Source organism: Enoplosus armatus, chromosome 8, assembly GCF_043641665.1.
Source record: "Enoplosus armatus isolate fEnoArm2 chromosome 8, fEnoArm2.hap1, whole genome shotgun sequence".
NCBI classification, from domain to species: Eukaryota; Metazoa; Chordata; class Actinopteri; order Centrarchiformes; family Enoplosidae; genus Enoplosus; species Enoplosus armatus.
In genome coordinates, this window is record NC_092187.1 from 18300863 (window position 1) to 18372351 (window position 71489).

The 71489-nt window shown below is 40.5% G+C and overlaps 4 protein-coding genes and 1 long non-coding RNA gene across 5 annotated transcripts; 2 read left to right on the forward strand and 3 right to left on the reverse strand.

Moving 5' to 3' along the window:
- Positions 1-7653: 7653 nt before the first annotated feature.
- Positions 7654-25668, reverse strand: kcnk15 (potassium channel, subfamily K, member 15). Its single transcript, XM_070910715.1, has 3 exons — positions 25516-25668; positions 8894-9327; positions 7654-8663 (listed from the first exon to the last, which is right to left on the reverse strand). The coding sequence occupies exons 2-3, from the start codon at positions 9189-9191 to the stop codon at positions 7654-7656; spliced, it is 1308 nt and encodes a 435-aa protein (XP_070766816.1). The 5' UTR covers positions 9192-9327; positions 25516-25668.
- ogfr (opioid growth factor receptor) lies at positions 17740-23200 on the forward strand. Its single transcript, XM_070910782.1, has 7 exons — positions 17740-17978; positions 18535-18597; positions 18694-18775; positions 18873-18951; positions 19671-19737; positions 20680-20828; positions 20916-23200. Exons 1-7 carry the CDS (start codon positions 17856-17858, stop codon positions 22018-22020), a joined length of 1668 nt encoding a protein of 555 aa, XP_070766883.1. The 5' UTR covers positions 17740-17855; the 3' UTR covers positions 22021-23200.
- Positions 25669-25823: 155 nt separating the features above from the next.
- On the forward strand, positions 25824-40173 carry col9a3 (collagen, type IX, alpha 3). The gene is made up of 32 exons (XM_070911033.1): positions 25824-25889; positions 26832-26900; positions 28191-28226; positions 28870-28941; positions 29132-29185; positions 31083-31118; positions 31644-31667; positions 31865-31918; positions 32862-32915; positions 33127-33168; positions 33264-33320; positions 33488-33541; positions 33683-33736; positions 33914-33967; positions 34085-34138; positions 34262-34315; positions 34402-34455; positions 34536-34589; positions 34681-34734; positions 34952-34996; positions 35088-35141; positions 35288-35341; positions 36081-36134; positions 36254-36325; positions 37035-37070; positions 37341-37385; positions 37886-37918; positions 38551-38697; positions 38842-38896; positions 38993-39175; positions 39623-39700; positions 39989-40173. Exons 1-32 carry the CDS (start codon positions 25824-25826, stop codon positions 40171-40173), a joined length of 2037 nt encoding a protein of 678 aa, XP_070767134.1.
- Positions 40174-41880: 1707 nt separating this feature from the next.
- Positions 41881-44526, reverse strand: LOC139289570 (transcription factor-like 5 protein). The gene is made up of 6 exons (XM_070911202.1): positions 43943-44526; positions 43679-43835; positions 43425-43584; positions 43103-43292; positions 42497-42638; positions 41881-42006 (listed from the first exon to the last, which is right to left on the reverse strand). Exons 1-6 carry the CDS (start codon positions 44524-44526, stop codon positions 41881-41883), a joined length of 1359 nt encoding a protein of 452 aa, XP_070767303.1.
- An 11107-nt stretch (positions 44527-55633) lies between these two features.
- Positions 55634-56139, reverse strand: LOC139289241 (uncharacterized). The gene is made up of 3 exons (XR_011597455.1): positions 56042-56139; positions 55845-55934; positions 55634-55746 (listed from the first exon to the last, which is right to left on the reverse strand). It is a non-coding gene; the product is annotated as an uncharacterized lncRNA (long non-coding RNA).
- Between the last annotated feature and the right edge of the window lie 15350 nt (positions 56140-71489).

A 71489-nucleotide genomic window follows, 5' to 3' on the forward strand; every position in this document is an offset into this window, starting at 1 on the left:
ATGCAAGCAGGCTAATTGCTCAGAGACCAACATGAGGCACTGAGATGGGGAGCGTCAGCAGCTCTGATCGATTGTTAGAAGTTCTGGTGATATATACTGTATGTATGTGTGTGTGTGTGTGTGGGGAGGGGGTGATCCAATGGATCAAATGACCAGTAGATACTCACAGATCCAATACCACAATGTAATCTCAGCAAAATGTATGGAAATGTGCAGATTTCAAGTATCAAAAGAAAAAGTGAATGTAATAAAATATTGAGGGGGGGGGGGGGTTGAGTTGGGTCCCGGGCAGGGGGGCTTTGTTAGTGGCCTCACTCCTGTGTGTGATTTAGAAGTGTGAGAAGTGTGATGGGGTTTTATGCATTTCCAGCATTTCATGATGTGTGTTTGCATCTCTTGATGGTGGTGTGCACATTTTATAGTGTGGCCAGTTCTAGCGCCCCCCAGGACGCAGCTCTCCCGTTTAGATAAACTCCAAGGACCCTGTTTTTGAATGACGATAATGTAATAAAGATTGTCATTTTACCTGTTGTTCTCAGTGGTTGAGTGGTGTTTGTTCTGAGGTCTCTGACATTTCTTCCCATACGATCCTTAGGGTCTGGTTGCCTTTAGGCCAGCCTAGTCTCAAACTTGAATCTATTACAATATGATGGAAACGCTACAGTATCGCAGTACTTGAGTAATTTCTTACTTTCTTAGTACTTTCACAACTGTGGTTACTCGCTATCTGTTAGATACCAATTTGCCATGAGAAGATTATGTACCAGCGATTATATAGACGATTATATCGGTTAAATTGATTATTTGTCAATGGGAAGCAGAAACTGCGGGCTGTCAGTGTCATTTGTTAACCACCGAGCATTAGACAAAAAAAAGCATAATTTACGCTGCCACAATGAGCAATGAGTATTGGCTATAAAAGATTCCACTTGTCATCCTCAGCCACCTAATTCCATTTCACACACTGATCAGTTGTATCAGTGGCAGCTCGTCCTCATTTAAAACCATTAATGACTTTCCTGCAGAGAATTCAGCAGAATGGATGTGATTATTTTGCCCTTTGTGTGTGTGTGTGTGTGTGTGTGTGTGTGTGTCGATGTCCAATTTATTTGCTCACATCTCAGTTTGAAGTAAGTGTTTAATTATCGTGTTGTTTGAGCCACGCTGCAGCGTGCTCTGTCAACATTTATACTGAAATGAACGATGAAAGATTTAGCATATGAAAAATCTCATATTGATACTGGCCTCTTCTTTGGTATCTGTTCAAAAAGATCCTAATTGTTATTCATCATTGCTTACCTCCATCTAATACTCAGTCGTGGCAGTAGTAAAGAGGATGGGGGGGGGGGTTAATGATGGCAACCAAGCTACAGCTGGGAAAACATAGGAGGCACATTGTTCGAGACATCTAGTGTGTCATTGCCTCCCAGCGGCGGCCATGAATGCAGCAGGACTCATGCGTCTTCCAACCCTCAACTCACTCTTAGTTAAACTTAACGTGAATTATAAAAGGAGCAAGAGGAAGAGCATTTTCATCGCCAGTGGAAAAAAGGCAGAGCGTTTGCCTGAGACCGCGGCCTGTATTCATCAAACTTCTAATAATTACAGATAAGAACACTCTAAAGAGACAATTTAGAGTGAAAAAGGTTCTTCGCTGAGTCACATCACATCTCCCTCTCTTTTGTCATGGCTTCAGAGCCAAGTCTGAATGAGACACATTTATCAAGTGAGTTACTCTTACATACAGCAAAGTGTAAAAGGAAACTTAAAGGGCAACTTTCGAGCGATCACATGATGAATCACATGAAGGAATCAGAAACAAGGATTTATGAGACATCTGCTAAATTGTTTTTGTCTTTTAGAATAATTCTACGCAGTGGTATGTTGTTCTTTTTCTTTCTAACCTTAAGGTAAGTTTCACTGAGAGCCCATTCACACACACATTCACACCTGGAAGCTACCCAGTACAACCACAATCTGACCGGTTGGCCACTGGAGCAGTTGAACTCATTACTCAGTGCCAGTGTTGTGCTAGTTACAGAAAAATAGTAATTAGTTACAGTTCCTAGTTACCTCATTAAAAAGTAACTACATTTTACTGATTACTTCCAGCAAAAAGTAATGCATAACTGTGATAAGTAACTTTTTGGTTATTTTATGTCTGTGCAATGCTGCCATTGGTAGTGTGTCTATACCTTTCATTTCAGCACTGTTGGTTCAGTATGGAATAATATAAACACTGTTGATCAAAGTTTTCCTGGCCATTTGCCTTGGACAGGGTATCTCGCTAACCAGCTGCCTGAAAGCTGGTGACTCAACAGTAGAGAGAGGCAGCATGTTTTCCACAACATACCGTTCTATTAATTTTGTTAAGTTGTCCCTGGGACACAGCAGTCTGAGCTGAATGATTAAAATCCAGTCTCGGGTTGCTTGGGTGGAGTGGGCTGAAGGACTTCAGATGTGCCTGGGTCTTTAGCAACTAAGCATGTTGCATAAACAGGAAGTGTAGACTAGGCATCTAGGCAGCTGGCCAAAATGAATGAATTTACCTTACTGTTAGCTACATATAACATAAAGAAGTAACAAGCCTTTCAGTAATGTGATTTAGACAATCTAATATTTACATCATTGAAATCACAATGCATGAATAGGGATTAAATAATAGAAACACCGGATGGAATGGAAACAAAAAGAAAACCAAACTGGCTCAGGAAATAAATTCTTCTGCTGGTAGAGAAGGTACGTCAGAGGAAATATATACTAAGGAGAATTTAGCACCACAGTGACAAGTAAAGACAATATAAATGCATGAAAGTTATTGCAAACAAAATGAACGCCAGCTTTAGTCATATTGTTTGCACCCCTGATAAATGCAAAAGAAGAGGAAAAAGTGGTGTAACATCCCATCAAATGTTCAAACCAAATTAAATCTAAATCTCAATAATACATTTTCCTTCAGCTACCGTATTGTTCGTCACAATGACTGAAATTTACAATCCATCGAAACATGTCTCAGCCCTGTTTCTGTGCTGCAGTCATCGAGGATCTACTCTTAACTTAAGAGACCTCTTTAAGTTGTAAGAAAATCTATAAATGGCTATTCTTAAGTTTGTGAGTAGAAATAAAAGTGAAGAATACTTTTTATCTTTCACTTAAGCTGAAATTTGTACTGTTTGATGAATAAATAAAGGTCCTGTGTTGTATGCAGCACACGGTTATGATCATTAGTGTCACATCTCACAGTAAAGAAGTCAGACGGGGGTTTGTTGATGGCAATAGAGATTTGGTTTTAAGCTTTTGATGCACACTTTCTTGCAGTCATCAGTTGCTAAATGGAACAGACGCTTTAGAATTGACCCATTATCTGTGTCACAAGAAATGTTTTTTGGCAAGAGTGCGAGCCTCACTTTGAGACACATGCCATATATATATATATATATATATGTGGGAAAAAGTAAACATAACCACACACAGAAAAGTGACAGAGACATCCACCGCATGGGAAATACTAACTTTACTCTTCTCCAAAAAAATGCAACAACAAGAGATGTAAAGCGAATAGCAAGAGGCCCAATGTTACTTTACAGCAGACTACATTTTTACATTTTAAATACATTTGCAGTAATCCTTAGAAGAGTATAATTATCTATCCACAGACTACGAGGACCAGCTCTCATTTTGATGAGTCTGTATTTGATTATCCCTTTCAAGATCATTCATTTTAGCAGGAGATGTAGCACCTTACTTTGATCCACGTCCTTGGGCACAAAAAAAACCTCATAAAACCTAAAATTGTTTGAGCAGATAATAAAATAGCTGCATGAGATGAAGGGACTCTTCTGTCACCGGGGGGAATTATTTCTTGGGTTTATGTTACACTAATGTATTAGGACAGAAAGATCACCTCGCTCTGTTTCAGTCCGCTTCAACCTGGATGGATTCTTCATTTTGGATACAATGGGAAAATGCTGCACTGATAATAAACAGTACAAGAAATTCAATAAACCGAAGGATTATATTCTGGTTTCATTGAAACTCGTCCTTTGTAGCTCAAATCTCTTATCCAAGGACATCCAAATGAGATTAACATGTGAAGTGGCCGGCCATAGCACACCATGCCATTTAACATGTAGCTGTTTCAGCATCTGTGTTATAGAAATTTGGGCATCTCTGCTGTAATCCATCAATGTAAACTAATTGTGTCCTGGTTCTGTGCCAATACTTTCGTTGTACGACTCAGGCAGTTCGTTTGATAACCGTTTCCTGGAAAATTCATATTTGAATCGATGTATTCAGTACGAACAATGTAGCCTAATTTGTATTAGAAATGACAGCTACAAATGCTGATTTGACAGATATTGATCTAATGAGTCAATGAGAAAAGGGCCTGTGGATAATATAAGCATACAGTGGAGCAAAGAAATCATCCAAAACCAGAATTTAACTCTCACAGTCAAGTGGATGTCGGTCATCTGTCACTGAGGGCCAATGAGACGACATTTCAGACTCAATTACTGTCTCAGAGAATGCGTTAAATTCATACCACCGATACCAAGCCTTGTTTTGAGTATCGATAATAGTGTCAATAGGATCAATACCAAAGAAGTTGATCCGTCTCATGTTAGATCACATTCTGGGTACATGAACCCTCGTAGTGCATGCACTCTCTGCTGCACTTAGCCATCAGAATCAGTATTGATATTGGTGATTCTGGCCCTGGTATATTAATACTAATAATACATTTTATGGTATCACCCACCCCAACTCTCAGATCATTGTCTTCTTGTCTCTCTTCTATTTACGCTGTTTTAACAACTAACACTTGAAATGATGAAGGCACTTGCAAATGACAAAATGTAAACCAGACTTTGGTCTTTCATTTTTACCTCTTCACTTAAGATTTCATTAAACTGTCCTCTCTCCAGGTCTCCTTGGTGAAGAGGAGGTCATATGGTCGTCCTCTCGGATCCATATTCACCCTATATTTTATAATCCATCGATTTTATTGTCATTCTAATTTTCTGTGCTGTAATTTTACTGTTTTCTATTCTGCACACACGACATCTATTGCACGTCTGTCCGTCCTGGAAGAGGATCCCGCCTCTGTTGCTCTTCCTGAGGCTTCCTCCATTTTTCTGAGGAGACTGTGAAGCCCCTTCAGGCAAATTTGCAGTTGTGATATTGAGCGATGTAAAGAAAATTGACTTGACTTGACTTGCATGTTGCTTGTGAAGTAGTTTAGTAATGACCTGACACCACACCAGGTTTAGACTTTTATGGACCCCCAATTCCACAGAGAGGGTTGCAGGCAATAACAATGACACTATGAGTGTTATTATTTGACTTTTTGACTGATGCATGTTACTATAATACTATTCATTGTGTCTGAATTAAATCAAATCATGGACATATACTGCCCTCTAGTGGCTAAATGTTTTACATTTGTCTTTGTGACTTTGCGTTCCTCAAATTTCCCCAACAGTGTTATCACCTGTAGGGGGCCCCCTTGTCAAAGTTATTGCATCTTAATTCCCTTCCTTTTTCTCTGTCAAGAGCTCATACTGAATGATGGAAATCCTGTATATGTGAAAGTGCACAAACACACTTTGTATAACCTGACTTGTTGCACACAGTAAGGAACGGTTCAGAATTAGAGCATGTGATGTGACAATGTAAAGAAAAGAGTAAACGTCCCTACTTCTACCCCAAAGCAGCCAGAGCAGATGGCATTTCATAACCAATCACCATTTCAGATTCTATTGCCCAATCAGTTTTACATTTATATGTAAAGTAGCCGACTATTCCAGCAGATCAACAGATGGCTTGATATGTATGCTTGGGGACACTTGTATAAAGACTTCATGATTTCTGTTCCTCATTCCAAACCAAAAACAGGTTTTAAAAATAGCAAAACGGAGGCAGCGTGCAGACGCTATGACAAATGATGTGATTTTATCTCGTGACAGTAGAGAAGGTGTGGTGTTTAATGAAATATTGGGTGCTGCACAGGAGAATGGAGGTATTTTCTTTTTGTTGTTTATGGTTGTTTTATTATTTACTTCATAGCTCAAACAGACAGGAACACTTGGGAGAGTTAGAGGAGTTCCTGGGTTCAATATGTAGTTTAATCTGTAACAATCAACATATTTTAAGACAATCATATGTTTTGTATGTAAAATCTGAATCTATAAAGTATCAAGTCACTAAAACTGTCAGATAAGTGCAGTGAAGTATAAAGTACAATATTTGTCTCTGAATTGTAGTGAAGTAGAAGTAAATAATAGTATGAAATAGAAATACTCAAGTGAGGTACAAGTACAATACTGTAATAATACTGTATAATACTATACTTAGTTACATCCCACCACTGGTATTTCCCCAGTAAGCATTGATTTGGTGACTTGCAGATCAAAAAATGTTGGTTGTTTCAATGACTATAATTTAGTGTGAAACGGAACATAACTACATATTAAATAATGGTGTTGACTGTCACAACAGTTATATGTAACCTAGATGTCTCAAACATTCACCTTTCAACCAGATTTGGCCCATTTTAACCTCCAAGTCTTCTGACAGCTAATCACCAAATCAGTGCTGACTGGGTTTATCATCTACTGTAAGTCACTTAGTCGCCATAATTCCTGTTATAATATAACTAAAGTAGTGTTATTAACTTAATTCTGGCACCCTTTTACCTCTGCGCAGCCAAATATAACGCGGTTCCTGGAGATAAAAACGCAAACAGAATGATGAATGACCACAAAAGCTTAACAACCTCATACAACTGATCACTTTGAGCAAACTTTGATTAAAAAAAACAACACTCACACATTTAAAGGTCCTTTCCTTTGGTTTTAATAAAACTATACTGTAATAGACTCACATCGAATCTGACTACAAACCAAGTCTACGAGGAAACAACACCTCCCTGGCTGGAAAGTGACAACTCTTCCAGGACTGTGGGAAGTTTACTAGTAACCTGCTACATATCAGTTGTGTGCTACATCCATTAAATTCTTCATGTGACAATCATAATCTCTTTAGTGCTGAACAATGCACAGATCCTACCCCCCAATGACAAGTAATAAAAGGATTTATTAAATTCACTGAGCTAAGAAGCCACATATCTCATGTGCTTGGTCAACGTTCTTTAAGGCTTTTTTAATATAAAAGTATGACATCTTCTAGCTATGGCATGAAAAAGTTTGTGTATTGTCTAAAGCAAGAGCAGAGTCCACTGAGGATCATTCACATACCTTCACTGAACAGGTATACAGTCATTAATAAGCACTATATCCAAAATACTTTTGTTAAAATTGTAGACTAAAAGCCCAAACTGTTTACATCTTTACATAGCACTCATGCATTCACATTGTGTGCTATACATTCTCTTTAGCATGCACTGCACTTTGGCTTACATGCGAGGAAAACAGCAGAATCACTAGTATAAATAATGTCATGGCAAAAGAGGATAAGAAATCTCATCCCTGCTTAACAAATAAAATCATTTTTAATAGACACAACAGACGACTTATTCGTTTTAACAGAATCAGTGTCTTCTGACATGCACAAAAGAGGTGTAAAACAAAATACCGTGTCATTCAAAATACTGACTACACTCTGTGCAAACACTCTCCATCACTTCAGTGCTCTTTACACGGACTTTCTCCTTGAACGAGGGAACTCCCCGAAGCTATGCCCGGGTGAGAGCGTGCTTCCTGGGGAAGAGAGTCCAGTGATGTCCCTGGAACCTGGCGAGCAGCCCTGGATCCGATAGGAGACTGAGTTGTAGTAAACAGAATTGATATGGCAGCCGTGGTGTTCACTGTGGGACATAAGAGGACTATCACAAATCCCCAAGCGGTAGCACACACAGGAGCAGAGGGAGCTGAGGCTTGACTCCGGCCTGCGTCTGCCCGCCTTGATCTGAAAATGCAGCCTGTGCCTGCAGGGGCTTCTTTGCGTCTCCTGATCTTCCACTGGGGAAGCAATGAGGTTGGTGCAGCTGGTTCCTTCCTCCATCGGGAGGAAGAGCGCACTATGACTACGACTGTGCACCACATTGCTCCTGTTCCTCTCTCTGTGGATGTCTCTGCTCTGTTCCCCTACAACATGGAGACCCAGAGCCCCGTCTAAAAGGCCTCTGTCCCTCTTCAGTGACGCCCTTTCTTGAGCATCTCTCCTCTCATCCTCAGTGTTCATGGTGAGGAAGCGAAGCACCACCAAGTTCAGGAAGGCCCCAATAACAGTTAGCCCCACCAGGATGTACATGAAGCTGAACGCCACATAGGGCGTTTTCTCCTGGAGGTCCTCCTTTTTCTGCAGGGCCACAAAGTCCCCAAAGCCAATGGTGGTGAGTGTGATGAAGCAGTAGTAGTAAGCATGGAAGAAGCTCCATCCCTCAAAGTGGGAGAAGGCTGCAGCCCCGACACACAGCGTTCCAATGCAGGACAGGAAGCCCACCAGGACCATGTTCTCCATGGACACCTCAGTGCGTCGAAAGCCCAGGCACTGCTTCGTCTTGTGTAGGAGATACCGGACAAATGTGTTCATCCTTTCTCCCAGGCTCTGGAACATGACCAAAGTGAGAGGAATGCCCAGTACAGCGTAGAACATGCAGAAGACCTTCCCTGCGTCTGTGCCGGGTGCTGCATGTCCGTAACCTTAATGCAGAGAGATGGAAACGAGAGGAACACTGTGACGCATACTGTAGCAACACTTGGATGGTAAAAACATGCAGCAATTGTCTGTTAGTCAATTAGTCTATAATTAAAACTGCCTATTAATGTTGCATTCATGTAGAAAAATAAAAAATGCTCCACTGTGAATACTACAACACCACAGTAAAACATCATCCCTCATCTCCAAAGATAGCAGCATTACAGGAACTTACCAATGGTAGTGATGACAGTTATAGCAAAGTAAAAAGAGCCAGCAAATTTCCACTGTCTCCCGGCGCGGTGGGGCTCAGCTTGCAGCACCACTCGCTCGATTTCGCGGTAGTCGTCCTCGGAGAAGCGGTACTTCTTCTTCATCTCGTTGCGCTTCTGCTCCAAGATGCGCCTGCGGGAGCTCTCCGACTCGGACTCCAGCGCGTCAAACACCGCGGCGCCGACCAGCAAGTAGGAGAACATGCAGAGGATGAGCGACAGCGTCCGGATGTTTTGCTTCTTCATCCTCGGTGTCGGCATGAAAAGTCGGGAGCAGATAGGCACAGTTAGCCTACAGGTGGTACTGCTCTTCAGCGTAGACTCCACATTGGTGTTGCAGCCTGTTGCGTGAAACGTAGTAGCGGGAGAGGCGTGTAGGGGAATAAAACCTGGAAATCTATCTTACCAGGTTCAGATTTCTTGTTTATGTGAAAACGCGCATATCCTCCTGTGCGCATTGAGAGCGATCGATGCTCTCGATACGGTCATCTGTTTAAGCAAGTGGCCTCTGCTTGCCTCTTCGCATGCGCAAACCAGTCACCAATAAAAAGCTGTGTAATATAACAACATATGTTTAAGACACAGTAAGATGTTCAGTCTTATCACAGCAAGTGCAACAAGTGAGGTCCTGTCTCGACCCGGCAGATACCGGGGGGGGGGGTTCAGCACCATGGACAGCGACCAGTGAGATTTCACATGTGGCCTTACAACTGCGCATCCAAGGTGGAGACATCCACAGGCTGAGTAACAAGGGTTTAGGAAGTAACACACACCATTAGCCTACAAAGCTATACTAAAATATGTTTCTAAAATAAGTTCTCGGATCTGGAGCTCAGGTAACATGCTGGGAGCTAAAAAAAAAAAAATAATAATAATAATAATAAATAAATAAATAGATAAAATTCTTTATTATAGTTAGTGTTCATTTGAACAAGTAACAAAACACCAAAACGTCAATGGATAAAAATGGATCATGTTGGTGACCAAATGGGCCTATGAAGACATTTAAAAACTAAATAAATAAAACAATTAAAAACACATTTTTTGAGGTCTTGTTATGATGTCATCCCATGTAAATTATAACCATTTGACAGCCTCAAACAATATTGTAACAACAATAAAGTAATAATCAAGTGAAAAATCAAGTGAATAGGGAAGCATTTGAAGAACTAAATGAGGGGAAAAGATAATATAATAAGCCTACAATATACAATCCTTATATAGACATGAATACACACATTTAAATATACATACATGTTAACAAGTTGAAACTATAAGAAAGCCAATCCATAAAAGTGTGTTTTTAGAAGTGATTTTTTAAAAAAGATAGTAATGTTTGTTAGTTCTTTTGGCAACAGCTATGGCGCCCTAACAGCTAAATAGATACACATTTACTGGTCTGTTTCTTTGGATCATGACTTCAATGTTGGTCATTCTGAAAACATGTTGATGATTTCATTTTCATGGACACTTGTGTCTGTGTGTGTGTGTGCACATTAGAGAACTGATGCATGTGCATACAGCGGCTAAATAAACGGCATTGCTACACTAGATGCTTCTGGAAAACCTACTGTAGGTGATGCTGGTTGCCATGGTTACCTATACCAGAAGCACAGACTTGGACTGTCAGTGAGGCTGAAGCTAATATGTTAAGCGTAATGATCCAGGCCCTCGTTCGGTGAATCACGTTGTCACTGCATCACGACATCGAGCATCATTATTTAGGCTGGATCTTTCTAGTGAAACGTGGAAAGAAAGTTAAAGAAATGTCACACAGTCTTTATCAGATAAACGCTGAATAGAAGCATCCTCCTTATGTCACAGTAGGTTTTAGAAGCACTGGCAGTGTGTTGGAGGTGGATTACTGTGTGTTCTTTTGTTCCTCTCAAACAGAGCAACCTGCTCTCGGTGGCCCTGTTGTTGTGTTAAGTGGCTAAATCAGCACACTTACATCCCTGTTGTGATTCAAACCAGCTCTCCATAAATCAATTACATCTCAGCCGATAAGAGAGGAACCGGGAGCCCTAACAGCCACCCATCAATCCACACAGCTCGTATTCACATGCTTTCCAAAGCCCAAGGACCTGGAACAAAGTGAGGAGGACCATCAATCCCCATCGGGCCAGGGCTTAGGGATATGTATTTAGACTCAAAGAGATGCTTCATTGATTTAGTTCTGCTCTCTCTTTTCTCTGCTCTCTCAGGTACATTTCGTTAACACACACACATATCACTGTGTAATTTACAAGAAACAATGAAAACAAATGAAGTGGATTATGGAAAGGTCATCCATTGTCTGCTTTCTCGCTCATAAAGCCTCTTGCTTTTTTCAATTTTATATTTATAATATTCAATTTTGTTGTATTATTCATGTTCACAGGACTGCTTCTATTGCTTATACTTTGTTACTCTCTTATCTTTGAGAGGAATTTGTGATTTCTTTCCCTAGTGCTCATTACGCTGCTCACCTCTTCCCAAAATGTAAAAAACTCCCATTTTGTCACATTAAACACTGTCCACAAAAAGCATTTGTCCATTTTGTATCTCATGAAATCAGAAAGACCTCCTCGGTGTCTGTGGTGATGCTGAGAGTATGCAGATGGTACAAACCCGTTTTTAAAGATGCACATGGTGTCACGCTGAGAAAAGAGGACCTTGTGCCTGAAGGCGCATTTCTCCTCTAAATAAAACCCACCTGCCAATTCTGCAGGAAAGAAAATGCAAATCTGGCAAAATCCTGGAGGAAGGCTTATAAAAATTAAGCTCCTCTGTAAAAGCCATACTTTTAGGATGGAAAGGGGCTCTTTAGCAGGGAACAGCAGCTGTGCTTTGACAAGGATAGGAGAAAATTACAGACAGGGACAATACAGGAGTGCAAGATGAGGAAGCAGCTCCATACAGAGAGAGGATTTGTGTGTCGACAAACCTGTTGTCAGTGCAGCCAGTGAAAAGAGGACGAGGACCTGAAGAAACAAAGATATGGACAGTTGTAAATTTAAATGCTTTAATCGAGATAATGATCTGCTGGATTCCTTTTGCAGTTTAGGGGAGAATAGGCTGTGTCCTAATCTGATAAAGGAATATTAGAACAAAAATCAGTTCATTCCTTTATGTGTACCATTAAATATGTAAATTATGAGCATGTGTGCGCAGATTACTGATACAGCCATGATTTAAAACGTATATTCATTTTGCAACATTAATGCTCTAAAGAAATTTAAAATTCAATATCGAACAAAAGGTCTAAGAGTGGTTTCAGAGTTCCCTCCTGAACTTCACTGAACATAACTCGAAAAGGAGCAGGAAAACTGGAAATTATATTGAGCTACGATACAAAAAAATAAGACACGCAACGAAAGGTTTGACAGCTGGTGGATAACAGGGATGAGGAGGCTTTGCTGTCACGATACAGTACACTGCAATGCCTTTATATACCAGCAGTAGAGCAAATACATTGCCAAGAAGAGGCACGCAAATGTGCCGCAGCCATTCGCAAACCAAAGCATTATCACTTTCACTCTAAACTTGGACAGAAAGTGTCCAGAAAAAAACAGAAAAGAGAACATGTACAAATCCATGACAACTCCATTAGCTGAGGAAGGTCGTGCGATATGATCGAAAGCTCCAGAGCAGCTATATGGTTTCTAGATTGTTTCGTCAACTACTGTTTCCAAGGTCAAAAACAAACTTTCAATTTTTCATAATTTTTCATTTATAATGGTGTGTGATATACAAGAAATAGACAGATAACATATGCAGAGAATAACAGGTATTTTTTACATGCAAGTATGTCAACAGTAGGGCCAAAACAATTGGGGCAAATGCAGCCACAGTACAGAAACATAGATCATAAATGCAATGCTCAGTCCTTGATGAAGACTGATCACTTAACTCAATGGATTGTAATACAAAATATCAATCAAAATATGTTAATCAGTTTGCATTCATGCCCAAATTTAAACAAGCACTGTGACAAGTTGGACATATCCTGTACTGCATGCTTTCTGGATGTATATTGAACCTCTTTAGAAATACTTGCGCTATAGTAACCGTGACGAGGAACCATGACTAAAAATGTTTTTCCTGTCAGAGCAGAAAAGAAGTTGCCTTCATCTACAGAGGAGAACATACCAGGTAATATTACGCTGTAATATTAGACAAAAAGACTAAGGATTATCCCCTCAGATCTGCAACTGACTGTGTTATATTTGGTGCTGTGGTACAACACCCAGAGGCCTGTCTACTTTGTACTGTACACGGGGGATATATTTGTAACATGAGAGTGTTAAGAGTTCATCTGTCACCTTCTACCATCATGTTGACTACTGAGTTGCTCTCTGTGAATAAAAAACTTTGAGTGTTCCTCATTCCTTTCTTCTACTTTCTGTTCTTGCAATTCTTTGAAAAGTAAAGACGCTTGTTTCCTTTCATGTTTGCTTTGTCAGCAAATACTTCCTCAGCAGTTTATGTGATGGCTTCACAGAAGAAGAAATAGCACACTATTGATTCACATTTTTATTTGGTTATATAGCAAATCAAACTGAAGCAAAACACAATTTGCAATCTGATGAGATCTGAGAAAGTATGACTCATGGTAATACTGCTGGAGGGGTTTTTTCTCAGAAGTTAGACACCACAGACTAATGTTGCTCAAAAGAACTGTTCTAAATCTTTATTTCTTTTGTGTTGGATGAATTGTATGAACAATAACTCAGCATACAAACTACGCCATTTGAAGCATGCAGGAGGCCTTAAATTACCACTGATTGCTTTCACATTGTCATTTTTACACAGATAATCTCAGCTGCTGTTTCATACAACTCATAAGTCATTCAGTGACCACATTTACTGTTTAAAATTGTAAACACATTTGCCTGATTATTGTAATCATAGTGAGGTCATGATTGAAGCAAGCAGTTAATGCACTTTTATATAATATTTCCATGTACTAGTCCATGAAAATATGTAGAATAGAAGGCATGATATGTGTATTTAAATATAAATTGTGAGAGATGAATGGAAAGAGAATAGTTTAAATGATCACAATAATTTAATATTACAATAAATATTACATTTCACAAGGCAGGGAACTGGTTCTTATCAGAGATGCAGGCTGCGTACTTACACACAGTAAGTTTTCACAACTTCCCACAAGTAGAAGTAAAGCACCAGTGTATCACTCATAGCAGCTTGTGCAAAAGGCACATTATCTTTTTATGTGACTCACACATATAAGACTCACAATTCACTGCTAACTAATTATAGTATGGTGCTGCTAGTTACTTAAAATACATACAGTACATCATTACCACATTCATTTGAGACACCAATTGCTGTAAACAAACTACACCAACGTAATTTAGACTGTTAGTTCCTTCAAGGTCTTGCAAAGTTTTCCAGAAGCTTCTAGAAGCTATTTCTATTTGCTTTAAATTGTATGGCAGATGCCAGGGAGAGAAACTGATGGACTTACATCAAATCAGCATGGCAGCCAATCAGACAAAGTGTTGGTAAGTTCAAACTTAGCCTAGTGTTAACTATGTGGAGATTCATTAGTTAGTGGAGCTAATTTTAGTCACTTTATATACTGTGGGGTAGCTTGTGAATTCCCTTAAGACTGTATAAAAGAGTGGACGTAACCACTGGGACGTCACTCAATGGTTTGTGGACTACCGTTTTGAAGCCTCAAGTTTGGCATTTTGGCCTTCGCCATTTCGTTTTTTTGGAGCCAGAAGTGACCATATTTGGAAAAGAGGGTGGAGCTGAGGATCTGAGAACCCAAGGACACTATGCCCGCCTACCTATACTGGCAACCTGATTGTACCTGGCTCCTGGTTACGCCACGCTAAGTGGCTGCAAACAAAGTTAGCTTGTAAATGTACTTATCGGAAAAAACTCCTACAGTGTCTTTTAGTAAAACAGAATGCCTCTAACCTGATTGACAGGTCAATCACAAGGTAGCCACGCCCTAAAGCATACCCTACTTTATCATTTATTTTACTCAAAATGGGACCATAATTTACTAAATGAACATTAAAGACTTGAAACTAGCAAGCAATTGAGACAATAAAGTCATTAGGAAAATGTTTACTGAGGTAATAAATCAAGTGAGAAGTAGGGTAATTTTTTCATAGACTTCTATACAATTGGACTTCAGTGGAGTCGCCCCCTGGTGGCCATTAAAAAGAATGCAGGCTTAAGGCACTTCCGCATTGGCTTCACTTTTCAGACCTGGAGGTTGGTGCTTGGTTACAACATGTGATACCACAGTGACTTCCTGTTTACACAGTTGATTGCTTTTGATTGGACAGTGCTACAGATGTTTCCTAGCAACTAATTTACACATTACTAAAGTCTTTACCAGCTAGTTTAATTTTAGTAAATCAGTTTGAAACTAGCTAGTAGTTACCAAGAACTTAGCAAGGACTTTACACACAAACCTAGGCATGAATTCACAAATAGCTGGTGCATCACAATCCTGGTGAGCCGCATTGCCCCAGATGACCCTCGACTCCACCCACCAAGCTCCTGTAGAGATAAAAGCAGGAAACTCAGTTATAATGGGGAGATAGAATTGTAAACTGGCCCTAAATTCCTCTCAAATCCCCAACTAACACAGCCAGACTGAGTTTACATAATTATTATAATCTCTGTGTATAATAACAGATCTTTCCATCTGTATTGAACTCACTGAGAAAGAGGCAATAGGGAATCCATTTCATAAAGCAGAGGCACTAAATAGCAACAGCAAATACTGGATGCATGCAGAGCCCTCTGGTTTCCACAGTAACTAAAACCAAAAATAGAAACCCACACCAGCGGCCATTCAACATTCAATCCCCTGTGATAATACACAATTCTATTTATACCTTCTAATAAGGAAATACTCCCATGTATAAATGCATCTGTCCAATTACTGAAAAGATGGACATCATGGTCCAATTATATGTTTGCACCTCTGACTCCTTCATTGTGTTGCTGGTACTTACAGTATGAAAACTGAATCCAACTCATGACACAGTAATACTAAAGATATTACACACGTGTAAGACACTTCTAATGAGAACTCAGACAGGATTATTAGATAAATTGGACTGTGTTTGTGTATGAATGGCTGCAGTGTTTCTAAAAGTCATGACATAGAAATGCTGCCTTATATGTTAATGACATAAACTCAGTTGGTCGATCTGCTTTGAGAATATACAAACAGTCTTGTGTCACAGTGTTCATTTGTGTTATATTATTATTACTATGGTATTCACATTTTGCAGTATTGAGTATGACCTGTTTTCAAATGTGGCTCATAGCTGTCCCTTTGCTTTTTACCAATACTTATTATTTCTGATACATATATAGTTAAGGAATTTTGAACGTAACTTTCCCAGTACATATATTTTTCCAACCCTGCTGCTCTTGAACCAGTCACCAAACTTAAACATTAGTGGATTTATTGACTCGTTGAGCTAGTTGAATTGTTCAAGTAAATATTAAACATTCTCTTATTGCGGCTTCTCCAACGAGAGTATTTGCTGCTTCAGGCTACTTTGTCTTATGTGTTAGTAAAATGACTAACTTTGGGTTTTGGGCTGCTGGGCAGGCAAAACAATTAATTTGAAGACATCACAAAAGGACTTATGAAGGGCATTTTTCACTATTTTCTGACATTTTATAAAGAAAAATCGAAAAAGTAATCAGTAGATGAATTGATCATTTAAATAATTGTCAGTTGCAGCACTGATCACAACTTTGATTCATTATGATCCCCAGATATTTATAATTTTAAATAATGGCCTGTCTCCCTAAAGAGATGAGGGCAGAAAACACTGTTTCTTCTTTTGGATCTCTTTAAAATCCCCCACAAAAATAGCCCCACAGATATTTAAATACAATGATTTAGCAGCAGAGTTGCTGGATTTCTGACCCTTCTGTAATATTTACACCTAAATGATTTACTGTACATGTTATAATATTGACATTTTTCTCAGATTTGAATCTTCATCAAAATCTTTGGGCCACAGGCCATTGGCTATCTGTCTTGGATATGGTCTTTTAGGAGTCTGGTCTGGTCTTTGCATTATATGTTGCATCATTAAAAAAAATCTAACTATATTGCACATTATATTTGCTAATAAAATAGTTCTCTTGTCACTTTATATAGTGTTTTCGTAATGGATTTGTTAGGTTATTGGTTATCAATACACCTACCATTTTTTTGTTATATAACAGTGAAGTGAAAGAGTTTCCTGTAGCTAAGATAAGCTGCCTGACTCATATCAGCCGGTTTGCAGTTTTTATCACCATCAACCAACACAGCAAGTGTGCTGCCTTCCCGTTGTGTCGGACAATCGAGTTGTTCATTAGAAAGCACATTAACAACCTCATTGAATGCCAAATAACACCGCAGTGGAGTAAAATGTATGTGATAACAGTTATCAGGAGTGGGTGTTTAGACCAAAAAGAAATACATGGCTTCCTGAGGTCAACTGATGATGAACTCAGCATTAATAACGTGTGTAGGCTACCTTCCTTTTCTTCCTAATCTTAAATTGTTACTGCTACATGGTGATCCCGTGAGGCAGCAACTCAACATTACAGCAGTGTGTTTTTTCTACTCTTAAACGTGAATTGCCACAAAATGCTATGTTTTTAAAGACTGACTTCGTTTCCGGTCAAGGTAATGGCAAATGTGTGTCAAGTTAGGTGAAGTTGTATAATGCTACTTAGGGGGAGCATGAAGGCAACATCAATACTGCAGCCGCCAACGGTGCCGCTGTCTGACGATGGTAGACTGGAAAGACGGATGGTCAGGGCTGTCCCCGTCTAACCCGAACATGCAAGTGTGACTTGATTCGTGCCAGTTTATTGTGCTAAGCCAGGTTACGCTTTCATTTAGCTTTAGTTAGTCATATACCGTTTTTTTTAATAATGGAGGACGACTATGTTTGTGAGTACGACTCGACCTGGGAGAGTGATGGAGACGACCCGGCCAGAGAGAGCCAAAGCCGTCGGTCAAGTCAAGACAAAACCAAATCTGTCTTTACTTTAACTGTACGTGTTTTCATTATTACTCAGCCAAAACCATAACTTACCCAAATCTTGTCATGGCGTGGAATATGTTGACTCGTAACTCATTGCTTTTGCACCCGGCTAGGCGTTTGCTGTTCTTGCCATGACAGGAAAGCTAATGATAGCTTTATGCCTTTCTGCTGCAGGCTTGCTAACTAGCCTAGCTGGCCGCTGACGTTAGCTTACTTTTGAGGGGTTATACGTCGCGGGCGTTGCGTTTACAAAATTATGTTTGGCTGCTTACATTGATTAATATGTAGAGCTTGTAATTTGTAGTTAAAATGAAACGTCTTCATTAAGCGTTAACCTCTTTTGCGGGAATAGGACACAGGATTAGCTTGGCCTTACGTTAACTTATGTTAACTTGTATAACGTGCCAGTTTTCTACTGTCATTAGAAACGTTACAGATCATGGCATCATTAGTAATAATACGACTTATTTTGAATTAGGATGCCTCGACTCTTGTTACTCGCCCTTCATTTATATAACGGTGAGACATATTGTGGTGGTTAATTTCACTTTCACCTTTATTTGCAGAGGCATACGCCCAGAAACATAAGGGCAGCAAAGGACATGCAGAACTACAGAAGAGGATATCCTGTAAGTAATAGCTAAATTAAACCAACAGAAAAAAAACATGTTGTCCATCACAACTGAGAGAGGTCAAAATATGCTTTTCTTTTTGTTTTTTGACAGAATCTTACAGATGATGAGTGCTCAGAAGACAAAATGAACAATTTGCAGTTTTATCTCAATAAATTTCCCTCAGCTCCTGATGGTAAAATATTTATAAGTTCTTATTTATAAGATATTTTAAGTGTTTGTCAAAAAGTCTGTGTGCTGTGGCATGACACTTTCTTTATCATTTGGTACAGATGTCTACATTGAATCATTTCTTAAGGAATGGAAAAATGACTACAAGAGACTGGAGAGAGTTCACTCTTACATTCAATGGTATGTATTGTTTACAGCTTGTGTTGCATGTTTTGGCTGCGGTTACAAAGCTATTGTCTTCTTATTCTGGCGACCTTGCTGTTGGAAGCATGTTACTCCTGATTAGCAAAATGTGTGCTCTAATATTTGCTGTGATGCTAATGTCGGCTGCACCACTGTTTCAGGTAAGGGGGGGGGGGTAAATGAAAAGCAGCTGACTAATAAAAATCAGCAGCTTGATACCTATTTTTAAAGCACTTTTAGTCATTGAAAACTTAGTTCAGAATAGTACACATTCATTGATTGAAGTACCCTGCTCAAGCTCTTTATTCCAAATTAAAAGCTCAGGCTAAAATTTGCTACTGGTTTGATATATTTATGAATGATCTCTCCACATTTTAGTTGTCAAAATGTAGATGTGAACCCTCAAACAATGTGGTTGCTTAATCTCATTTCAGGCATCACTTACACAGAATTGTCAAAAGAGAAACAATGATTAAGTGTACACAAAAGTCAGGATTCAGGATTGTTTATTAGAAGGATGTATTTTGTAAAATCATGGGGCTTCAGAGCTGTATGTGGTGTTTTTTATGGGCTGAAGTACCAAGAGTATGTTTTATGTTGTGGTTACAAACAGTTGCAGGGACAGCTGACATCATCTTCATTGAATTAGAGTATATTTTCATTAGATGCTAATTGGTTTTGTGTTGTTTCTCACTTGAATCCGCTGCCATTGTAAGGCTGTTTCCACTGAGAGAGCCGGGGGTTAATTACATGGCGTCAGAACTCACCAAGAAGGAAATTGAGGTAAGTGTATCATAGGAAACAAGTCTTTAAATAAACGCTCTACCAAACAGTTTATTGTGCAGAATTTGGTTGGCAACAGTGACAGCAATTTCAGGCACAGCATACAACAACACAACTAATTTATTAGACTATTTACGTTACAGACGTATAGAATCAAATGTCATCAAGTGGTTGAATTTGTATTTTAGATGCTTTGGCTAGAGATACATCATATTAGGAAGGCTCCAAACGCCATGTCAGTTCACCCAAAAATTGGAACAGCTGCCATAGTTTCTCTAAAATCATCAGTCATTTTCTTTTTTTTAAAGCAAGCTACAGAAGGTGAAAGCATGGGCATCGTGGTGGTCGCGTGGTTTAAAACACATTTGCTGCATCCCTCCTCTCTGTCTTCTCATCTCCTGTCACCTCACTACTGTATATACACATCATAAGCACTAGTCTCAATATTTAAAAAATGTCCACCTTCAAAATTAATTTGAACATCCTCAGGTAGTCTAATTATGTCATCGTGGAGAGTAATGTCTCTAAAAATGAGTCAAAGCAGAATATTTTTTAGTTGTTTTCTTAGTCATTACCTGTCTCCAGCCTTTCCAAACATTTTGTAATGCATAGCAAGACACAAATAAGCACATTGGTTATCAAGCAAGCCCTGCAATTTATTATCATTCTTCTGTAGAGAATATATTTTAATGTTTGGTAAACGTGTTCCAAAACATTCAGTTCATTTCGTGTGGACATCACAGAAAGGCATCTTTTCTTCTACTTTTTTTTTTTTTTACCCATAACTGTACCAATAGCTATTTGATACCCTTAACATATTTAATATAATGTATTACTTATTAATTAATATATATTATTATTAATTTAATACTGTGATCATAGAAGTTGTGGGAATGCCCTACAGTTTTTTATATTGTTGCCTCCACTGTATATACTCACCAGGCCTTCAAGAAGAATGATGATGCCAAAAGGAGACTGGTCGAGTCCTATGAACTCATGTTGGGCTTCTATGGCATCCGTTTGGTCAACAAAGAGACGGGTGAAGTGAAACGAGCAGAAAATTGGAAGGAGCGATTTGGAAACCTGGAGCGGTGAATATTCAAATATTTTAATTAACTCGTCAGAGATATGAAGTTTTTTGTTTGTAATTTCAGCTTCAACTGTCTCATCTCTCGCAGGAATATGCACAACAACCTGCGCATCACTCGCATCCTGAAGAGCCTCGGAGAGCTGGGCTTTGAGCACTACCAGGCCCCACTTGTCCGCTTCTTCCTGGAGGAGACTCTTGTCAAGAAGACCCTCAGCAGTGTTAAACGCAGCGTGCTTGACTACTTCCTGTTTGCTGTCCGGGACAAGCAGAAACGTCAGGAGCTTTTGCGCTTTGCCTACCTTCACTTTGAGCCAAAGGAGAAGTTTGTGTGGTGTCCCAAAAAGATTCAGAAACAATTAGGGGTTAGGCCAGAGAAAAGATCTGATGCTATTGGAAATGGAGAAGTAAAAGATGAAGTATGTTCACGGGGTAAAAGCAAAGCTGGAGAAGCAGTTGTGCAACAAAAAGAGGATGGACTGGATAATGTTTCAAAGGCTCAGAAAGGAACTGATAAAACAGCAAGTAAAGATAAAAACAAACTGTCTGAGGCATCCCCTGAGCCAAAACCAGATGCGGAGGCTGTCGGAAATGGAAATGCAGAGGCTGAGTCTAATAATGAAATTTTGGGAAATGGAAATGACTCTGCAGATGATGTTGTTGAAATGGATCAGTCACCCAATTCTGACGTGACGGCAAAAAGCGAGCCCTGTGTGGACAGCGAGCACAAAATTACCAGCAACTCGAAGGACACCATCCAGGAACCAGACAACATTATGCAAACAGATGGGGACATAGACACTGAAAAACCACCGAAGAAGAAGAGAGAAGATAACAAGGTGCTGCCAAGCAACGGCTCTGCTGGGGACTTGGCCAGTGGGCAGATGGAGGAAAAAGCTGGTGCTAATAAAGCCACTGGTCAAACGAGCCCGTCAGCTCAAACCCCCCTTAAGACTTCAAAACACTCCCCCACTCTTTCTTTGGGAAGGGAGGAAAAAATCCCAAGGACTGATTTTAATCAAGTGCCAGAAAAAAAGGAAGAGGAAGAAACGTCGCAGGCAAACGTGTCAGCAACAAATGGGTCACTGACGAGCACTGACACAGGTGCGGATGAACAGACAAATGCAAAAGAGTCGGAGGATATTGATATGGAATCAAACCCCTCAAGCTCCGACCAAAATGTGGGGAGTTCATGAATAAACAGGATGATTGGAGAAAGTAAATTAATTTGAGCTTAAATGAAATGTAATATAGGGACAGAGTATGACTTAAAAAGACTTTCTGGGCCTTATTTCTACTATATTTGATGATTAGATATCAATTCTTTTCACTTTGAAGGAGTACATGAATTCATTAACTTACTAAATGTGGGGCTGAGTGTGATCTTATTAAAGGATAAGGCTGGTGTTATTCAATATTTCTGTTATTGTCAACAAAGCCTATGAGATGGTCAAAGCCAACTGGAGGCTCCTCAAGGCGAGGGTCACATGACCGACATAGACAGCTGAAGGTGTCAAAAGGCTTTCGCCAGCCTTGCTAGATTATCTACTAGCACATAACTCAACTGTCCTTGCAAATTTAGTTAAACTTTGTACCAAACAAGGAAAAACACTGCAAAGCGAAAAACTTCCACCAGCTCTGTTCAGAATGTCTGACTGGGAAAATATCAGATAATGAGAGTGCACAGCTCTCTGCTATTTAAATGTAATTCTCAATAATCAATTCATACAGTAATGAGTCCATTATTAAACTCAGTCAGTGTGCATTGTAACAGCTCGCACAGCTTATAGCAGTCAGCCGACAGTAAACATGCTAGCATTGTTAGCTTGGTAGCAGGTCGTAGCCATCTGTTGAGAGGCTTCCCAAAACCAACCGTGCGTTAGTCTATCTCAGTACTTTCTGACTTCCCCACCCTGTGTGTGGCTCGCAGCTCTTGGTTCCTATTGAAGACGAGAATCTAAATAATTTGACAGCAGTATTTATCAGTTACTCAAACAGGAATATATAGTGTTTTTGTTGGGGACTACTTTCATCTGGGGATTTGGGAACATTTACAGCAGCAGGACGATGTATGTGGGCTCGACCGAAAACAAAATGCAGTACCCATGTTTATTGTAACACGCCAGTCAGTGCAACATTGCGGCTTATTGATGTGTTTTACTAGTTTTTCGACATCGATGCAAGAATGTGGCACAGAGGAATAAGATACTGTATATCAGGCTTTGGATACACAGACGATACCTGTAAGAGGGATAAATTCATTGTTGGTTTTGGTCTTTTCATTGGATTTATTGACAATAAGAAAAATATAGAAGATTACCAGAGTTATTCTTTTAGGTAGTAATGCCTAATAATGTCAGCAACCGATATTTAATATCTCTGCAGAATACATAGAGCACTATTATTTACATATGTCAATGAAATTATTTCAGCATTTTTAACACCTTAATACTTTCACAATTGAAGAATTTCTTTTGCACTGAAATATAATTAATTGAATGAGCTTTTTCTGTTCTTTTTTTGGGCTGATTTTTGTGTTGAGTTAAAACTTTCTGTACTGGTTTGTGTTTCATCTGGACCCTGCTGTACAAATGGATTTAAGACTGAATGTCACTTAAGTTATGTTTCAATAATGTTGCACAGTCTGTATGTTTTCATGCAGATTTGGAGAGTAGACTTTCGAACAACTGAAAGCCTTGCCAAAAATGTGATAAGACTGGTTGATTGTACAATATGTATGTCTTCTTGGCAGAACTGATAAAGCTTTGGCACTAAGTTAAAGTCCACTGTATGTTAATTTGTCATGGGTGGAGTCCATGAACATTTTCAAGCCAGGGTGATGATATTGATGCATCTTTTTATGTTTGCACTTAATTTTCACTATTAATTGTTGAATTTATGGTATTTACATAACGAAATGGTAATAACTTAACAAAAATACTGAATTCTTTATATATGACTTTTTTTCCCAACTTAATATCTGGTTGTTGACGAAACAGAATAAAGTTATACTATTTTTTGATGCTTTTATGAAATGGATCTGTGTTTAGCCAAAGTCTGAGCCCCGTTATAGTTTATTAAATTGCAATTTTTGGGATAACACTGTGGTAGATGTCAGCGTTTGCGCCTATTCCTGAGACTCTTCTTTGATTTCCCACTGCAGCAGCATATAGTCAGAAATATCAGTCTGTTTCCAGCGAACAGACTGAGCCTCGGTGAAGTGGAGTGACTCACAACAGAGAGAAGAAAAAAAAGATGTTAGAGATATTGATGCAACACAATTTGTTCAGGCCTCAGGATCAGTGTGGAGTCGAGGGTGTGAGTAAGGACAGTAAAAATATATATATATACTGTTGGAGTTTGAGCTTTCTGTTTGTTATTGCTTTGTCCAGCCTATCTCTATAGATCTACACTCCCTGTTTGGAACATTATAAATAAAACGTCTAACACTTTTTGTTGACTCATTTTAAGTTTAGATCAAGTGTAGTGCTCAGGTTATGCTTGTCCTCCATGACAGAGGAAATGGATAAATGCTTTTTGAGTCATTTCTGGGCTTTTTTTAAGCGCCGTATTGGCTGTGATGGTTTAATAATATAAGCTATTCCTCTTTTTATGTAGATTTTTGTGGGTATTATTTGCATTTATGTCCCACGGTATGATGATGTGATCTGTCTGGGTTAGCGCTGAAACAATTAGTGGATCGACAGAAAATGTATCAACTATTTGATGTTCAAGCAGCTAAATTGTGGAGATCTGCTTTGTTTGTCTTATGTGATAGTAAACTGACTTTCTTTGGGTTTTGGACTGTGTAACATCATTTTGGGACATCAAATTGGGATTTTTCAGTATTTTCTGACATTTTATAGCTTAAACCTGATTATCCATTAATTGAGACAATAATCTGCAGATTGATTGATAATGAAAATAATCGTTAGTTGCAGCCTTAGCCTGGGGACAGATAGTGAATCAATGTAAGCATCACTTCGAAACTTGAGATGCAGCCATGCCTGTCATCCATCCCACTTTACACTGCTGCAAAAAATGCTGAAATGGTGAAACATATAGAAGGTTCCTGGTGCTTAAAGGGACCCCCATAACACACTGTCAGATCAGACTGAAGAAGCCAGTGTGGTCTTAAAGAAAGGTCTCTTACTTATGTAGTGTTCCATGCTGATTAAAAGCCTGATTAGTTAAAGGGATTCTCTCATTTACACATGAAGAGTACTAATCAGCGTGATCTAACCCTGGTGATGTCATAGTGATGTCATCAGGGTTATTTTGGCTTTGTTTTGGCGATCATAAATTCTTAACAGAGAGTCTGTGTTACAAACAGGCGATGTGGAGTTTGAAGGAGTGGGCATTTACTGAGTTATTTATTGAGTTGCATTATGGGAAATGTAGGATCCAGCATTTGTGGAGCATCACGCATGCAGCTCAGGACGTCTTGACCTCCATTGCTTCACTTTTGACCATCCTTTTTTTGAATGTGTCTCTTGAGAGTCCCCAAACTTTATGGAGGTGCATTAGTCTGCTAAATTGGAGCCATTGTAGTTCTTCACAGAAGCAGTAAAGAACCCTTAAAGAAGACTTCTTCTTACCCTGCAGACACGGATGATCTGTGTTTTAGGTCAGTTTCTAATTGGTCAAAGCACTAACCCCCGCATATTTGTAGCGTTTTTAGCTCGGCCCACTTTCTTGGTGTCCGAAATTGTTTCCCCTCTTGCCTGCTGTCTCCCTCACTCCTCCTCGCCCCCCTCACCCTTCACTGTAGTGCAGCGCTCCAGATTGAGTTCAGCCCCTTCGGCTGGAGGCTCGGGTTTATCTGGAACCAAAGAGAAAGCCATTCAGGAGCTGTGCGCCGTGAAGTAAAGGACCGCTCCGTTGCGGACGCTGGGGGGGAGAGAGAGAGAGAGAGAGAGAGAGAGAGGAGATTTGGGAGATCGGGGATTTGACCTTTTTTTCCGCATAAACTCGGGTTTGTGAGGGCGCGCGGGGAGCCATGGCGGTGTTCTCTGCTCTTTGGGTGCTCTTACTGTGCCAGCTTTTGACATCATCCTCAGCCCAGGTAAGAGTTATCAAGTCCCGCATCCCTCCTTTCACGTAGCCGCCGGCATCACATCTTAATGCTGGTGTGTGTGTGTGTGTGTGTGTGTGTGTGTGGTTTTTGTTGGTAGCGTTAAATGTTTCTTCTTGTTGCAAAAAGTGAATGTGACCTGCGGATTGATGATACAGAACATCCCTTGTGTTGGTGATGGTGATGATGACAGTCGTTCTCTCTTGCAGCTGCTGTAGGCCTGACCTGCATGCCCTCCACCTTAAAACCTGATGCCTTCTCTGAATGTTTTCTCACGCAAATTCTCAATATTCCTCTCGCACAATTATCCTGAACTGAACGCGGGTGGCATTTTGTCTCTCTGGTTCTATAGTCCTATTCTACCTCTCCCAGGTCAAGCCTGATTGTGTGCAGGTGGCGGTGCCTTTCGCACTATTTGGTGAAGTCGGGGTTATGTTTTCCCTGAACCTGTGGAATGCACGGATTGGAGATCAGTGCCACAGCGCACAATGCCACCTCTGTTCATCCAGGCATCCTGGCTGAGTCGATCGCAGGGGCTCATTTGGAAAGTCGAAGTGAAATAAGTTTATTTTGTTTAGATGGCCCGTGAACTACTGCTTTACTTGTGTTTCCACTGAAATCTAGTTTAACCTTCCTCCTGTGAGTAAAGGGAGGTTTAAAGCATCATAGTTTTCATGCTGTGCAGTTGAATTTAATTTATGTCTAGTTACATCTTAAGAATTAGCCTTAATCATTTAATTTTGTTAACATTGTCCTGAATAGAATTGTACTAATTTTCTTATTGATTATCATGTTGTTGATGCCAAAATAGAGGCCTACCAAACATTTGTTGCCACTTTCTACTTTCATTCACTTTCAGGTCATATCAAAAAAAAAATGTTGAAGGAACAGTTGATGCAGAAATGCCTAATTGTGATGAACTTTATATTGCAGAGGCCGGGCCCCAGAGGAGCTCTTGGGCCACCAGGACCCCCAGGGCCACTGGGAAGGGATGGCACCGATGTGAGTTGACCAGACTCCAACAGTTTCTTTACTTAAACTAATGCACCTTTTAACGTTTGCCTGCAGTATTTTAGATTTAAAATATTTAAGATTTAACTCCAGCGAGTAGATAAGAAAAAGATGCTAGCACCTTTTTTGAATGGCACTTTCTTTCTGTGATTAACTGATTCATTTTACTCATCTTTTAAGAGAAAGAGAAAAGTTACAGATCAATATCACCAACAATTAGAATAATATTTTTACATTTGTGCTACAGTCTCTGTAGTGATAGTTTGTTCAGTGGACAGCTCAGTGGCCTCACATCTTTTTTATGTTGTATTTCAAAATCAAATTCTCACTCAGTTCGTAGAAAGTGTTTTCTTTGTGCATAAATGTGGTTGAAATGTTTCTAGACGTTAGCTTTTATCACATTGACTCCTCCCAAAGCCCCTCCTACAAGTATGAAATCATAACTATGGATGTCAGGTAGGCAGGGTTTCAGCGTGTGTCCACTAAATGGAGTTCAGTGGGTGGAAACGTATTGAAAAACTGCCTGGTTAATTATCCTTTCCCATTAAAAAGCTTGTACTTCTTCTTTATTTGGTCATATAAACTCATACAGTGTAGTATCAGTCAGCCTGATATGTGTGGATTTCGATCATTATACCTTGTCAATAAATGTTGACAATACAAGAACAATCCACTGAAATTTAAGCCACCAAACTCTGTTACTGGGGAGATGTGCTGGTATGTAGGATATGATGTTATTGTAAAAATATGAGTGACAATGATGTGATGAGAGTTTATTTGCACAAGTTATAAGAGGAAATTGGATTATGGGGAAGCCAAGTAGAAATAAAAACTTTGTTAACATGGCGACACATTTCCTAAACGCCTTTACATTTTTTTTTTATTTCCTTTATGTTTAGGTCTTTGATTTCTGTCAAACTTTCCTGTTAAATGAAAAAATGTTGGATATCCATGTCAGGAAATCTCAGAGTATTTTTTTAGTTGTGATTATGTTTGTGACTCCAGTAAAGTTTAGGCACACAGAGGGCCCATTCATACATTCCCCAACCCTGTGAGACCATCTAGAGTTTCACCTCACACCTCCTCCCTGCACCTTCAGCCCCCCTGTACAAACCAAACTGAAGCTTTCGTCATGTGACCAGTCCAGCTTCAGTCACTTTAATATTTCTGTTGCTTGTTATTACACTAAGATACTGAAGAATTGGTAAGATTGGAGTCAAGTATGTGTAAAAGTATTTGGTGTACAACATATATTACTTATTTTTTCTTTCTCATTAACAGGGCAAACCTGGACCTGCTGGACTTCCAGGGAAATCAGTAAGTATTCCAACAAGTCAAGTCAGTTTTATTTAGGGACTGTATGAAATTCAGTGGGGTGGTGATGGGGGCAAAGGCCCTCGCCAGTGTTATAAATGTTTTCTTTGAACCCTCCTCTTAATTTAGAAAAAGAACTGCAACACCCTTCCAACAACATGCCAAAATAGTATAAATTGGTACAACTTGTTAAATCAGTTACCCCAATTCAAACCTTAAAATTGTTCTCTAAAATCTTAATGAACCACGGCATTGAAAGTTGTCTTTTTTATATAAATATTTGTGTAACTTTTAACTATATTTCAAAGGAAGCCTGAAATAAAATATAAACGTAGGACAAGAAAAAAAAAAGACCCAAAAAAAAAGTCAGACTACCCTACCTTCAGCCAAAAGTAAAATGACTATGCCCTTCTCCTTTTCTGACTCCCTCTCCCCCCTAATAATTTTCACACACTACTTTATACAGACATTTGACTCAAAGGCCTTTACAATCTGTACAGTACCCTCTTTCCTTAAACCCTCGATTTGGATATGGTATTTTGGCTGCATTTCATGATGTCCAGAAAAAAGAAGTAGAAATCAGTTGTTCAGCTGGCTACATCATTTATTTCTTTTGCACTACTTCATAAATCTCTTGTCTCTGTAGGGTCCCAAAGGGAAATCAGGAATACCAGGCTCACCAGGAAAACCAGGCCTGCCAGGACTTCCAGGGGTGGACGTAAGTGTCCGATAAACACATACACAGATGATTCTCATACTAACGTAAACACACCACCTTTGTCTTTGTCAAGGAATGTCGGGAATCAATGCATAAACAGAGTTTCTGCTCTGAAATTGAAATGATCATTTTTGTTGACAGTGTTTGAAATAGCAGCAGAGCACGAGGCAATGATGTACTTTCTCTTCAGGGTTTGACTGGTCCTGATGGGCCCGCTGGGAAGGATGGACCCCCAGGGGATGGAGTAAGTGTGTCTTAGTCTTTTGATCCATCCGGGATCTGCTTAAAGATGCACCCAATTGAATGTTATGACCTCCTCTGCTTCAGCCTGCCCCCCATTAATCAACCAGTTGAAGTCAGCCACTAGTGAGACACACAGACACATATGTATGCAAGAACACTGCATGTTGATTGGATGGTGTTCTTTAGGAGGGTCTAACAGGGACACGGCCCGTGTTTCCTCTGTCAGCCTGGATTTGTCAAGCCGGCTCAGCCTCTTGGTGGGAATATTTTTAATGAGGGATCAGAATCGGCTTTATTTCTGCTGCTTCCCTAATCCGGCCCGGAATGCACACTGTTTCCCACCAATCTGTAAGACTGTAGGGGACGGTGATCTACTGCCCCGATGCTGAAGGGAACAGGTATTATCCTCAGAGAGATACAAGCGAGGACACAATTACAACACATGTGGCATCGAACTGCATCTGCACTGCTACACCTTATGATTAAACAGGAAGACTTCTACTTCCCACATTGAATATAGAATATGAAAGAATAAAGATTGAGGGACCTCCACGGTAAGGCTGCAAATTCACTGTCAAGACAGATAAACCCCCCCCTGGCAATTCAACTAATTAGCCAACTTAATGAGGAAGCTTGCATCAACCAATGTCCCTAATTGCTTGGATTACTACACTGTCATGGCTGCTTCATGGTGCTGAAGAGTCGTGAGAAGACAAACAGGATCAAACCGGTGGAGTCTGACACAGAGCGAAAGCTAGTGTACGGCAGAATATTAGCTCACTAAAACAGTAATACAGTATAGTAATAAGCTAACAGTGATAATGACTGTTCATTTTCACAATACAGATTTTTCTCAAATTTTAGGCTTACTGTTACATTCATAGGTAATTTTCAGCTACCTCACATTTGTTTATGATTGGTGTGGCAGTATACTCTGTTGTCGAGTTTACAGACTGAGGAATGCAGTAAATAAGTAACATCACAGTGTTATGCCTGTTTATTTGGAGTCTTTTGCCCTCTCAGGCAACACAAATACAGCTGTGAGGAAGGTAAACAAAGAGTTGGAGAAGGAGGTGATCATGCAGGATTAGTAAGTAAAGAGGAAGGGGCATCACAGGAAACCACAATTTGATCTTTTATTCATGGAACTAGCTTGTAGGAGGCATTTTTTTACTGGCAGACATAATGGATGAAGCATGTAAACAAATGGAAGTTAGTGAAGGAACGAGGAAGACATACGTGGATCTCAGCCCAACAATACTTGTTACTGTGTCCTCCACAGATAACAATACTAAGTATATGAGTAGTTTTGGGATTATACAAATAACAAAACTACATATGTGTTCATTTAATTGCCAAGATCCAGACATTTTCTCCTCTCAGTAACTTTAATGACTAGTTTTTAACAATCTCATAACCTACAGCAGAAAAAGTCTTGCCCCAATTATTACATATCAGCTTCCTTTAATACAGATTTTGTGGCATTTTTGCCTTTATTAATCATCAGCAGGAGAGATTAAGTCATGTATAGAAACAACACTCCTTTTCCCTTATTGTGTCTAGCTGGAAGGTGACTAACAATTGTGTCAAGCACCACACACACACACACACACACATACATACACAAAGTTATATAGTATAGTATACCCTTACAATAACTTAAAAAGCTGTTGAATTGCAGCCCCCATTAGTGGGCTGAACCCATTCAGAACAAATCAAAACAAGGTTTAAATTTTTTTTTTTTTTCATTAACAAGCCCCGATTTCAGTTAACTATGAGAAAGAAAGAATAATCTACATTTCTGTTATGTCCACAGATGGATAAGCATTATGTTCAAAGGGTTTTCTTTTGCACTGTATTATGTCCTAGAGGTTGATTGTGTTGATTTCTCTCTACAGGGTGAATCTGGACCTCCTGGGCCACCTGGACCTCCTGTAAGTACCCCCACTTACCTAAGAAACATCACACAGGCACACAGCTCCTGTATTCTGATGTGTAACCTCTTCACTCTGACCACTGTTACATTGACCATATCAGCCTAAAAGACTTATCACTCCTCTTGCTTTCCCGTATATGTATCGTCTTATCCCTACACCAATCGTTGGACCAAAGGCAGTTTGTCAGACTGCATTGGATAATTCCATGCTGAGAGAATCAAGTTCTGTAATTCGGCTCCTGTAAAGTCAGGGCTATGACTCAGCTCTAATCAGACTTGCCCTCAATTAACACTCGGCAAAGCGGCAGTGTCAGATATTGTCACAGGAGTACTGAGATTATAGTGGGCTCTGATCTAACTGGACAGCAGAAGTGCGTATCCACCTCACAGCAACAACCTGGGACAAACTTTCAAAGCGGATTTAATGCAGCAATACATCACGCGGTGGATATTGATGTTGTGAGTAAATCTAATCATCCCCTCGGTGTTTGTGACTTAATTTGCCTTCCTGTGTCTTCCGTAGGGCAGAGGGAGACCAGGAGCTCCAGTGAGTACACAGCACTGTCTTTTCATATCATTCTTATGTGCAGAAAGACAGAGATTGTGATGTTATTTATATAAGTTTTATATATCACTATAGCTTGTTTGAGTCGTGCTTGTGCATGTCAGATCATGTTGTAGCCCTGATTCCATCTACACATGTACTCTGATGTCTTGCACACACCCAGTGTCTTTTGTTTCCAGGGACTACCTGGAACCAACGGGTTGCCAGGCGGACTCGGACCCCAGGGTCCAGCGGTGAGTATCTGTCTGATTGCCCCAATTACACTTCCTGTCATCCTCATGTAGGAGTCACATCCTCTAATTCGGAATGAGATGGTCAAATAATTCCTGTTATCTATTCTATTTCATTCCTCTGCTTGATTCAATACCCAGTTGGCCCCAGAAAACTGTCAACTTATCGTCCAGTTAATTTATTTGGCTAAATAGAGAATGGCAGCAAAATCCATACCCGAGCGTCTGCAGCAGAAACAGTAAAGCTGATACTGATTCAGATCCAGCAGTTTTTTTTAACTCACAGCTCTGCTGAAATCAACCAGTACACCACTGCCCTAAATTCCTATATAATGTAGCAGGAGGATAAGAATAACCACCAGTATGTGGACTGGTTTAGTGTTTCTACTGGGTCACATTTTATTTGAATTAATCGATGCTCAAACTCAGCTTATGTGTAATTAAAAGCTCACTCCGTTTCAGAATTGTTAGCAGCAGAAGATATTTTATTGTCTGGGTCAGAAATGTATCTTAAGGTTGGGATTAGCATTGAAAATACAGTTTGGGTCAGTATAAAGATTTTTGTCAGGCTAATGTCAGGGTTACCATAGTCTGCAGGGATGCATATGAAATGACTATTGAATATCTAGTTTTTGCCACCTTTGAGTAGTTAGAGATCACCTCCAGACATGTTTTAAGACTTAAAAATACTCTGCTTGGAATAATAATTTGAGTCTGATATGTTTTTTCCACAAAAAAGTTTGTGGAATTGCATCTACTCCATGTGCCTCATTGAGGAATCCAGAATCTATGAATATGTGAAATGTGTGAAACTGCACAATGACGGTCAAACATCAAGAGAAGTGACAATAATCAAATCACATTTATTTGAGTGGAGGGGGACTTCAAGTGTTACTCTACTCTCAGGGACCACCACAACTGATTGTAGTAACTGTCCGTTTCTCAGGGTGCTGAGGGTCTTCCAGGACTTCCCGGACCTGCTGGCACTGATGGACCACCAGTAAGTGCAGTTATCATTATATACTTGACTGGTGCATACACTGTCATACACTGTATTTTTCCACTGCCACCCAGTGGATCTCTTGTTGAATGTCTGTGAATTCACTTCACCAACTGTAAGGAAGGAAAAGCACTGAACCAGGAATGTGTTAACATTAGATTGATATAACATCTCTTAATGTGCTGTGTGTGGTCATTTCTCCTTCTGTCAGGGTCTTCCTGGCACTCTTCATGATCTCAGCGGTGACCTTCTTGTAAGTTTTCAATCATGCACCTGTGAGAGCAGCGTAATGACAGTAAAGACACAATGAGAGTAGAGTCCTCAGTGGTTTGTCTCTGTCCTCTGCAGTGTCCTGCAATCTGCCCCCCTGGTCCCGCTGGTCCCCCTGGGATGCCAGGATTCAAGGTAAATATAGTTTCTGTCACGACTCTTTTTTGATGTATTTTGATTTATATGTCGCTCAGTATGTCTCCTGGGAATATACACAACTCATGTCACCCTGCAGCCTCACAATGCAGTTCCTCCTGCACACTCCTGGCTGTATTCAGTTCTGTATATTTCTGCTCATGTAGGGTCACACGGGGCACAAAGGAGACAAGGGAGAGCCTGGAAAAGATGGAGAGAAGGTGAGTTTATTATGTGACGTAGATATTTTGGCTACTGTCAGTGATATATAAGCATAGAATGAACTTATTATGAGTGCAGCTGCTCGTCTTTCTGTGATTTGGTGTTTTGTTGTCGTCCTAAGTGTCCTACTCTGTCTCTAGGGTGACGCTGGTCCTCCTGGCCCACCAGGTATTCCTGGGACTGTGGGTTTGCAGGTGAGTTACATAAAGATTATTCAGACCTTCTGTTACCTGTTAGTTTTCACTTGTTAGCTACACATACGTTTTGCCCTTTCGCATATTTAGTACAGCATCTCCAGGCAATTATGAAATATCCTGAGTGGTTTTTGATGTTTTAAAGTGCCTTCACAATCCTCTAATGCTGTGTTTCAGGGCCCACGTGGTCTCAGAGGTTTACAAGGCCCAATGGGATCAGTAGGAGACAGAGTAAGCTACTTTTAGAACATGATCACTCCTTCCTTGTTCAGCTTGTCACTCACAATGCAGACATGTACTTGATGATACAGTATGTTTCCTTTGGCCTCATACTCTGTTTGTCTCTAGGGATTGCCTGGTTTCAGAGGCAAACCTGGCATCGCCGGTATCATTGGAAAGACAGTGAGTCTCTCTTTGTTTCTAACACACTTGAAATAAAAACAGGGTTTGGTAGTAGTTCACAGCCAGAATAGACAGCTGGTCCCATCAATGAATAGCTGTGTGTGTTTCATCTGATGTCTCCAGGGTGACGCCGGAGAAAAAGGACCACAGGGATTCAGAGGACCCAAAGGAGAAATTGTAAGCAAAAGACTTTGATTTGTGACTATTAGTTTCACAAGCATATGTAAGATGTATAAATGACACCTTGATGTGTCTTTCAACAGGGTAAAATTGGTCCCAAAGGAGGTCCTGGGGGAGCAGGACCCAAAGGGGAGCCTGTAAGTGCATATCTTAAAAAAAAAATTGAATATACAAAATCTCTCAGAACTGTGAGGATGACATGTGATGTCGTCTTCAGGGTATTCCTGGCAGGGATGGCAAAGACGGTACACCAGGATTAGATGGCGAGAAGGTAAGTGCTTTCTGCGTGCTCTGGGGCTTAAATTAGTTGTGAGTCCACGGCCTGTGTAAAGCTGACGTCACCGTGTTGTCTGTGTTGACAGGGTGATGCTGGACGCCATGGGGTCGTCGGAGAGAAAGGACCAAACGGCCTCCCTGTGAGTATTTTGAAATAGACTTGAGTGTTTCCTGTCTAATTGATATTAAAGGATACTATTTAAATCCTTCATTACCTTGAGTCCCCAGTCTAAGTAGCAGTTTGAGAAGATGAATGTGCAGAGCGGGGCTGAGAGTGGGTATTACAATCAGAGTTAGTCCTAAGCACTGTGTTAAACTCCTGAAAAAGAAGTCATTGTTATGTATTTTCTGTTTCAGGGTCTACAAGGAAAGGCTGGCACTAAGGGATCTAAAGGAGAAGTTGTGAGTAATACAACAAAATAGAGACAGACTGTAACCTTAAAGATTAGGACCACAGAGGACAACTTTTATCTTCTCCCTTATTTTACACCAGGGTGATCCAGGGAAAGCCGGGGAGACGGGGCCCTCTGGAGAGCCAGGTATTCCTGTATGTATCTGATGGGCCTTTTTTGGGGGGGGTTATTACTGGGTCACAACCTCTCTGACATGTCACTTAACCCCACATGAAACTTTAACAATGTTGTGTTTGGACTCGAAACTTTCCTGACTTGTCCATGCCATATTTCATCTCAGGGTGACATTGGCATCCCAGGAGAGAGGGGGATAGCAGGACCCAGAGGAGTGGCTGTAAGTTAATGCTCACACTATAAACTAAAGTAACGTGTGCATGTATCTGTCGTCAAATTGCTGCACAAGTTTCAAAACCATCTATTACGAGACATTTAAAAGTGATCTTTACCCCATTTAGAAGCTAAATTATTATACCTTCTGCTGCACACATGGTCATCTGATGAATTTAACCAATTTACAGATTATTTTAATTTTTATTTGACTCAGGTTGCAACACTTTAAAGTATACTGTTTTAATAACCAGTGTGGCTATTTGAATGCATAATGACCTGAAAAATAAATAGAATTTATGTCCTCATCTTAAAAGACAACAATGCATAACAGCATACAGCATGAATTTGGTCACATTGAGACAAAACTGGAATATCAGGATAATAAACTACTCCCTTTTGAAGTTAATGATATTCTGCTACAAAAGTACTGAGAGTATTGCGATTCAATGGCTTGTTAAGGAGTTTGTTAGTAATGCAGGGCCAGTGATGAGAGCAGGTATTCATAAAGGAGGAATTCATAAACAGAGAGGCCTTTGTTTTTCATATCAGACCCTGCGGCGAGGAAAAAAGGATAAAACAGCATAGGAATTAACACACTTCTCTCGCACACTGCACTGCATAATGAATCATACCTCACAACCAGCATGCCCATTTTTTTTTTTAGTTCTTCTTCTCTGAAATGATAGCAAGAAAAAAACTCCTATTTTCTGTTTGCTTTACTACTGTATGTGTGTTTCCATCAGGGAGGTATTGGACCAGCGGGCAACGTTGGGCCTCAGGGAGTGAAAGGCTTCCAGGTCAGTTGCATGAAATCACCAATCATTATCAGTTGTTTTTGTTTTATTATGAGTCAACTCACTGGATGTGTGTGTGTGTGTGTGTGTGTGTGTGTGTGTGTGTGTGTTATGTATTGCAGGGGGTAAAAGGAGCCTTGGGGGATCCAGGTCTTCCAGGTCCAACAGGAATCCGTGGAGAGTTTGGTGAAAGGGTGAGTTTGACGTGTGTGACAATATTAAATCTGTCCCCGGGCTCAACGCCATCACGTGTAATCCCTGATACAGAAAAGGGCTGCGACTTCCTTATAATAATGAAAATATATTCTCTCTGTTATTATTGATTAATATACCAGTTGTTTTCTCGATTAGGTCTATAGAAGTTTTATAGAAGTCCTAAAATGTCGTTTTGTCCGAAAAAACAAAAATATTTAGATTTGAGAAGCTGGAACCAGAGAATTTTGGCCTTTTTTTTCTTCGATTATCAAAATAGTTGCTGATTAATTTTATGTCAGTAAACAAATTCATTAATTGACTAATCATTCAAGCTCTAATACAGTATATAAAAAAACAGATGAAAGGCCCCAAAACGAAAAGAAATCTTCATTAAGGGCCAAATTATAAAGAAATGTCTCCACACAAACACAGACAGAGCAGACATGTGAGGGGACTGTGTGTCAATAACCAGGTCGTACCACCTATAAACTCAAACTGCAGCCAGGAGAGATCTCAAACACAAAAAGGCCTCCTGTTCAGAATCTGAGGACAGAACAAAGCCAGTCTTTATACCGCTCCTGGTTCCCCTCAACCAGCCCACCTCACTTCCCTTCATCCCCCCTTCCTTTTACCACAGTGGGCCTTCCACAAAATGTCTCTGCATGGCTGTGAATTATTCTCTCTCTCTGTCCTTTTCCAACCCTATAGGGTCCCGTTGGAGCTTCTGGAGCTAAAGGAGACATGGTAATTATTTCAAAGTCAAGCTGGTCAAGCTTAAATATGACCTCCTCTGAATGCCCTGTGATAGTCTGCATCCAGCTTTTTAAAGTTTGTAATAGAGAACTGAGTATGTTTTATGCTGTTATGGGTAAATCCCAAATGTCCAAAATAAGTGTCAGGAACTAAGAAAAACATCCTTAATGTGTTGGAAGTCAGGTACCCTTGTTCAAACGAAGAGATAACACATACAAAAAAACTGAACTATATAATTCAGATCTCATGTTGTCTCTCTAGGGCGTGGCAGGAAGTGATGGTTTACCCGGAGAAAATGGAGAACCTGTAAGTATTTTCTCAATGTTCACTGTTCAATCAGAATCCAGACACATGCAGCATTAGTGACTCTAGAGACTCATTACTTTGTTTGCAGTAATTAGTTATACAATTGATCCAGAACTCTGCGGCCGGACTGCCAACGAGGACCAGAAGGAGAAAACACATTACACCAATCTTTACAGTTCATTTACATACAATGTACTAGTTAATACTTCATGGTCTTGCACCAGCCTATCTGGCCTCTCAGGTCCTCCGGCATGACGACAAAAAGTTCTGGTGAGGAAGCTTTTAGTTTTTATGCTCCGAGCTGTGGAAACAGTCTACACGAGGATCTGAGAGCAGCTGAAAGTGTTGATATCTTTAAAGTATTAAACCTACCTTTTAGCCAGGCTTTTGATTAGAATGTTTATAGCCATTATTTACAACTGTTTTATTGTCTTTTATCTATTATTGCTGTGTAACATTCTGTAATTTCAAATCATAGTTATGTTTAACCTCATTTTCAGGGTCCTTTTGGCCCAGTTGGACAAAAAGGACAGGTGAGCTATGTCAATGTTTTCATTTACATTTTGTCACACTTCTGCAGCGTTTCGCACCTCTACATGGACCCACTACATATAGTAGATGTCCGTCTATTAGCACAGAACGTAGTTCGATCAGATGTTGTGTGTGGGTGTAATTAGCAGCACAAGTTTGTTCCAAACTCCCTCACTAAACATTAAAAGCTGGTGCCTAGCTCTGAGCTGTTGCCCACTTGTCAGACTCATTGCACATGATTCTGCTTCACATTCCAGGTTTAATAGGATTAATTAGAGATAGGTTTTGCTGCTTTCGCTTTATTGGCCTGTTCGCTGCTATCGCCACAAGGGAGAGACGAGTCGCATTAAGCTGCAGCACAATTTATGTAATTAGAAACACAGCACTGATGAGCCTCACTCTCGCAGTCTCATTTACTGTTTGCTGTGCACGTTGGAGTAATTATCAAGCAACAAGACGCCATATGAATCCGCCCCCGCATTGTCTCAACAGACCCAGTTTGCTCCTTGCTTGGTGTTTAGTCAACGATCCAATCAGAGGCTTATGGATGTTTTTAGCTCCAGTTTGGAAGAAATTGATTTCTTCATTTCTGCAAAATCTGAGTTATTTAACTGATAATTCTTGTTGATTATAGTCAGGGAAGCGGGGTGAACTGGGACCTAAGGGCGTGACAGGTCCACAAGGAGAGCTTGGGGCAAGAGGGCTCCCAGGAAAACAAGGACCAATGGGCTTCCAAGGGGAGCAGGGTCAGCCTGGAATTGCAGGAAAGACAGGTGTACCCGTGAGTGTTTGTTTTTGTTTGTTTTATCTGTACAAAACTGTATAAAGCTTGTGATTGATGGAAGCATATTAAATGTCGATGTTTTCCAAAAAACTGCCTGAATGAGCACACACTTAAAAAATATCTTATTTACTCGTGTTTCAGGGTAAACTGACAAGTGAGCAGCACATCAGAGAGCTGTGTGGCTCAATGATCGACGGTGAGAAATCTTAATTTATCTTTTCTGTAGTTCACTCCAGCGTTGAGTAAAAGGAAAACAGGGAATTGACCTTCTGGTGTTTCCTATCACATGCAGATCAGATTGCACAGCTGGCCGCTAACCTTCGAAGACCCCTGGCCCCTGGAATGGTGGGCCGCCCCGGCCCTGCAGGGTCTCCAGGAAAGCCAGGAGTCTCTGGCTCTATTGGGCATCCAGGTATCCGTGGACCACCAGGGTACAGAGGCCTGCCAGGAGATCTTGGAGACCCAGGTCCCAGAGGTATGAAAAATGAAATCAGTCCTGTGGTTCCCAACCTAAGGGTCTGGGGTAGGAAAAGATAAACATGTTCTATGATACAAATTGGCTCTAATCTTTGTTTTTTGGATAATTTCACCTCTTCGGTTTAGAGGCAGAATCACTGCTAACAGCTCATAGACATCTGAAACATAAGGGGAGTTTTTTGTAAGGAGTCACAAGCCAACAGAGCAACTGGTTTGATCTTAAACAGAGCATTGTTTCTTGTAAGCTTAACATATATTTTCTATGTAAAATCTTAATCTGAAAAGTAGATAATTACTATTTTAGTAAAATAAATGTAGTGGAATAAAAACTATATCGCCTTCTGAAATGTTGTGGAGTAGAAGTATAAAGGGGCATACAATGGAAATACTCAAGTTAAATAGTACAGTACTTGCAGTTAATTAAAATGCTCTGTTTTTACAACAGGTAATGTTGGTGAGCAAGGTGATAAGGGAACCATTGGCAAAGCCATTGATGGGCCCACTGGAGACCAAGGATACCAAGGTATGTGGCCTTACTCAGTACATTCCAATTAGAGCTGGAACTGATGGGAGCTAGAACGTTGTTCCCTACCAATTTTAGTGAGTTGTGAAAATCTGCTGTGTGAGAAAAGTCTATTGTGGTACCATTTGTACTTTTGGCATTAATTATCATGACTGTCCCACAGGGTAATATTTGATGCAAAATTGTTAGATTCATTACGCAACTTCACTGTAGGAAATATTTTCTAATCTTAAAACACAAGTCTGTTACTAAACCGTCTTGGGCTCATTCCCTGTGTGCTGTCCACAGGTCTTCCAGGTGTACCTGGAATTGTCAAAGATGGTCGTGATGGATCTCCAGGAGATCCAGGTGAGCCTGGAGAGTCAGGCAGGGTAGGTAGGACTGGGCACCAGGGATCCCCTGGAATCTGTGATACATCAGCCTGCCAGGGAGCGTCGGTCGCTGGAAAATCCTCCAACCCCAAAAACCATTAACTTCCTGCTACCTGACGCCATCCACCCCAAGGAGGAGGGGTGATAAATGAGGGAAGGAAGAAATGAAAGAAGAAAAATGTCCTCTTTATTTAAATACATGTATCACAAGATGGGAAGAGTAACATCAGGTGTGATATTTTGAGAGGAATAGAGGAACATCAGAGGATTGACATGAATCCCAGAGCAACTGAGAGACAAAAACATCAAGATGACATCCAGAAAAAAAGTGGACAGAGGCACGGAAGAGTCCAAGAGAACAACTGCATTGCTCCAAATACTACAGTATCACATAACAAGACTTGACTTACAAACAACTGGAAAATGAATGATGAGTCCCTTGTGTATAAAAAACTTTGTACATGTTGTTTCCATGCCCCCATTACCTTGTTAACAGCCTTCTGGCAGATGACACTCAAAACAACAGTGACTGTCTCTGAAGTGAACGTGCATGCATCGTGGCCCATTAATGTAAATCACAGGTGTTACCTCAACATACAAGCTTACAGTGTAAAATATGGAAATAGGCGGCAGAGGCAAAAAGCCTCTGTCAAGGAGCTGTGTATGTATTGTAAAAGGAATAAAAAACACAAATACCCAGGTGCCCAGAAATTGTGTAGATTAATGCAAAACATTTTTTTGATAGTCTTTTTTTACAGCTTGTTTTCTGTTTTTTTTAAACTACATGTGATGTTGATTCTCTAGATTTGAGAATCAAAAACAAAATAAAACTTGTGGATGAATAAATCAGTCATTGTAAAATCAATTTAAGAATCTTAGGAGTAAAGTATATTTTTTTCTTTCTTTTTTTTTCTCTTTTTTTAACATCTAAAATGATCACATCCACTATGTACTACCGGTGCTGTAACTATTAAATATACATGACCTTAAATACTATTTATTATTTGTGGGTGACTGTTGTATGTACAGTAAGATGCTACAGCGACATGTTGTAAGAAAGAACAAATAAAGCCACTTTTCAGTAAAACATTACTCTTCTCTACATATCAAATGGACAGTCTGCACTTCAGAGTAATATTCTTAACACTACGAAAGTCAAGTAATTCCATTAATTCACAAAGTAGCAACACTTACACGCAAAAAACTTAAATATGTGAATGTATGTGGACAAGAAAACTGAACAAGAAAATTGAACAACATACTGTACGAACAAAGTTTAAGGAAAATAAACAATCAATGAAAATTCAAGTAAACGAAATCTGGATGAAGCATATAAAACATGCACATATAATTAAAATTTGCTAGATGTATGATAGCTTAAGAGCTGAAATCGAATCATTAGAGCACCATCTCAGCTGTCTTTCAAAGAGAAACAGTGCCACCTGTGTATGACTCTATGAAAAGCCCTTTTTTACAAACGTTGGCTCTCAAGGGGGAATAAATATATCAGTGGAAGAAGAAATGGCATGGCAGTTCAAACACTGGCTTGATAGAGTGTGGTGTTGAGATGCAGCCAAAGAAAACCAACCATGTTTGAGCATCACATCGTCTGCGACTCATCACTGTAATCATTGTAATGTCGTCAGAAGCAGAGCTCGTCTCAAAAGGACGCCTTTTGTCATTTAAAATGTTACAACACATCGAGCTAACCCACAGCCAGACCTCATAGGACAACCTACGCTGCTTTAGAGGTTAAATTAAAATGTACTCAAATATTTGGCTGATTTATTAGATAAAATAACGAGGGGATCATTGCTCTACCGCAAGAGGGATGTTCAGTGTCTCGTCCGTCTCCTGGTGGATGGAGTCCTGGCCTGAAGAAGGTCTGGATTTAAGAAAGAGTCCTTTCTCATCAGTGAACGCCTTCTGAAACTCCTGTAAAGGCAGATAATAGCAGATTATTGTGGTTAATGACAGATGGTACCATTGCTGTATTATCTTAAGTGCCCCTCTTCTGTACTGCAGGTGGTGGTGGTGGTGTTGCACACTGCCAGCACAATGTGGTTAGATAGATCAGGGCTTGCTTTAATTCGCTGCTATGTATTTTCTAGTATGTGAATCAATTTCCACAGACTGCAAAACTGCAACAGCAGATAATCCATCACATTAATTTAAAATAAAGTTTATTTGATTGTATACAGTAAAAGTGAGAGGAATTTAATTTGAACTCCAAATAACAAAAGTCATATAAAGTCAGCTGCAGTGCTTATTACTCAGGAAGAGACAGGCACTGTAATTAAGCTCTTATCTTCCAGCCCCAGGTTTCTACTCTCAAATAATTCAGTTGCAGGATGATCAACCCAAAAATGCTTCACATCAATCAATGTTCCTCACAAACCCCCAAAATTTAACAACACAAACTTACCTCTTTGAGGGTGTCTCCATATGCTTTATTGATGTATCTGAGGAAGGCAGTGGTCCACTGCAGGGTGGTGACTTTGTCTGTGTCTGACTCACAGAACGGCACCAGCATGTTCAGCTCATCACAGCATGAACGAATCCTCTTCCTGCGCAGCAGCAAAGACAAACAGATGTTTATAATCAACATTTCTCCAACTTTACTGACCTGCAACACTGTTCTAATATCCTAAAATCCCACAAAGCAATAATTTACCTTTGATGGATGTGTAAATTACAACACTACCCCTGTCAGTAATGGTGTCCAAAATCTCACTTTACTCCTCACTTAATACCACCATAGACTAAACTAATTAGTTCTTATTATGTAGGGAATAATGTACAGTGAGTGAACAAGGGAGAAATTTTGGCCACAGTAGTGATGGCTTAGCTTTGCACGCACTCTTAAAAACGTAACACATTATATCACACCCCAGACTAATATGGGGAAAAATATGTGACTATGGCCCAAATTGAGATTAAAACGAACATTAATATTTAGTTTTTCATAAGACCATGTCACAAATTGTGGATGATGCAGCGACACGTTCAGATGTTAGTAATGGCTGCTCACCTGCGTTCCCTCTCCTTACTATTGTGTCTCTCCCTGCGCTGGCTAAGTGACACATGAGATCGAGGTCTTTTCCTGGCGCTGCTCCCTGATTCTCCAGCCGAGTCTGGGGTAGACTTAGCAGCCTTGACAGGTTGAGAGCTGTGGGTGCTACAGTGCTTCCTGGAGGGAGCAGCAGGTGTCGCCACATCATCTATGAAAAACATGAGAGTGTATAAGACCGAATTAGACACAAATCATATGAATTTGCAGTGTAATATGGCAGACAACAACAAAAAAACTGCAACTTTTGAAATAAGAGTAGTTTTAGAGTACTGATTATTACTTTCTATGTTCACCAACTGCTTTTCCTCTGCTGAGTTGCCACTTGTATAGTGAGCTTTTGTAACAACTCTCTCCGGGCGAAAATTAAATGCAAAACTCTTGGGGATGATTAAACCCTGATGCTTGTTAGGTTCAACCAGGTGAGGAATGTGGCCAATCACCTGTGATTGAAACAGGGAGGGAAAATGGATTAAACAATGAATTCTGTTTCATATAAAGCTGTAAGAAAGTTTTGATATTTTTTATTCACCATACTTGTTCACACATGTTGATGACTGGGTTAAATACACCCCCTACAAATGGGCTGGAAGCCTCAAAAGGATTTGCTCTGTCAGTTTTCACCCACGTCTGCATTTGAGGGTGTATGACTGCCTCTTGAGCCTCTGCAGACTGCTGAAGCATTGTCAAAAAACTGAAACACAACAACAGAGATAAACACAGTCCATAAAAATTAGTAGTTCAGCATTATGAGGCTATATTTATTAGCAAATAGCAACACGCTGTATTAGTGACGCCTACTTGCTAAGAACTGCAGACTGAATATCTTGCTGCCTTGGGGTGTCAGCAGACATGGTGTTGAACCTTTTCTCCAAGCAAACTCTAGCAGCCGATCTGGACCGCTTCTGTGAAGATGTGCTGCTGTTGGCACGTGATTCAGTCGGACTGACTCCATCTCTGACTCTGGCCAGCACAAAACCTGGGACCTCTCCGTAGGAAGCTGGTGTCTTTTCTCCTGGCATCACCAGACAATGTTCATCAGTTGAAGTTGATAAGTCAATAGCTTGAGTGGTTGTGAGGGGAGAAATTACTGTGGATCCAGTGCCGTCTTTACCCATCACTGTAGCAGGGTGAGATCTGGCATCTGGCCCATCTGGAGGCGCAGCTTGTGCCTCCATGTGTGCCTGGATAAGGTGCTGAAGGTGTGTATATTCACCCTCTGACATCTCCATCAGACCAAGCTCAGTTCCCAACATCTGCCCCTGATCATGGGTCAAACATCCACCTTGGCTCAAAATCACCCCGACAGAGTCACAGGTGTGTTCTCTGAATGAAGGTGAAGGTGATGCGTGGATGGTTTTACAAGCTGAGGAAAAGAATGACATCCTTCACTCTAGAGAGGGGATGGAGATCAGGAAAAATATGTCTTTACTGGCCAAGCACGTGTACATACAAGTTGCTCTCAATGTACTTACACAGAAATAGACATAACAGCAAGGACAACAAAGCAGAAAAGATAAAAATAAAGAATAGACAGGACTATTATGTTCACAAAACAGGCCATACAGCTTCGGTACATGTTAACCGACTTCTACTAGCGTTAGTTAACTGTGGTGTGCCCTGTAAGCTGACCCGGCATGAATGTTAACGTTATTAAAATGTTATCTATGAACGTAACGTAACGCTAGCGTAAACTGTTGTTAAAGTTAGCCAAAACACACTAGTAAAGATTAATAATGCTAATTGTAAACAATTTATCCACAATTCCAAGATGTCAGTCGTGGACAAACCGTCAGTAATTACAAAAGCTAACGATGTTGGCTCGTGAATTTACTCTTAGCGAACGAGGAACTTTAAGCTAGCTTTAGTACATTTGAGAAGACGTTGGCGTACGCTAACGTTAAAATCTGGGTAAAAACTCGCCACCTTAAAACGATAAATAATTATAAACGCCTTAACATTTTCAATAGTCAATTATTAAATCGTTCAATGTATAAGGGTTGGACTCTTAATAAATTGCAGTTATTATTCAGCTCTCTTTATTGGTCTTACTGGGTCTTCCACTTACTTTAATGCCAACTCCTCAATTGACGTTGGTGTCCAACCCCCGGACGTCGTTAAACTCCGATTATTTAAATGTGTGTTTATTTTGTACAGACACAACATATTTTGTACAGCCACAAAGGAGAGTATAGCAATATCTGAAATGTTACCAAAAAATGTAAAAAGCAGTGATGTAAAGTAACTAAGTATAAGTACTTGACTTAAGCACACGTTAGATGTACTTGTACTCCACTACATTTCAGAGGGAAATATTGCACCTTTTTACTGCTTATAGAATATTATTCAGTATTGTAAACAGTGGTGGAATGTAACTAAGTACATTTACTCAAGTACAGTACAAATTGGAGGTACTTGTAGTTTAATTTAGTATTTACCTTTTATGCTACTTTATATTTCAACTACACTACATTTAAGTGGGAAATATTGTACTTTTTACTCCACTACATTTATCTGACAGCTTTAGTTACTAGTTACTTTGCAGACTAAGATTTTACAAACTAAACATATGATTAACTTAAAAAACATGTTAACAATGCATCATGTTTTATAAATTCATCATACTAACCAACAGTATAAAATAGTTCAAATCAGCTCCACCTCAACCAACAGTAAAATATCAATTACACATAGTAAAACACTCACAGAGGTCATTTTTAGTTTACTTTTGATACTTACATTTTGCTGATAATACTTCTGTATTTTTACTTTAGTAATATTTATAAGAAAATCAATGGGTGATTTTTCTATTCTTTTTTATTTTGTTCATTTTGTCATTTTACAGGAGCAAAATAACCTGCAAAAGGTGTTGTATTTTTTAAGCTTATTATTAGGGCTTTTTTAGGTAACATATTCAGTTGTAAGGTAATCACTAACTGCAGCTGTTAGATAGATGTAGCAGAGCCCAAAGTACAATATTTTCCTCTGAAATGGAGTAGATGTATGAAGAAACATAATGTGGAAATACTCCACTAGTACCTCGAAATTATAGTTAAGCACAATACTTGGGTGACGTACTTACGTTACATTCCACTGCAATTACCAAAGCTAGATCAATATCAACTCCTTGGTGGACACTGTGATGCCTTATGAAAGAAGACGCCGGATTCAAGTGAATGCTGTCGCCCCCCTTTGGTAAGATATGAGTTTTGCAGGTGGCTGTGGAGGCTTATAGACAATACTGCTATTGCAGGCAAATGAGACCTCTATTAATATGGATTTTTTTTCCCAAGGACTTTCTCTCCATTTCCTCGCCCTTGCTTACTCATTGTCTGCCCCCACATTTTTGTCACAGCAAGAGCCCTTAAGAAACCTGGAAAGTAATTTAAAGGTGGTGCTTGTTATTTGCAAAATACCGCATTTTACTGTGAAAACAACATTACTCATTCCAGCACACTACCCTTTATTGATTCAAGTCTGTATTGCCAAACAATCTACATGATGCACAAGAGTAAACAATGTACCAAAAAGCATTTCCCTGGAATGGGGATTATGTGTGTCATGTGTGTCAAAGCCAGGGAAGATCTTTTCACTCTGGCTGGTGCGGTTTTGAACCAGGGCAGGTAAAACCAGACAGACTGGTCAACATTTCTCAAATGCATTGAGAGTATGGAGAGGCTCCTATAACAATACGTGTGCAAACCAAACCAATAGCACTGACATGGGCATTTTTTCTCTTCCACCGCTGGATATATTAATCACATACAGTATATTAATTACAAACAATTAGAAACCAGCTTTAATGTCTATATGTCTCTCCAATTGTAGGCTGTTTCCTTGCAACAAGCTGTGATACAATCAAGTTGTACTGTTAAGCCTTTAATAGATATTGCTTCTGAAGAGATGTTGCTTCTCCTTCAAAATAGTACTACAATGTGTAATCCACCTCTGTAAAGGAGACTTTTTAATTGTAACTCTCAAAAATACGCACTGTGCTTTATTATGGGATTTGTTTTTTAAAGTAACAGATTTGAGTACTGCTCACGTAGCAATCAATCAATCCAAATATTGATGACAAAATCAGACTAAATACAAATTTAAAAAGGTATTATTCCTTTTATTGACTTCTTGCATTCTAAAAGAACAATGAAACTGAATTTTATTATCAGCAGAAGAACATAAAAGCCAGATCAAGGCTACTGTACTGACACTATGGCTATGTTAAAAAAAAAAAAACGGAGAAACAAAAACTGTACACTTTCTGTACAAAACATTTCTAACTAGAAATGCACATTGAGTAGTTGAATTTACAAGTGATCAATTAACTTTAAAAGGCATTTAGTCATAATCAAATAACAAAAATAAACACATGTACTTTGAATACAACAAGACAAACTAGAACATAATGAACTCAAATACTTCTGAGCATTTCCATATCAAGCCACAATGCCTGATCTTTTGCATGGCTTTACCAGTAGTCAACAGGTCATGTCAAAAGATATGGACAACTACTTTCCTTGTGAAAAATACATTCAATGTGTGTTATGCTGTAGTATCTCTCTGTCTTGTCCCATGTGTTATGATTTGTCTAACTTGCCTTGACATTGCTTTTATTTCCATAACTGTCCATACTTTGATTGGTTTTAGTTTCAGCGCACGCACCATGAATCCCCTGCTTATCAGTTTCCTTTCCCTCTTCCTTTTTTGCTTCTCCACCACCTGTGCCTGCATCTACTGGTGTGCTTTTTTTACCAGCAGGATTTTTCTCCTGCTCCTGTGTTTTCCCTTTGACCAACTCTCTTTCCCGACTCACTGGTCTACCTCTACTCCAGTCCCTGTCTGTTGGGTGACCTATTTGTTTGCGTTTCGGACTGAAGACATCAGAATTGTTGATCATACGATTTGGAAAGCGTATGAGACCTTCTGTTGGAGTGGGAAGTAAGGCAGCTCTGTGTCTCTGGGGTTTTACTGCTTGCTGGTTTTGTAGGTTGTCAAAACCAGGGCACAAGTTTCCTCCACTGTTTTGAGTTGGAACTAAGGGCCCTCTGTACGGTGCAATATGTGGCTCACTGGGGCCTTGGAATCTGGTAACCTCATGAGGACTATTGAAATGAGGTGATGCTGGCTCAGAACTGACTGAATCTAACCCTGGGCCCTCAGAGTTTGTATCCCACCTCCCAGGCCCATGTCTTATATCTGAAGTTTCAGGTGCTGGCCCTCTCATATCTGTTTTACCAGGCCCTGGCCTTCTCATGTCTGGACCTCTCCATTCCCTCCTAAAATCATGCTCAAATCCTTGTCTACCTGGTCCAGGGCTGTTCATGTCGACACCTCGCCTTTCTGATCCTAGCCCCCCACAATCTAAAAACCTCCCATCAGTCCCTGGACTTTCAATGTTAGTATTTCTGTTTTCAGGTCTTGGGCGTCTTAAATCTGGACCTCCAGGGCCTCTCCTGTTTGGGCATGAATTCATCAAGTCTAAACGTCCCCTATGAGCCCCAGGTCCTTCCATATTAGGTCCTCTCATATTACCCCTGAAGTCTGGCTGCCTCCAGTCATTCCCCATATCTGGTCCCCCTCTCGTATCTGATGATGGTCCTCTCATGCCTGGACCTCTTCTATCATGTCCTTGTCCTCTATTGTCTGGATCTCTTTCTCCTCTGAAAAATGGTTCAGGACCCCATTTGTTTGGCCCAGCACCCCCTCTGTCAGGCTCTCTCCATTCATTTGTAGGCTCTCCCCTACCAGGCCCTGGGCATACCATATCTAGATCATCCTGGACAGGCTCTGAAAATGGCATATTTGGCATGTCCTGTATGGGCCTTGGTCTCCTACTTCCAGGGCCTCTCCATTCCATACGAGGACCTTGCCTACCGTGTTCTTGAACCTGCTCATCTGGACCTTCTTGGATGGGCCCTGGACCCCTGTTTCCATGTCTTTTCCAATCATCTCCTGAAAATTTGCTTTCATTTCCAACAGCCTCCATATTGCACCCTCTTCCATCTGACCATTGTTCCTCTCTGTCTGTGCCTCTCCTATCAGGTGCGGAGCCCCTGAAGCCTGGCCCTTTCAATCTTTCTCCCCAATTTAGACTGCTCTCTGGCCCTGGACCCCTCAAGTTTCGACCTGTTTTATCAGGTCCTAAGCCCTCTATATCTGGGCTGTCTTGGATAGGTTCTGAGTCTCCAAAGTCAGCCCCTCCCCAGTCATCTCTTCTATTTCTTAGACCTTCTGTATTTGGACATTTCTGCCTGATGCCTGAACCACCTGATCTTCTCCAATCAGGTCTTGGACCCTGAAAATCTGGACCTCTCCTTTCAGGCCCAGGTTCCCTTAAGCCTGAGCCTCCTGGTTCTTCTCTGCCAGGCCCTGGGCCATCAGTGAGTGGACCGCTACTTTCACAACCTGGTCCTCTAAAATCTGGACCTCTTGGACGTTTCCTATCAGGCCCTGAACCCTCCATAACAGTTCTTTCAGGCCTCACTCCTCTGAAGTGTGGACCTCCTGGCCCTCTCCTGTTGGGCCCTGGATCCTCCATACCAGAACCTGATCTGATGTCTGGACCTCTTCTGTCAGGCCCTGGCCCCTCCATATTTGGATGTCCAAATTCTGGCACAGGACCCCTGAAGTGTGGTCCTCTACTGTGAGGCCCTGGACCTTCCATATCAGTTCTTTCATGCCCCAGTCCTATGAAGGCAGGCCCATGACCTCTCATAAATGGTCCTCTCCTGTCAGACCCTTGGCCTTGCAAAGAGGGACCTCTCCTTTCACACCCAGGCCCTCTTAAGTCTGGACCACCTGGTCCATCCATGGCAAGACCTCTCCTATCAGGCCCGGGTCCCTGGAAATCTGGACCTCCTGGTCCTCCCCCATCAGGACCAGGACCACCCATAGCAGGACCTCTCCTATCAGGAACTGGTCCACTGAAATCTGGACCTCCTAGTCCTCTTCTTTCAGGTCCTGGAGCTTCCACAGCTGAACCTCTCCTTTCAGGTCCTGGTCCTCTGAAATCAGGATATCCAGGTCCTCTACTATCAGGCCCAGGATGCTCCATAGATAAACTTCTCCTTTCAGGTCCTGGTCCTCTGAAATCTGGACATCCAGGTCCTCTACTATCAGGCCCAGGACGCTCCATAGATAAACTTCTCCTCTCAGGCCCTAGTCCTATAAAACCTGGACCTCCAGGTCCTCTCCTGTCAGTCCCAGGACCCTCCATACCGGGACCTCTCCTTTCAAGTCCCTGGCCTCTGAAATCTGGATCTCCAGGTCCAGTCCCAGGACCCTCCATCGCGGGACCTCTTCTTTCAGGTCCCGGGCCTCTGAAATCTGGACCTCCAGGTCCTCTCCTGTCAGTCCCAGGACCCTCTGTAGTGGGACCTCTCCTTTCAGGTCCCGGGCCTCTGAAATCTGGACCTCCAGGTCCTCTCCTGTCAGTCCCAGGACCTTCAAGAGCTGGACCTCTCCTTTCAGGCCCTGGTTCCCAGACATCTTGATCTCCTGGTCCTCTCCTGTCAGGCCCTGGACCAACCATATCAGGACCTCTCCTTTCAGGCCATGGTCCCCTGAAATCTGGACCTGCTGGTCCTCTCCTGTTAGGCCCAGGACCCTCCATAGCTAGACCTCTCCTTTCAAGGCCTGGTCCCACAAAATCTGGACCCCCTGGTCCTCTCATGCCAGGTCCTAGATTGTCATCAGTTGGGCCTTTCCTTTCAGGCTCTGGTCTCCTGAAATCTGGACCTCCTGGTCCTCTCCTGTCATGCATTGGGACCTCCATATTAGGTCCTCTCCTTTCAGGTCCTGGTCCCCTGAAATCTGGACCTCCTGGTCCTCTCCTGTCATGCATTGAGACTTCCATAATTGGACTTCTCATTTCAGGTCCTGGTTCTCTAAAGTTTAGGTTTCCAGCACCTCTTCTGTCAGGCCCCTGACTCTCCATGTTTGGACCTCTCCTATCAGGCTGAGGAACGGTCCATTGATCTTGCATGAATGGCCCTCCTCTGACTGGACCTGATCCTCTTTTATCGGGTCCTCTCCAATCATCGCTTATGTCTGACACTGGGCCACTCCAATCTGGATCTCCTATATGTGGACCCAGGCCTTTATTCCTCTGACTCCTTATGTCAGGACCAACAGGAACTGATCCTGGACCCATCCAATCTGGATTAGTAATGTTTGGCATGGGACCTTTGTCGTCTTGACCCATTTGTTCATTTCTCCTCTCTAGCCATATACCCTGTGTATTTCTTCCTTTCATGTCTGAATCACTCCTATTTGGACCTGTTTCTCCAATGTGTCTGCCTGAACTCCTTGCATAGGACTCACTTCTATCAGCCCTTGTATCTGAGCCACCCATAGTACCCATATCTTGACCAGGTCCGATATAACTTCTTTCTGTTGTATCTGGCCTTCTTAATTCATGCATAGTTTCTGATTCTCTCATATCAGGGCCATGCACACTCCTTTCAGCCCTAAAATCTGGCCGTGGTTCCTTGAAATGTTCTCTAGGCCCACTACTGTCTTGTCCAATGCAGGACATGTTAGACCCACAACTTCCATAATTTATATTTGGCCCTGGTCCTCTCATGTGTACATCTCGCCCTCTTTGTGGGCACCACTGTTCATCTGTCATTTCTGGGGGTATTCTATCTGCTCTTAGAACTATAGCCTCTGAACCCATAGATGCACTGGAATCTAAAATCCTTTCTCGACCACCACCCACCCTGCTCAAATCTGCACCTCTTCCATATGGCTGAAAAACTCTACTCTGAGGCCCCCTTTCCTCTAAAACTGGACTGCCATCATGCCTTGATTGCCTCTGAACTCTTCCTGAGCCCCTAACAGATGGACCTGGACTCCTTATATCTCGACTTGGATGTCTTATACCTCCGCCCCTGATAGCAGATCTCATATCCCCAGTATGTGGACTTTGTATCTCTCTATCTTTTTGGCCTCTACCTCTTCCTATAATATCTGTAGCCCTACCCTCTATCTGTGGACCCTCAAAAGATTGATTTCTTCCAATTTCCATCACACCTGGCCTGCCGTCAAGGTTTTCTGGCTGTGAACTATGCTCCTCTGTTCTAAGACACAGTAAGCCTTTCTGTAGACAACGGACATCTCGGTTTTTTCTCTCATCATCTAGAATCGGCCCCCTTGTATTTGGACTTGGATGATACATAGCTGATAAATGCTCCCTTAACACTGAGCTCCTTCTGTGAGGCTGAGGGCTATCGGATGAAGGACCCTTCGTGAGTGGATCTCTCCTCTCATTTTGTAGGCCTGATCCTCCTGTATGTGAATTTGTAACAGTTGGAACAAGCATTTTTCCTCTCATTTCTGGTTCACACTGCCTCACACCAGGGCCTGGACCTTTTACTTCTGGGTTCACACCTTGCATACTAGAACTTTCCATATCTTGTACTGGACTTCCCATCCCAGAACCTCTCATGACTGACCCTGAACCAATCCTGTCAGTATTGTAATGCTGGATACCTGGTTTTCTCATATTTGGCTCTGAACCCTGCATCCCAGCCCCTGGGTCCATCACATGTTTCCCTAGACCGCTTATAGCTAGGTCTTGTATGTGTGGTCCAGGACTCCAAATGTTGGGGATGCCTTGCATGCCTGGACCTCTCATATCAGTCCCTGGGAATCTAATTCCTGTTTCTCTTATCTGTGATCCCCTATTTCCAGGTTCTTTCATATCTGGTCCTGCATTTCTACTACCTGGACCACTCATACCAGGTCCTGGATGCTTTGCCGCAGGGTCTATTTTTGAGCAATGAATATCTGAGCCCGTGGCTGGATTTGAATGTCCTCCCCCTTGACCCAGTATTTCTAGAGGCTTTAGGCCTGGACTTTCCCTATTTCTAACATTTGACATTGGACCTCCAACAGTAGGCCACAGTATATTGGATATTGTTGGTTGACCACCAATAGGCAGATCATTATTTTCAACTTTAACAAATGGCATTGAGACACTGGTGTATGTCTCAGGATCTCTGATTTCCTCAATCTTTAGAGAGTCACTCTTTTCTATGCTGCTAGGTTTCACAAACTGTGGCTCTGGATCAGGGCTCTGAGGAGAATCTCGAATGGGTGGATCAATTTCTCTTAAAGGAACTGTACTTTCAAATTTGTTTTTAAGCAGAGTTTCCTGTTGAGAGGATTTATCCATCTGTGTAGAAAAACCACTAGCTGTGTCATCATGGTCACTGACTGAATTGTTTTGAAGCTCCTGGGATTTTGGTGGTTCTGAAATCTCAAGCTTCACATTGTGAAGAAGTTCTTGTGAACAGGGAGAAAAGTCTTTATCAGGGCTCTCAACAAGATTACATTTTAACTGTTCATTTTTAACAGTAACTGAGGTACATGATGACGTGTTATTCTCTACAAATTGTCCAACAACAGAGTCTGAAGAGTCTGGAGCAATACATGGAACACTTACATGGTTTGATTTCTCAAGGACTTGAGGGGAAGGTCCTCTGGGTGTAGATGATGGGGATCTTCTACGCCCATGAGAATGTCGGCGTGTATGGTCTTTACGATGGCGACCCTGGCGTTCAGACTGGGCTCTAGCTCTATGCCTTGACCTATCCCTTTCACTTCTTCTGTGTCTATCCCTTTCTCTACGTCTCTGGGAATGTGAAGGAGAACGCTGCTGTGACCTTCTTGAAGGACTTCTATGGCGGTCCCTTTCACGATGACTCCGCCTTTTTGGTGATGACCTTCGCTTTCTGCTGTGGTGTGAATTTGGAGAAGTGCCCTTGCGGCAGGCACTATGCCCTGCTCTAGACAAAGATGAATCATGACTCTTTACACTGCTTCCTTGAAATACATCGTCTTGAATTTCATTAAAAAGTGATTCGTCCTCAGGATCATAAGCTACATCAGAATCTTCAATCTCTCCAGCAGAGGAATACTTGTCACATTCATCAATATTTTCCTGTGTTTCGTCTTGCTGTGTAACAGTATCTGTATCATTTATTAAATTAGGCATGGTAGTTGTGTCCTCTAGCTTAACAGTCTGTGAATCCACATTTGAACTGCCCACAGTCTCTGTAAAGTTGCTGGTCTTGTCTGTTAATTCTGAAGGCCTTGATTCTGTTTGCATTACTCCACTCGGCAGAGATGACAGTTGACTGAGAGGCAAAGATTTTGCTGGGGGAGACATCAGGGAATCTGAAACAGAAAAGTGAGCCATGAACATACCCACAGCCTCTCTCTGTTGACGTAGTGCTTCTTCCTGCTCCTTCAACTGCCGTTTTTGCTCTTCAATCTGCTTATTGAGCTCCTCAAGCATCCGCTGTTGTTCAGTTAGTGTTGCAGCTGAGACAACCACAGTGCCTGTAGGAAGCTTCTCTGTAACTCCAGCTGGGGTAAAAGTTTGCGCTGGAGTGGAAATGGGAGATGGCGTTACAGCCTGGGTGGAAATTGGGGTTGGGCATGGCAGAGAATCTGATGTTTGAGTTGGAACAGGGGGCTTTGTTACAGCAATATCACTTTGAATATCTGCAAAGATAGTCTCATCCTCTGGATCATAGGCCACATCATCGTCTGCAAAGCCTGATACTGCAGGCGCATCTTCCTTAATTTTTCCTATGCTCTGTGGGGCAACCATTCCATATCCTTTTGCTGGATCATACTCCTCTTCTGGGTCATATGGTCGGTCGAAGTCATTTTCCTCTTCCTCTATTTCTTTGACTTTGGATTTCTGTCCATACTGTTGGACAATTGGATCCACCATTGACCCTGACACCTTAGAAAACACTGGAAGCTTCTTAACACTAACTGTTGTTGTTGAAGAACTTCCGTCAGAAGAGTCAGTTTGTTTATTGAGGAACAAAGACTTCAAGATAGTCTGCAGCGGTGTCTTGTCACTGGATGCAGTTGTGGGATTCTTAGTATTAGAGGTGGACTGAGTGGCAGCAACAGCGGCTGAGGTAGAAACAGGAGGGTTTGAGGAAGACTCTGATGGTGACCCAGGGAAAGATGGTGAACCAGGAGGGGTGGTGCTAGCAGGAGTCTCTGGATCGTAAGGTTGGAATATCTCTAATTTGTCAGAACCATAGAGGACCGGAGGTTTTGGGATCCACATAGGGTCTTTGGACATATTAACTTTGGGTCTCTTCTCTTCAATTTCCTGAGGCAAGTGTGCTGGACGTTTTGCCTTCTGAATGATTGCCAGACCCAGAAGAAGATTGGGCCGGTTTTTTTCAAGCCCTGTGAAACAAAGAAAAGTGAGACAAATAAATTATTAGAACAAGTCAAAATTAAATAGATAGATTGCCTGAATATAAGCCGTTACTGTTGGGTCTTGGAGGTGTTAATATAGGCGCTTTCCTAAGCCGAATAATGCAATAATATACATTGTATAAGACTATAAGCGGTAGTCGAAGCATTATCATACCTGGTCCTTCAAGAGGTTGTAGTATGGATGGGATTGATTCCTTTGCACTGAGTGGGACAAGGTATACATCCTTGATGGAACGGCTGCTATTGGCGACTACACCAAAACGACCTCTGCTGCTGAAATAGGAAAACAGGGAGACATAGGCCACCTCTTCCTCCTCTGTTGCAGGGTGAAACCGGATCACACATAACTCCTAATAAGCAAAAACAAACATAAGTAGAAGTAAAATATTGATGGATTTTCTATATTATTGTATAAGAGACAGAAGGAAATAATATGTCTACTGCTTACCTTTGTAACAGATGTCTTTAGTTTTGCAACATAGTCCCACACTGTTTCAGGCAGTATTCGTCCTCCGATTTGTATAGTATCAGGTAGATCCTACACACAAGGATACAACATTTTAGATCTTTGTCAATTCAACTAGGACAACGACAGATCTTTTTAATACAGCTATGAATAAAAGTTATAATTGTGAAGCACTGTACCGCTTTAAGATTTTCAGGAGATCCTGAAACCAGATATCCCTTGGTGACAAACTTGGCTACACTAATCATGTTTAGGAAGCCTTTCCACAGTATGTCTTGCTTAGCTATGAACTTAGAAGTCTCTCCATCAGCTGGGGATTCAGATATCACGGTCCTGAGACACAAACCACAACAGCAAAATAACAATCATAGCCACACATTATGCTGATTTTGTTCAAATGTATACTATCTAAAACAGAAGCGCATAGAATATAATCATTCAATTCTATTCTATGGGCTTTATTCTCACACAGTTTTTTAAATACCTTGAGGATGTGCCATAGAGTCTGGGATCTGAAGAGGAAGTTGGCTTCATTAAGATAGATTTAGGTAATGTTTTCATTGGTGGTAGTGAGGAGGCTGGTGCTGAGGGAGAGGCAGATCTAGTCTCTTTAAGAGGAGTATAAGGGGCTGATTGGTTATGTGTTGTGTTACTGGAACCAGAGGAGCCACTGGATGAAGCAGATAACCTGCTTGCTGCAGTGCGGGGGTCACGCCTTGTGATGGTTACTGTGGAGACAGCTGGAATCACAACTGGTGTGTATGCTCTCTTTCGTGTAGTAGCTTTAGGAGTGTCTGGAGTTGGGGATGCAGGGGACTCCATGACAGGGGAAGCTGGAGACTCTAAAGTAGGGGAGGCTGGAGAATCCATTATGGGGGAAGCAGGGGATTCTACTATAGTCAATACTGGAGAGTCGATGTTAAGGTGGGGTGAAGGGTCCATTTGGAATGATGTTGGAGAATCCATGTCAGGTGAGTCAGGTGGCGCTAGCAAAGGGGAGTCATCTCCTGCAGACTTTCTCCAAGAGGGTTCATATTTATCTCTTGTTTCAGAAACCTTGGGTTTTTTCTTTGCAGGTTCCTCCTCATCCCCGTCTAGTCTTTGACCTTTGGGAGGGAATAAAAATCTACTTTGAAAAACTAAAAGTAACAATGGGTGTTCATTGGATAATAATGTATACTAGGTATTGCACAGCTATTGCAAAACATGTTTTTAATTCACCTGTACATATCTTGCATTTAAGATCGAAGAGGTGAGCTTTGTGCTCTGATGTTGTGTCCTTAAGCATACAGGCAAGGATATCTGGAACAGCACTACCCTGGCTTGGCAGGCTTGTTCTGATCTTGGAAGCAGGAGCAGGAAGACTTTTCTTCTGTTCCTGAGAAGCAATAAATAGACACAAACACACAAACAATAGGACTTATCCCACAAAGTTATCATAACATCCATGGCCTTTCTTGAGAATGTTTTAATATGGAGCAGGAGTGACAATATAATGACCATGTAAAGATGTTAAATTCCACCAATTGAATGCAAATGAGGTACAAACCGTGTTTCTATCGCGTTTAGCAGGATTCAAACTGGGCAAATCTACCTTCACTGCTTCAGGCCTTTGCAGCAAACCTGTCGTTTTAGCAGCTGCATCCTTAACCTAGATACACAGAAGCAATGGAAGACGATAATCACTTATGACACAAACCTTTGCTTGACCATTCTGAGGCCTGATAACAAGTTTGATTACACTTTACCTCTGTTTCTTTTGGACTTGGCTCTGATGCCTTGATAGCCTGCATATCCTTCTGGCTCATCCTGACCAGTCTGAAGGGACCGATCTCTCCATGAACAACCCGGTACAACAAGCCCTAGAGAGAACCATAACTGGACTGTCAGTCTGCTAAAAACATAAATAAAAACTCACAATACAAATTTCTGCGATGTTGAGAGTAGTATTCAAATGTATGGTAAGAAAAGAGAAATGGGTTTTTATCAACTTTGAACAAACCTTGTTTCTTGGATCTTTCAGGTTGAACATTATAGTTCTGTACTTGTTCATGTATTTGCTGTCTGTGTTGCGAAATATGTCGAACATCTCCATCTCAATGCTTGCGACAAGCTTTGCAACATCACTCTCAGACATCTCCAAGTCCTCACAATCACACACCCTTGACAAATGAAAAGGCAGTTAGTCTACATATTTTTTGTGCATCACTGCTCTAACAGATTAAGATGCAATTTTTACACCTTAATTCTTGTAAAAGCCACTAATATGTTCCTGAAGTCTATAATGTGATGTCATTTTCAATTTACAAGTCAGATTGATCAAAAGAGTATTTGTATATGACAAGACTTTGCATGATCAAAGAAGTCCCACACTGGTGCTTTCATATAAGCCTGTAAAACAGTTCTCACCTTTTTACCAGGATGCTGGTGAGGGAGCGCTGGATGCTCTGTCTGACCTGGGTATTGGGCTGAGAGGGTCTGGAGGACGGAGCACTGGGTGCAGGTGGCACAGGCAGATTTCTGGTTTCGTTCAGCAGCGTGGGGGCTGAAGAAGGCTTATGACCCAATGTTGAGGCTGACATGTGGCTGGACGGAGGCTGGGGTCCAGACTGCTTCTTTGGTATGACGTATGTGGTCTTGGTGACCATAAGGGCCCCTGTTTCATGATGTCTGGGCGCTGAGGTGGATGGGGATTGTGTGTCTGGAGACAGACTAGCTTTTGCTGGGTTTGATGGTTTACAGGTGTCTGATTCTGAAGATTGCTGCTTGGACACACCACGACTGATTGGTTCCTTTGCTTTTTGTTGAGGGTGGTTCTGTGGTGGGGCTGGTTCAGTGTCAGGCTGAGAAGAGGGAGCTGCATCTGTGGAGGTTTCCTCTGGAGATCGTTTTGAAGGAGTTACAACCTTACTGTCAGCCTCTACCTCTGTACTGTTGTTCTTGGCTGTTAGAAAAAAGAACAGTAGGACATTTTGTGAATATAAAGAAATATCACTAATCTATTAACTGCAACATATAACAATATGTCACAAGATATTCAAATCAGTGGCAAGATAAAACAAAACAAAAAACAAGTAATCAAATTTGCATTTGGAAATATGATCAATTGAAAAATAAACAAAATTCAGATTTTCCATTTGCAAAGATATATGTGAATAAACCTGTAATTGTGTATATATATATGTATATTCATAGAATTACAGATAGATACAGGAATGGTGATCTCATTGTCAAATTATGAGATAAAACTAGAGGACATATGACCATAAACAGATTACAATATAAGATATAATCTAAAATAACTGATGTATGAACTAATGCCTATTTTTTCCCATATTATCACACTCACATGAAGACCGATGGAAACTGTCCCTTTTCTTGCCAATGTTCATATTTTTTCTGATGTATAACAGTACAATTGGCATTAAGCACATATTAATACTCTGTTTATAATGTACTTGCAATGTTACAACACAACTGGACTTTTTTAACATTAATATTAATACTGGTGTGCCTTCCTATTTTTTACTGAATAATTCAATGGGTACCTCTCTATAATGTATACAATTTAGTAAATGTGGCCAAGTGACTTGATTCAGCTTGTTTACATATTAAAGATATTTTCATAACTTCCATTCATAATAATACTGTGTCCTTCATCAACTGGTTAAAGACACTCTATGCATGTTATTAAAGCCATATGTGTTGTACTTTCAGGACACAATGTCTCATATAGGAGTTTGGATCATTTAAATTCATGAATATCATGAAGTATACGCTATACTTTATATATAACTATATAACTCTACGTGTAAACAGCAGAGACCTAATAGTTATTTCTCTGGGCACCATTTTAACAAGGAAAATTAGTTTTCTCCTGTTAGTTTTGTTTTCAGACACAAGGCCTTAGCAGATCCAACCCATACATGAAACTTGCATTTGCCTGACTCTCAAAATATAAATGTGGTGATAAAGAGTTCATTGCAGCTTTAGTTTATAAAATAACAATACAGCACAGAAATGTTTTAATTCTCATTTACATATCTATGAATATAAATATGGTATATATTGGTTGTCTGACTAAGGATAGAGACAAAGATAATGTAAAACCTCCCATGTACAAATGTGTGTCCATAATGCATTATGTTTACGTTACATAGATCACCTATATAATAGTGTTTCGAGTCCTCCTTGACCAATCAACAGGTCACGTCGACCATCCAGTTTGAAGAGGAATACCACTGTATTAAACCATATAGATACTGACTAATATTTTAATATATATTTAATGTTTCTAAGTCTTCAATGTGGAGTTGTTTGTGTGAATAAATAAAGTCCCACTGGAGATAATCAGAATTAGCCTTTGATCAGACCAGGAACAATAAGTAAGTCAGAAGCTTGGTACAGCTGAAACGATAAGTCAATGAATCGACTGACTGATGATTAATTGGAAACTATTGATACTATTGATTGCTTAGCCATTTTTCATGCAAAAATGCAACATTTCATGCTTCCTGTTTCTAAAATGTGATGATTTGCTGCTTCTCCTTTCAATGATTTAAATCATTGAATTTATTTTTAATAACTTTGAGGTTTGGACTATTGGTTGGACATTATGAAGGTGTCACTTTGGGTTCTGACAGCATTTATGACTATTTTCTGAATTTCTAAGAACCAAACAATAAATCATTTAATCTACATACTTTAATTAATTTTAATGCAAATGCAAACCTCTTACTAAATTGTGGTATTAGTACTTATATTAAAGTAAAGGATCTGAGTTCTTCCTCCATCACTGTCCATCAGAACTATTCAGGAGCAGCAAGCAGTCACAGAGCAGCATCTGGAGAGCAACTCCAGGTCTGAGGTCAGAGGTTTAGTCAAGATTATGTGGAGTAGTGTTACTAATAACGAACATGCATGTCTGGTGTGTCAGTGTGTCATCTGCAGACACTTCCCTTTCTGCTTTTGGACACTGACAAGCAGAAAGACGAACAGATGAAAGAAAAACTGAATAAATGAAGGAAGGAACAAATATGTGAGTGAGTCACTTTCTGCATCTATGAGGTAAAGAATGAAGAATCTTTATTTGTGCATGATTATGTGATTATGTGTGTGTGCGTGAGTCAAAGTGAAGAAGAAACATGAGCACGTGTCTCAGTGGGTGTGGTTTTAAGGTATGATGCCCTCTTGTAGACCCTGTCATTGGTCAATCAAGGAAGATCTCAGCACACCTCTTTTAATGGTTCAGAATACACATACCTTTGAAACTACGGCACATAATCATGAAATCAAGATTAATTCATATTTAGATCAACCTAACAAGTCAAACAAAACCTTTAATATTCACGCAGTTCTCACAGGCTGACTAATAGAATTAAATAGAAATTAAAGAAATAAATAGAAATTTATTTGGGGTATCAGAGATGACGCTTGAGTGAAAGTTCATTAAGGAATATCTTTTCTTTCACATTTTGCCTTTATATCTCTGTGGGTTTATTTCTGCAGTTTCCTCTTGCTCTAATCTTCTCTTTGCTCATGCTGTCAAAGTCCCTACATTCACAACTCTGACATCACTACGTGCAGCCTATGATCTGTCTGTCGCTGTCGGTCCTTAGATGCTGTTCTTTAAATATCATAGCAACTCGTGTCATTGTCTTTCAGAGACCTGCTGCAGAGCAATCCACCACTCTCCTTCGCCACCATTACCTCCAGGATGTTCTACTGAGAGTTTCCATCAACCACCTGCCGTCTTTACTCCACCACCATCGTCTAGACTCCAGGGGATCCTGGTCTGTCTCTTATCTTCATATAGACTATGATAAATGACAAAACTTCACATCGATGGGGTCTAATCGCCGAAGCCTTTCTCTGTTGCTAATCTCAATATATACTGTTACACACCTCCACTTCCCTTTGTATTAAACTTTATTCACTATACACACTACTGCTGTTTTCTTGGATCACAAGATGTACACATCCAGTGAGAATGAAGTACAGGCCTTAAAACTGTGTCTGGTAAATAATGGCATTACTCTAATTAGCTTTGTAGCTCTGATGAGATCACGATCAACCAAAAACATCATCCCCACACCATCTCATTTTTAAAGCTCTGTACTCTTTTCCTGTTTTTCCTATAACTTTTACACTGTCACCGCTTTAGGTAGCCATTTTATCCCCATCATGAGAAACTCCTACGTTCCATAAAAAGTCCTTGTGAACAACTGTGACTTGCAAGCTATGAGATTACAGATTCTCCAATGCGAGGGATAAAAATGACCGTAATAACTGGTAACATCAGACCACTTCACCTTGTTCTCTGACATTTACAAATAGGAGTTTCCTTGTGATGACTGTAGGTACTCAGCCGGTTTGAAAATCACTGCTCACATCTGTTCAGCTAAACGAAATGGCAATTCAGTTTGATTCTCAGTGAAGTAGGTACTAACACATGAAAACACTTCACTAAGATCTAACTGATATCAACTTTTACATGCCTGCCTTTGCACAAATCAAACTTTACACTTCAGCAGATTTAAGTTGCCCAAATCAAACTCACACGTAGTTGCAGTCATGAATCTATACCTCCACTCAACATACAGTTAGGTCCAGAAATATTTGAAAGTTTTGTTATTTTAGCTGTTTGCAAAAACATATTCAGGATACAGTTATATAATCAATATGGGTTTAAAGTGCAGACTCTCAGTTGTAATTTGAGAGTATTCACATCCAAATTGGAGGAAGGGTTTGGGAATTACAGCTCTTTAATATGTAGCCGCCTCTTTTTCAAGGGACCAAAAGTAATTGGACAATTGACTCAGAAGGCTGCATGGGCTTGTCCCTCGTTAACCTGTCATCAATTAAGCAGTTAAAAGGTCTGGAGTTGATTCCAGGTGTGGCATTTGCATTTGGAAGCTGTTGCTGTGAACCCACGACATGAGGTCAAAGGAGCTCTCAATGGAAGTGAAACAGACCATCCTTAGGCTGAAAAAAAAAGAAGAAATCCATCAGAGAGATGGCAGAAATGTTAGGAGTGGCCAAATCAACAGTTTGGCACAATCTGAGAAAAAAAGAGCGCACTGGTGAGCTTGAGAACTCAAAAAGGCCTGGATGTCCACAGAAGACAACGGTGGTGGATGATCGCAGGATCCTTTCCATGGTGAAGAAAAACCCCTTCACAACATCCACCCAAGTGAAGAACACTCTCCAGGAAGTAGTGTATCAGTATCTAAGTCTACCATAAAGAGAAGACTTAATGAGAGTAAATACAGAGGGTTCACCACAAGGTGCAAACCATTAATCAGCCTCAAAAATAGAAAGGCCAGATTAGACTTTGCCAAAAAATATCTGAAGAAGCCAGCCCAGTTCTGGAACAGCATGCTTTGGACAGATGAGACTAAGATCAACCTGTACCAGAATGATGGGAAGAAGAAAGTATGGAGAATAATTGGAACAGCTCATGATCCAAAGCACACCACATCTTCTGTAAAACATGGTGGAGGCAGTGTGATGGCATGGGCATGCATGGCTTCCAATGGCACTGGGTCACTAGTGTTTATTGATGATGTGACAGAAGACAGAAGCAGCCGGATGAATTCTGAAGTGTATAGGGATATACTTTCTGCTCAGATTCAGCCAAATGCAGCAAAGTTGATTGGACGGTGCTTCACAGTACAGATGGACATTGACCCAAAACATACTGTGAAAGCAACCCAGGAGTTTTTTAAGGCAAAGAAGTGGAATATTCTGCAATGGCCGAGTCAATCACCAGATCTCAACCCGATCGAGCATGCATTTCACTTGCTCAAGACAAAACTTAAGGCAGAAGGACCCACAAACAAGGAACGACTGAAGACAGCTGCAGTAAAGGCCTGGCAAAGCATCACAAAGGAGGAAACCCAGCATTTGGTGATGTCCATGGGTTCCAGACTTCAGGCAGTCATTGCCTGCAAAGGATTCTCAACAAAGTATTAAAAATGGACATTTTACTTATGGTAATGTTAATTTGTCCAATTACTTTTGAGCCCCTGAAATGAGGAGACTTTGTATAAAAATGGTTACAATTCCTAAATGTTTCATAGGATATTTTTGTTCAATTGAATTAAACCTGAAAGTCTGCACTTCAATTGCATCTTAGTTGTTTCATTTCAAATCCAATGTGGTGGCTTGCAGAGCCCAAATCATGAAGATTGTGTCACTGTCCAAATATTTCTGGGCCTAACTGTATGTATAGATGTAATAACTGAACGAACCGTCATGGAACAATGAGCAATGTTGTGATAACCTAGGTTGTCAGACAAACTGATTAGTACCTGTAAGACCTGTAAGACTGGCAAATTATTTATTTTTCTCCACAGCTCATTTAGCATTTTGTTTCATCTTTAGCTTAATGGCTCTGTGCCAACTGGTTGGGGTATGTTGCAGTAAAGATCAAATGAAAACACAGCTGGAAGGACAATGTGAGCCCTGTGTGATATATTAATATATATTATTATTAATAATTAATATCAATATATTAACAGACACACCACACTGCTGGTTCATTTATCAAACCATGGAAGAAAAGAAAAAAACCTTGAATAGGCAAGATGATTCTGACTGAAAAACATCTCACTTCAAAAACATACAAAACTACAAGTACTACTAGTACTACTCCTAGTATTGCACTATTGTGTATGATATTTCACTGTCTGTAATTAATGTAACCATTCTTAAATTCTGTCTTTGGTTTTTCAGATACTCTTAACAGGTTTGTTTGGTTATCAGTATATCAGTATAACTTATTATAGTACTCTATAGCTCTAGTTACATAACTGAAATCTCAGGTGAAATGTTAGTATATTTCATTTTACATTAGTTTTACTATGGACATATTTGTTGAGTATGAATGCAAGGACAGCGGGGGCAAACTTATTTGCTTCAAGATGTCAACATAAGGTATATAGGACCACAAGGTGGCCATAATCTCGCTTTAGCTATGTTTGTGCTCAGTTGCTTGCATGCAACATCCCCAAAATGGCACTGACGACAGTATGTGTCCAGGTGAAATGTGCTGAGAAGGTCATTCATTTTTAATCAAAAAAGGTGCTGAAGCTGAAGATTAAAATTCCAAATGGTTTTAACCCTAAAAGCTGCTCAGGTCAGCTGGTGAGTTCTCAGTCATTTCTATTACTTTACCAACTTAGGTCAAATGTTAGGTGTCTAAATCAAATCTAACATGCTTTAAATTTTGTTTCATTCAAACTCGGATTAATCTTAAGTGTAACATAAAACTTTAATGTACGAGATCTTTTGCCTCCAATAATGAACATGCTAACAGTTCTGTGAGGCTGTACTTACAATGACAATGTTAACATGCTGATAATTAACAGGTGTAAACACAAAGTACAGGTGAGGCTGAGGGGAATGTCAGTTGTGCAGGTATTTGGTCATAAACCAAAGTATTGTTAGTACAAATTTTAAATTTGACCTGATGATAATGCTAGAAGAAAAAATAAGGAATCACCAAAGTTATTACAATTCATCCTGAGGGGAATGTGAATGTCAACATGAATGTGTGTGCCAAATGTCATAGCAATCCAACGAGTAGTTGTCAAGACATTTCACTAAAAAACAAAAATGTCAACCTCCTGGTGGCACCAGAAGAAAAGGAGGATCAATAAAGTCAGTGGGATTCATCATCTGAGAACCATGAATGTCTGTACAAACTTTTGTGGAAATCCATCCCATTGTTGTTGGGATATTTCAGTCAGGACATAAGTGGTGGAACAAGCGACCTACAGACTGACGTTGCCATCCATAGAGCCACTCCAATAGAGTAGCTAAAAATACCCTCTAAAGAAAAATCTACACAGTATATTTTAGATAGTTCAATATTCCTGAAATACAACATCCTCGTTCCAAGGTCCACAGACGGCCAATAGCCTGCAGATTTTTATGTCAAACATAAGACCACCATGTGATTTCAACCTCATGTATTCAGGGTGACAGTCTGAGGACATGCTGCCCTCTACGGCATGAAAGCTTTTGAGTTGTCAATAAGTTAAACTGAACTACTGCTCATTCTTAAAGCAATAGTTCCACATTTTGGAAAATACACTTATTAGCATTCTTGCCGAGAGTTAGAAGAGAAGACTGATAAAAACTCTCATGTCTGTACGGCAAATATGAAGCTGGAGCCAGGAGGTTATCTTAGCTTAGCATAAATACTGGAAACAGGGGGAAACAGCTAGCCTGGCTCTGTCCAAAGGGAACATAAACCGCCTAATAGCACTTTTCAAGCTCACCACTTAACACAGTATATCTTGTATAGCTTGTTTATTTAATACATACGAAAACTGAAGTGAAAAGAACAAGTTGCCATTCTACAGTGGATAATGTGCAGGACTATTTCTTGGAAGAGAGCAGTGACAATAGGCCTTGTATATAAACGACAGACACGAGATTAGTGTCCATGTTCTCATCAAACTCCCACCAAGAAGGCGAATGAGGCTTATTTCCCAAAACGTCAAACTTTTCCTTTAATGGCATTCTTCATTAATGTTTCAAACTTTAGTTTAAATCTCACTGTAAAAGACTTTTAAATAATGTGTCTCTAGGCACATTTGTGAGAATTCCCCCTTTTATAAAATGACACATTCTTCAGTATTGATTTGTGTTGATTCGTCCATCTTTCTTCCTTTGATGAGAGCAGGTTTACATGTGGAACATAATCTCTCAAACTGTGAAATACTGGTGTGTGTTTTCTCTTTGGTTGCACATTATTTGTTTGGCCAGTAGAGGGTGCTCGTGCTTCACAATTAAATGGTGAGGTTTTGAAAGTATTTAACGGTTGGAAACATACCAAGGACATACAAGCTTTGAGAGCATGTGATGGAGAAACAGTAGTAACGAGGTTTAAAAGAGGATTTTGGCTATAACCTGACATTTATTCACAGCATCTCTCATAGAAAATGTATGTGTTGCTCAGACAATAAACTCTTCATCAGCTCACTTCTCAAAACTAAACCTTCCACATGCCAGTATATGAGCACTGAACCATGGTGAAATAAATACTAATTACTATCCCAGACTGACTTGTTACTGCTGTAACATTGAAATCAACCAACAGAAATCACATGCCGTCCCCAGGCCAGTTACACTACATCATGTGGTCTCACTGCACTCAAACTGAAGACAACAGAGTCTAACTGTACACCTTTGGAAGAAATGCAATGTACCGTAAGAAAGAAATAATTTAATCAAGAATAAATTCAATGACAGATTTTGTCTCACTACCAAGCAATTTCAGGTTTTGGTAATACTGACATCCCATTTAATGTATCATAACGACAAATGTTTGTGTGTGCGTGAATGTTATCCCAGTGGACCCTGACAGGACTTAACACCAAACCATTAAAGCATCATATGAGCGGATTAGTCATTTGAAAGACGCATTGTGCTCAGCTGGTGAAGTATCTTCGATAGAGTGGGGTGAAACTTTCTGACACTGGTTTGACAAGTGAAAAAATAAGCAGCCTTCGTGAGAGCTTCGCTCAGACCTTTGTTTAATATAACCCATCATCTTGTCATCACACTTGTGTAAAAAGCGGTTACGTTATGTGCATGCACCTACGCAGTTTTTATTTGAGAAGCTACTTGTGGGTTTCTATAATCAGATAATTTGTTATTTGGGGAAATATCAATCCAGTCTTCCCATCATGGAAAGACCCACAATTTCCATGATGGCGAGACGCGGTCAAAACTGAAGACTTTGTCTCTTCAAACATGTTTCATTGTGTGTTCTTGTTGAATGATGCAGAACAAGACTTCCTGCAAACAGCCAAAGAGATTTCAACTAAAGGTAGAGGGGGAAGTTGATGAAATTGCTCTTTGAAACAGAAACTCCCACTGACAGTTTTCAACAGAAGAGAGGAACATTTCTCATGACATTATTTGCTTAAGTTTTAACTGCTAAAAATAAGTGATTATTGTGCACCCTTCAATAAATGAGTTGAATGTCAGTTATCTGTGGTTTTGATGATTAAGCCAATATACAAATTAATTTAGAGGAATACATGTAAAATATGTATATATAAAACTACCAAAGTATTTCTTCAGCACTGTTATTCTTGTAATTATTAATGTAAATATATGCTGTTGTTTCTCTCTCTGTGGAGCCATAAACATGGAGCAGAACGTGTTGTAAATGACAATGAACTGTTCTGGATGAATGAGATAAAGTTTTAAAAAGATTTACTTGATTGGGGCCCCAGTGAAAAAAATTACTGTGGGCCCCCCAGTCTCCCACTCTGCTTCTTGTGTCTGTCAAAGGGCCAGACCATGAACAACAACATCCTTGGTTCAGGTCGGGATGGGGACCATTGTTGCATCTCTGTATCGGTAATGAAGGCACCAAAATGCCCATAAAAATACAACAACAAAAAGTTAGGCGACACCGAAGTTGCTCAACAACAACGCAGCAGCTTGTGTCACAGTCCTGGAACTGGGTCTTTTGTTTTGTGTCAGGAGTCCTTTAAGTTTCTTATTTTAAAAGCAATTTCAGAGTACAAGTACATGGTGCAAATGTATGAGTGTGTGAAGACTTTAGGGCCTGGTGGTCTGGGTGCCTGTCTCACTTGCCCTATTAGTTCTCCAAACATAACCAAGCGTGAGTATTGTATTGTCACTGGGCTTCATGTGTGTGACGCCTCATTGTTGCCACTCCATGTATTATGCACAGCTTCTCAATGGTACAGAAAGCATCCACTTAAAACCATTAAGACCAAAATGCACTCTTTCCTCATTCCATGGCTTTAGTGTGGGATTATATGATATATCTTACATACAGGAACACTTGAAAGCACAAATACGGCATGCTGCTCTTTTGACATGATAAAAATAAATTACTTAAAGTCACTGTTGGCTGTTTTGTCCATTTCATTCTTAGGGCGGACGATTAATTTAAGAAGTTATATCCCACTACATCCTCCCAATATGCACCTGTTAAAACACTAAATAAAAACTAAATTAAAGGGTAATTCCAGTATTTTTAAACACGGGCCCTATTTTTCTGTGGGCTGCAATAGCTGCAACGTAATCCTTGAGGGCCATTGCGCCCGCCAAAATTATGTCCACTAAAAGTGCTTGTTTTTGCTAGTGCCGGGCTCAGATTGTTATTCCAAGTGTCTAACAACATTATGTCCCTACAGAGATGGACCTTTTTGTTAAAGAGTAAGATCCTTTTTGTTGACATCGTCTTGTGCAACAACTCACCTATCACAAGATTTCAGAGCAAAAAGATCTATCTAGACACTTGTATAATAACAATGTAGGCCTGTCACTGGCAAGAGCATGCACTTTTAGTGGACGTACTTTTGACGGGTGCAATTGCCCCCAAAGGTTACATTGCAGTCATTGCAGCCCATTTCACGGCTGCCGGCTGAGACAATCTACTGGACCAATTCTAAAACATTTTGCACCTATTGGTCAAAAAATAGGACTCCAGTTTAAAAATACTGCAATTATTCTTTAAAAAGAGTCTGTCACTGCCTGTTATATAGACACTTTCACCACAGTGTACTGCTTATCCACAGTGTTTGTTGAATGGTGACGTTGCTGCTTGATGCTTAGCGATTTGATCTGTGTCAGTTTTGAACTTCCCTCACTAATAGTGGAAGTCATAAAACACAGGTGGGGAAACTGATGCCTGGTCATCAGTGAAGGCAAATTAACCACACGGACTGTGGGTGTTCAAAAAGCAAATTTTGCTTATTGGTCTATGGAGTGTATGAGCAAAAATTGAAACTATCTGGTAGTATATTCAAACATTATGTGTTGTAGGAAAATCCAACTAATTTGAAACATGAAAAACAATGATCAAAACCCATCCATTCCATGACTATTTATCACACATAGCTCATCTTCTTTAACCAAACTGTAAATGTTTGCTTTCTTTTGTTGGATAGATTATTTTAGGTTATGTTTTGGTAAAATGCAAAATTCACTTTAAATCTAAAAGTTAAGAAAATCTGTTATCTGAGGTGATGTGGAAATAATATTTTATACTAAATGTATATATACACTGATGGAAGAGACACATTTTTGGACAGTATAGTTATAGGTTGTCTTTACAGAGAGTTGTCAGTTTGTCTTAAGCTCCGACCAGCAATACAGTGAGGTACCAACACTTGCTACTTGACATTCACCCTGAGGATCACTGGGAGCACTTAGAGGTCCAGCAGGAGCAATATCCACCATGTCATCTTCAAAAAGCCATGATTTAAAGTTAAGGCCACACTTAGTTTCCTGCGTTCCATGATGTCATGTGATGCAGAGATGAAATTGTGCAGCAAATCAACACGTGCGGCAACACCTCTGTTCGCCAGGCCACATCTGCCCTGAGGACTGCTGGTTAGCAGCCTGCATCATCTCCTGACCTCAAGCCCACTGTGAACCTGCAAGACGCCCTGCAACACAACAGCTGGAGACGTCACCTCTGCCTGCCAAGAGCAAGCAGCTTAGTCAGGACCTTCTCCAGAGATGTGGCAGCACCTCACAGCTGCACATTCGGACGCTCATTGGCTCCACGAGGTTTCAAGCAGAGGTGGCTTCAACAGGTGATCACCAAAGGTTCTGATGGACTGCTGGGCAACTATTGTAAATGGAGTTAAGCAGTAGCTTTCCTCTCATTGTTTTTATTGTAGTGGTAAAGTCCCTAACATCTTGATATTTTGACCAAAACTATAGTCCAACTGAAATGGCGGTGGACACACCTACCCTCTCACTCTTGAACCTATTTTGATGGCAAAGACATGGTGAAATGCATGTTTCAGAAGTCTTGAAGTATAAAGGTTTTAAAACAAATTAATATTTTCTCACCTAGCCTAACTGATGTCTAGTTTTAGGTTTTGGTCTCTGAAACTTTTGCCACCACTCCAATACGAAAGTAAATTACAATTTATCTGCTAGCAGTAAAGCTTGACTTTGACTTACTTTTAACAGCCTTTAAAAATATTTCGAACAGGTTTTGGAAACATGGCAGTTTTATATGTTTATGTTGTAAGATTCCAGACTTAAATGGGAGATTAAGAAACGTGGCTACTGCTGTTAACGCCTTTAAACCTAAACTTATAAGTAATATAGAAATCTTTGTGTTGCATTACACTGAGCTTACATTAGGTTAGCTTAACAAATATTATCCCATTACATTCTGCTGATAATAAACAAACTATAACACAAAAACTAGCCCTACTGTTAAGGGCCCGTGTCCACATAGCGTTTTTTTCTGAGGGAACTGGCGTCTTTTTTCAGAGCGCTCCGCCTTTTTGTGAACTTTTCAGAAAGGCCCCGAAGAGAGAGACACAGAAAAGTCAATTTGTAGGTGTAGATGGGTTGGATACTGAATGTTACTGGTGAGTATGAGTGCTTTTATCACCCTACATGTTGTTAGCTTGTTGATAGCTGTGTAGTAAATCCCTTAACTAGTGTTAAGATATTGTTGTCCTAGAAACACAACTGATGCGCTTCACCCCAGCACCCTCAGCGCCCTGCTAGTGCTTTTCTGCCAGAAAATAAAACGCTATGTGGACACAGGCCCTTATATTGTATACTTTTGTTTGTAAAATGTACTTGTGAGTGGAAGGTGAA

What these genes read in the sequence shown, in the direction of transcription:
- kcnk15 (XM_070910715.1), bottom strand. Translation starts at nt 9,191, where the DNA reads ATGCCGACACCGAGGATGAAGAAGCAAAACATCCGGACGCTGTCGCTC. An exon ending in AACTGTCATCACTACCATTG is followed by an intron (nt 8,664 to 8,893) that starts GTAAGTTCCTGT and finishes CTCTGCATTAAG; the next exon opens with GTTACGGACATGCAGCACCC.
- ogfr (XM_070910782.1), top strand. Translation starts at nt 17,856, where the DNA reads ATGGAGGACGACTATGTTTGTGAGTACGACTCGACCTGGGAGAGTGAT. An exon ending in ACTACAGAAGAGGATATCCT is followed by an intron (nt 18,598 to 18,693) that starts GTAAGTAATAGC and finishes GTTTTTTGACAG; the next exon opens with AATCTTACAGATGATGAGTG. An exon ending in TCACCAAGAAGGAAATTGAG is followed by an intron (nt 19,738 to 20,679) that starts GTAAGTGTATCA and finishes TATACTCACCAG; the next exon opens with GCCTTCAAGAAGAATGATGA.
- col9a3 (XM_070911033.1), top strand. Translation starts at nt 25,824, where the DNA reads ATGGCGGTGTTCTCTGCTCTTTGGGTGCTCTTACTGTGCCAGCTTTTG. An exon ending in TGGGATCAGTAGGAGACAGA is followed by an intron (nt 33,968 to 34,084) that starts GTAAGCTACTTT and finishes GTTTGTCTCTAG; the next exon opens with GGATTGCCTGGTTTCAGAGG. An exon ending in CTGGAGCTAAAGGAGACATG is followed by an intron (nt 37,071 to 37,340) that starts GTAATTATTTCA and finishes TTGTCTCTCTAG; the next exon opens with GGCGTGGCAGGAAGTGATGG.
- LOC139289570 (XM_070911202.1), bottom strand. Translation starts at nt 44,526, where the DNA reads ATGTCATTCTTTTCCTCAGCTTGTAAAACCATCCACGCATCACCTTCA. An exon ending in GCAGTTGGTGAACATAGAAA is followed by an intron (nt 43,293 to 43,424) that starts GTAATAATCAGT and finishes TGTTTTTCATAG; the next exon opens with ATGATGTGGCGACACCTGCT. An exon ending in AGTAAGGAGAGGGAACGCAG is followed by an intron (nt 42,639 to 43,102) that starts GTGAGCAGCCAT and finishes GCTGCTGCGCAG; the next exon opens with GAAGAGGATTCGTTCATGCT.